Raw genomic sequence first — 60,948 nt, 5'->3', positions numbered from 1 at the left:
GGTTTCAGTTTCAGTGCACTTCTCACCTGCGTCTCATTGAAGTCGTGCCAAAATAGATCATGTAGAAGCGGAGTGGTCGCCTGTGTCTTGGCTGACGGTGATGTGCTCTGAGTGTGTGTGTGTGTGTGTGTGTGTGTGTGTGTGTGTTGGACGCTGTGTGCTTTCTGTTCGTGTTAAAACCTCAGGTCAGGTATCCGCCGGGGCTCCAAACCAAAGGGCTCACACACCTGATCTGTGTGTGTCTGATTGTGTGTGCGTGGCAGAGTGTGTGCATCAATGAGAGCCTTGTGTTATCAGGCCTCCCCCCCCCGCCCACCACACTATTCTGATTGAAATGGAAATTGAAAGTGTCATAAAGCCTATATTGTCAGCCAGACGTTAAGTTATGAAGAATAATAACAGGCCCTTTCATTAGGGAAATGACAGCTCTTGTTTGCTCTGATTTTCCTCCCGGTGGAATGTTTCCGTAATTACTTCAATATTGAGACTCAAAAGAAAAAAAAAGAAAACATCTGGGATCAATGACAACATTTTCTTGGAATATTAACAACAACGTTCGGACTCTTGCAGCATTTGCTGGGAAGAGCAACGATGTGCAGTGGAATGTGTGTACTGTACAATTTATCAAATGTAGCGTTGCCATTTAGCCATGACCATGTCAAACAATAAAAATCCATGCCATATAAATTTAAATTCTCATAAATAGGGATTTTGTCAGTGCTTCTCAAGTCAAATTCTATTCATATAGTTTTATTTTTGCAGAATATCGGTTGTTTAAGATGAATGAATCTCTACATCTGTCATATTTAACGGAATGATATCGAAGCAGAAAACTTGTCGTCATGTTTCAGAAGGATTGGGGGCTTGTGTCTGGACCACACAAGTGGAATTATGTTATTGCTGCTGTTTGTCCATTCTAATAATAATGTTCACGACTCACTGTCTGCCCGTGGCGCATTTTCTTCTCCTTCGATTTCTTGAAATTCCGATGACAGAATGGAGCAAACTAGAGCTAGAACATGCAGTAAATGCCTGTCATAAAGTGAGACATTGAGTGTGTCATTTCAAGGGCATATGGACACTGAACAATCCTGTTCCTTGAAACTATTACATTGACTACAAGGCAGACAAGTGTCACTTTCTGATGATTCAATTTGCCAGGACACACATTGTATTTTACATCATAAACACATCCCTTTAGAATTGCCATGATGTAATACAAGCATCTCCTAAAGATGTGCAATTAATAATTGTCCACCAGAGAATGGGTCCTGTATAAAATATCACACTGATGTTCAAACAACATCACAAACACTCAAGGGAAGCAGTGGGACGAGATGAACCATCAGCACACATGACTTGACCCAGGTATGGGAAGTGATACCAACACTGGACTGCAACCATTCCCTTCAATCAGAGCCGTCATAATGGAAGTGAGTGAGAAACCAGAGGAGTGTATTTTTATGGACTTTATGAATCCCTGCCTGCGAAATGTCAGGAGGAAGCACCCAGAGACCGAGGTCGGGAGAGAGAGAGAGAGAGAGAGAGAGAGAGAGAAAGAAAGAAGCTCTCAGGAATGAAGAATGCGACACCGATACGGGGAAGTTCCTGTGTCCGCAGCCTCGAGGGGCATCCGGGCTTTCGTTTCCCAGGCAGGGATGCGCCTGTGTGCACCGATTCAGTTCATTAACGATGACCAAACGTGTTCCGTATCAACGAGAGTGGTTATCGCACTAAGGCCAAAGTTAGGATGGCGGGTAAGGCAAACTATTATTATGGAAAACCTCATTGGCATTCACCATACACAGTAAACTTAAAGGCTAAGATTAATTATGCATTATAAATAAGAGAATGCCGGACTTGGATACTGTCCCATCTGTCTAATGTTCTGGTGAAAGCAAAGACGCACTGCTGGAAGGCGTTAAAGAAGACGCTGAAGAAAGGATTCAAATTCACCACAGGCCTAAACTTGACTGTTTTGGTCTTTTATGGTCTTTGCAACCCAAGGAGTGCGTGTGTGTGTGTGTGTGTGTGTGTGCGCCCAGCCCTGGATTCCAGTAAATGTTTTTTACCATGTGTGTGACATAGCTACACTAAACATTTGTCGTTATCTCTTCCTGAATGTGTTGCAGAATCCCCAACAGCAGGCCATGGTAACTCAATCTGTCTCATTGAGGAATTATACCTGTATTACATTATTTATACTTTTGGCCACTAGGGTTGATAGAGGTGCACAACATTGACGTATTACCATCTAAATTAAAGCTGTAAACGTGTTAGCATACAGTTGCTTATTTACATGCTCAACAGTCAAATGATCCTTCATTCAGAGTCATACTTCTGTCTATCTGGCATATATAATTCCAAATATGCATATATACATGTACACATGTCCCTTCTCCTGAGGGAAACGATGGACTCGTCTGAAACAATTCCATTTCTTATCCAGGTAGCTGGCGAGCGGCCATCTTTGTTGCAATTCCGAAACAGGTGTAGCTTTGGAAAAATAGTTAATATATGTGTTTCATCGTTCAACGAATGGAATATGTATTTTCATCCAGTGGTTAGACCAGAATGTATGCAGTTCCTACAAGACAAGCAATAATTGGTGCTCCGGGCTGCTAAAGGGCCACTGCAGATTCAGGTGCTTCCTCTCTGTCATTTGATACGTAGCTAATATTAAGATATCAATCAATTTTGTGTGCAAACATTGAAATTCATGGTCAAGGATTAATTTATGTCACCAGTCTAATTGTGGGCCACCTTAAATAAAGTGGACCTATGAAACTACAGACACTCTGGGTGTGTGTGGTATCAGATTGCATGGTACTGGTCATCACGATTGGTAAAAACGAGGACAAACAGAGACACGGCCTGTTTTATACAAGCTTTATTTACATAGTGAGTTCCAAGTTTTGAAGCGAAGGAAGCACATTTCCCCTCAACAGGTCCCGATCGGACCGATGCTAAATGAAATCCATCTAACTTGACATAAGTTTCATGTTCTCAAATAGCCAGAGACCTCCTCTAGCACGGCCACATTTAGTATGTACATTGTGTGTTTGTATACAAGCAATATAAAACTTGGCAAATGGAAGGTTATTTGCTACTTCAATATGTAAAGAAACGTTTTCCAATGAGTAAAAAAAAAATACAGCAAACATTGCACGCGTCGGTCTCATCTCTCTGAAACACTTTTGATGGTGCAGCTGTCAGTCAGGGAGCACAAGCTTTATACGCCACATTATGACCGCATTTTCAATACTGCGATCTTCCTTATTGTTCCCAAAAATGAAAATTAGGAAATGATTTGGGATCATAGCATTAAACAGTAAATCAAGATGTCACCTTCCCTTTCTTTATTGAGAAGAAATTGGCATTAATAAGAAATGTCACAAACTAGCTGGTTTTCTCAGGTTATATTACTGCGATATTCTCCCCGCTCCCAGTATCTCATTATTTGCCAGTCATATTAAGTACATACACAGACACATATAACGACAAATTACAGTGGCTGACTTGAATGGGGATAAAAGAGAACATCATATGCTTTCTCTTAGGGGTTATTAAATACCAGAAAATGTATTATAATGAAAATTTAAACAGGTCAACCCCAATGTGGATGTGTTCCATTATATACAGATTTCTTACCAAACCAATGACTCATGAGGATGGACGGTTAAAAGAGTTCTGTGTAATATAACTTACAGCTGGATGTTCATGGCAAGTGGTTTCCAAAACACAGAATTGGACAGAAACAAGTAGCGAACTAGACAAAACATCACGCCTTTGCTTTGCAACTGAATTCATACGGCAACGACATACTGTGTCACCGCTCCCATCAGGCACATTTGACGCCCGAATGTAAAATCTGATTTGATCCAAGATTAGTTAATCAACCATCTGAGCTCACTTTATTGTTAATGCAGTTACCCACGCATGCCTAAAGCTCGTGAGCCTTTCCCCCACAGTCTTTGTTGACGTCGCTAGAAACACTCAAAAGGTCATTTTCTAGGGTCACCGACCTTTCAGGGAATTAAAAGTGTAAAAATTTGCTTTCTTTTGTTGATGAGAAAACATTCCGATTCAAACATGACACGTTTTCTAAGAGACTCCTCTTCCTGAAAAGACTGGAGACCTTGCACAATATCCTCCATTTTTCACTGATACTCAGATGACAGTTAATAATAACCTTGTGTCATTTTCATGAGATGGAGACAAACGCTACACCATTTCGATCTCCTCCTTTTGTTGTAACAGTATCTCGATGGTGTATGGAAACTTCAACTCCATTGTAACAGTACAAGTGGTGATATAATAATACTACTGATATAAAAAAAAAGATGTAACAATACTGCTGTACAAGCGCCCAAAAGAATAAATAAGCCATCAAGATAAAAATGCACGGCATGAATTAAACCAAGGTTACACAATACATTTATGAGTAAAATAGGTCAAAGTACAGAGAAGAAAAGCCCTCGTTAAGTCTACTTCATGTATGCATATGAGATTTAAAAACTCATCTTTTTTCTTTTTTCAAATAACACAATAAAAGTGGTCTTTAAAAAGGGAGTGGTATGCGTTGCCGTCTTTAGTCATAAAAAGAACAGCCCTAAAATTGGAGGATTCAACCATCCCTCTTTTTTGAAAAATGTATGCACATATGACGAAATATGCATATATCCTTAGCTCCAGGTGTTTGTTTTTTACCCTAATTGTCAACATACCTATAATACGCTCTGAAAATTTAATTTAAATACATTTATTAAAAACTACACACAGTGTACATTATGTCTTGCAGCAACACCAACTTTAGGTTTCTTATTATTGATAATTTGTGGCTTGTATAAATTATGTAAAATGTGTAAGCAGTCAACACATTAGTGATGATGAACTGATGAAATTGATTGAATAACGATCTGTGGTCAACAGGATACTCTGATCGTTGCAGGGCTTTCCCCTTCTACATTTCTTCAAATAGTTAGCCCTTTCCAGCCAACTAATTGAATGCAAGAAATAATGTTCAGTTTCATTCGCTTATTTTTGTCCGAAAAGTATTCTATTGAATTAGCGTTTATGTTTTATGGTAAAATGTATAAAACGTGTGTCAACATGCACCGTCCGCAGAGCCTCTTGCTTTTGGCTCAATTAGACCGGTTATTTGCTACTTTTACAAATAACAGACAACATAGTTGTCAACTACAACCACTGTATACATGTGCATTAAATTAAGATTTTAATGGAGAAATAGATGCTATGCGGACATTAAATTCCATTGGAAAACAAGTAGTCAGTCGCCTTAATGAGGGCTTTTATCCCATATGAAAGCATATCTGTAACCATGTTATTCATTTTAAAAAACACTTATTTTGCCATCCTATGCTCCAATCTGTCCAAACATCACAGTAACGTCCTGTACGCTCTCCTTGTTGTACGGACTAATACTTGAGGTAAAACCACTTCTAAGAGCAACGTGTTGAGGAGAGGCTGGGCAGAACCACACCTGGAAGTTTAAAGGGGAGCGCTTTTTGTTATGGAGACTGATCTGCAGGCCACACCTCTCAAATATTTCTCTCCCATGGAAATCGAGACAGATATGTGGAAATATGTCATTGAGGTATCCTGAGGCAGCCAGACAATGTCAAGTTACACATGGCAGAAAAGGCCTATTCTTGATTGACATACAACGCTGCTATATCCTGCCCCCGTCCTGGGTGTTTGTAACATGAATTGAAGTGTAACAGATTGGATGTGGCGTGGGAGCACAAGCAGTCACGTCCATGAAGAGTGAGTGGAGGGAGGAGAGGAGGGGAACGGAGAGGGTAACAAAGAGCAGGAGAACATGAGGAGCACGGAGCTGGAAGGGCGGGCAAAGGAGTTTAGTTGCTGGCCTCCTTGAGCTGGTCTGGGGGTTACGATGCATGACGCTGCAGAGGGTTGTTAGTGCTCATGCTGTTACTGGTGTTACAATGCAAAGTCATGCAAACAGCAGGCAGGCAGGCAGGTAGTTCATGCATCGTGTGCCTCAGTCTAGCCCTGCCCGGGGAGGGGGCGGGGCCAGCGTAGGCCAAAGACAGGCCGGGCCACTCGAGGCCAGTTCAGTGGTGTGCCAGTCATGCAGTGACATTGCTGTTGAGGGAGGAAAGAAAGAGACAACGGTCAGACGGCTTGATCTAAACACATACACGAGCAAACGAACAGGGTCACTTCCATGGCGTCTAAAAAAAGAAAAAAAAAGGTTCTATGGTGTTAATAAGAGATCGTTCAGGATGAGGCTTAAAAACAATGACAAGGTAAACGGAGTGGAACAAGAAATGCGTTGAAGAAAAGGACAGGAACAGCTGCAACAAGCATACATACCTATTCAAGATGCATGTTGAAAGTGGCACAGGAAGCACCGTGTACCGTTCAAAAAGACCCAGAACAACCTTCACTGTTTCAACACCTCCTCTTTGGTGACTCATTAGCAGAACGGGTCTGCAAACCAAGTCCCGATCCCAGACTATCTCACGACTATTCCTTTAACACATTCATGTCTGTGCAGCAGTGGAGGTGCATGTTCTGAAATGTAACGCTATGGCACGTGAGGTGGTGTCTGAGACAACCTGCTACATGCTGGTGGAGCTCAAACTGAACTGAGGCATTTCCCAGTCTGCTTGACGCTAAGAAAGATAATGAAAACCAGTCTACGCAGTTATGTAGAATTATTTACCACAATCTACCTCGCTGAGGATTACAACTTTAAGTTTTTCTCAGAGGAAATTACCATTCATAATTATTGCTGCACCGTTACCAGCTGACAGTTACCTGCTTATTCCTATTAGAGATCATTGAGACCAAAAGCGAGCCAAAGGAACATTTACATGAGATTAGGCGACTATACATCTTCCGATGCATTTGTTACTCAATATTGCATCTAAAGTAAAAAAAAATCAAATATAATGACACGGCAAAACAGAATTCAAATGTTAAACACATGTAAATGAAAATTGCTGCCGCCTACGGCATGAACGTGCAAGAGCGCCTCCTCGATACAGAAATGATTCTTCTCTGCCTTGGGGTCAACATTACCTGCCTGACAAAGGTGTGCCACAGAGCACAGGTTGAGGAAGGCCAGTGGTTGAGAGGGAGGAAGAGAGGATGCTTGGGGTGATTAGTCAGACCCTACGGAATATGCTGGGGTGTTTAAAGGGGTGGAGCCTGGCATCACAGGAGGCAGGGTAAAATATGCTTTCTGAGAAAAAAAAGAAGGAAAAAAAAAGTGGTGCGAGATTTTGGGCAGCCTTGCCTGGCATCTCTACCTCATGGATCTGATCAAGAAGGAAAAAAAAAAGAAAATCAATAGGCGGAAAGCAGGAAAACAAGAACGTCCATTAGAAATGAATGCAAACAGCGTGCCTAAAAAAAAAGAAAAAAAGGCACATCTATTGTGTGTAAGTTCAGGGGATTTGTATGGTCGCATTGTTTTTCTGCCCTGCTGCCATCTACCTTGCGGTAGCTGGCTGGACGTGGCCTGGATAGGAGCGACGTGTGCTGGTGGCTTGTCTCTGCCGGGCCAGGAAGGACTGGCCAGAACCGGTGTTGGCAAGTCTGTCTTCAGCCGCCTTCTTCTGCAGAGACATACCCTGAAAAAAGATGCAGAGGAATTCTTATTTCATCAGTGTAACGAGACAGCGAGTAGACGGAGAGTCAATATATGAGCCAGAGCTTTTGCAGGAGCACGACACGCAGAGTGGAAGTCACCAGAGAGCTGAATTCATATTTAACAACTCGTGAACATTAACACCAGCTATTGATCAAATGTTTAAAACGGAGGACATGCAGTTTCTTTTACAACTATAGATAAGCATATGCTGCCCTCTGGTGGCTGAAATGCCTTCTTGCATAACCTGTAAATAATGATGAATTTCATGAATACTAAAACATTCAAATTCACACATAAATACATGTGGGTGGAATGCTATGTGTAAGAAAAAAGAAGATGTTTAGTCTATTAAAAGGAATAACTCACTGCAAATAATTTCTGGGAAATTATTTAGAAATAAAGTGTCTGTTTTTCAGTGCATCACTTCATATTTTATTCCTAAGAACTATCCTTGATTGAGCTATGTATTATTACAAGTTGCAACAAAATTATTATTTTTATTATTAAGTCAATATTTGGCAAATAAAAGGTCAGAAGAAAGTGGAAAATGCCCATCACTGACCAAAAGCACTATATGATGTAATAATATATATTTAGTTTTTCCGATCAGGAGTCCAAAACCTCAAGATACTAAATTCTTTATAATAAAAGTGGGGAATTCTCATTTTTGAGAAGCTGGTAGTATCAACTGTTTGGCATTTCCGCATAAAAATGGCTTCAGGTTCTATATTACTCACATATATAAATCATATTAATAATGACAGAGGGAATGAAAATTATCCCTTATTTTCTGTGTATTATGAATCTTTACTCTTCTTGTTAATAAATCCCAGCTGCACAGTCGTGTGTGCCAGAATTAAATATAAGACACCATTTAAAAAGTGCATCACAGACTATAAACGGTCCTTCTTACCATATTGTACCAGGCAGACACGATCAGTTTCTCCTCATAATCTCTCTGGGTTTTTGTCTTGTCCATCTCTTTCTGTTTGGAGAAAACATTAAAAAAAACACACAAATGATCAATGCTGGTGCTTTTTTATTAAACAGGCTTCCTTCTCCAGTTCCTGCTCATCTATAAAAGGTTAACAAGCTAATACTTTATTACCTCCAATGAGTGCAACATCCGGTCCTTCTCCTGCAGCTGGTTCTTAAGGGCCTGGACTTCTGGACCTGAACCCTGGTTCTGCTTGGGGTCTAGGGTCCGGATCACCTGGAGCGGACACATTCAATCACATCACATACACTTTCTTGTTGACCTGCACCTACAGCAAGCAATAGTTCAGCTATAAATAAACTCACACTCTTGGCTTTTTCCAGGTATTTCTTATATCTCTCCTCCATCTGCTTCATGTCTTCATCCTTCTTCTTCAAGGCGTCTTCCAGCTCCTCCACTCGTTGGGCTGAGAGGCAACGACATAAAAGGGATTTTGTTAAGCTTTGTATGTCCTTTGCTATGAATATGTATTGAGAAAAAAAAGAAGATGTCTCAGTGTTTCTTCAGCACAATATCATACATTACATCCTTTCAAAAATGATGAGAACAGGTGTTAAAAGAGGATGAGGTCATCAGGCTTCAACTGCATTTCACGCATTCAGGATTCAAACTCACAGCTGGTGTTGTATTTGGGCTCCATTTCGTCGATGAAGGCGTTCTTCTTCAGTAACTCATTGTTCAACTCTTGTAATTTCTCCCTGATGAAGAGGACAAAGCACCAACGTCAAACAAAAATATTCAGACCTAGTTTTGTAGAATATTTCATATTACGCATCCCATAACTGAGCGAAGAGGACATTTTAAATATATTCAAATCCAGTTTGGTTTATATGCAAGCATATTTCTGGGTTTGTAAAACGGGAACTTACATGTGCTCCTCATATTTCTTCTTCAGGATGGAAGACTGAAGAAAAAGAAGAAACTAATTAAGGATATGTTTTATAACAATATATTCCAACCTACAAAACCCACAGCTACAACTTAAAAAAATAAAAAGACAAGCAACATTCAAAGAGACTTTGGATAAATGCAAAAGGACCTTTAAAGTTGTTACTACAAGGCACCACAGTATAACAAAACCCTGCACATTTCCCTTCTCATCCAACAGAGGGGAGTGTAGAACATGACATGTTTGTGTAATGTTATCCTGTGGTATCAAACTATATTTAAAAAAATCCGTAAACAAGGCGACCAACAGAGAAGAAATGCAGAGCCTCGAACCAAAACCTTTGGGCGGGTGATGGCACCATTTCTCAGGTTATCGGATCATTAAGAATATTTACAAGTCCACTTTCCATGTGGTACGTAAAATCATGTGAGAGCAGAAATCTGCAGAGCATCTCGAAACAAGAAATCAAACAGCATCAAGGAAAGTTGGGTTTCCAGAGAGGAGAAATCTACACAAAGAAGATACCAAATAACTAATTACAGACGCCTCTCCTCTATTTCTAACAGGAAAAAGACACCTGCAGAATCTCCAAACTACTCCTACTTTAGTGCAGCAACTCAGTGTAACAAGTGCATTAAGTTATTACATTTGCAAAATGTATATAATATGTATACTAACACAACATTAGCTCCACATTATACACAGCTTGTATAACTAATACAGCTAACATCTTGAAAGAACAAGGTCTAAGAGAGGGAACTTGTCAGGAATCACAAAGTTAGACTTACTATAGTCTGTGAGTGGAAGCATTATTTGAAAAGAAAATGCACAAGTATTTCACTGAGAGGCAATAATCATCCACGCGATAATCAGTCACGGTGTCTCTCATATTTGCACCCGACGTTTGACACACCAGCTCCTTGCCTGGCTAAATTTGTACTAAAAAATGTACTTAATTAAAAGGTCTTCTGAGATCATTCCTCCATAATCGTGATAATGTTTCAATGATACCATTTTTGTTTACACATACTTGTTTTTATAAACTGTACTTCATCTAAAAAGTGGTCAAAATACTTAAAATGAGTGTTTGTTTGAGTGAAAAGACAGATGGTTAATTATGTTAACTATACTCCTGTTCCCTTTTTAATGTGACTTTTTCAAAATAAAATATCAAAGCCTTCAGGAGGAGCGGTGTACGGTCGTCTTGTCGAACATCTTTGTTTAAGTGTGTTTTGATGGGAGTTCCAACTGGTATCAGAGTCACGCCTCCACAGTGCAGAACTAACATGTCGTTACTTACATCGTCCGCTTTGGAACCCTGTTCTTGAAGATTCTTATGGAGCTCCTCCACCTGACCCTGTTCCTCCATCAGGCGCTGATTGATTAACCTAGATTTTTAAAAAAGCACAAAAGACCGGTTTATTTGTTTATCAAATTTCAATAAGAGACTTGGCACGAAAAAAAAAAAGAAAAATGTAATTGTGTTTTTATAGGCAAATACAAAAAATAATTCCGCCTCCAGTTTGTTTGCTTATGCTGCGAAGGCTCCCAGGTTGCGTGTCTCCGTGCCCTCTGCTGACCTGTTTTCGGTCTCCAGTTCATTTTTCCTTCTGTTGGCATCCTCCAGCAGACTCTGCAGCAGTGCAATCTTCTCATTGTCGGATCCCTCCTGGGCCAGCTTCAGCATCTTGTTCTCATGCTGAAGACGAATCAGATGTTCTCTGGAGCAACACGTTGGACAGAAGCAAGTATTCGTTTCAAACAACAACGATAACTGATCATCCATAGTTGAAACAACCAATATTTATTGTTATACCTGTACTCACAAGCCCTATAGAATATTTACCTCAATGTCATTTAAAGTCTGATATTATATCATCACAGATAAAGATAAACAAAAGAGCACAGGTGAGAACACATTTTTGCATGCGTTGCATGCATGTATATTCATCATATCGGTCCCACGTTACTATTTGGCACAAACTGTGCAGCATTAGTAAATATAACGTGAGAAATTGTAATTTTATTAGCACTTGGGAAACTAAATACATTCTACACACATTATGCAAATAGATGCAATCCATCTGCTGGTTCGGTCTAGTAACTCGACCTAACTAGTATTAGTATTAACAAGACTCTAGTTAATACTAAAATATTCAGAGCAAGAAGACGACTGTAATATTACAAGTAGTTGGCCGTCAGACTGACCAACAATGCCTCCACAAAAAACATAAATATATTGTATATACTTTGAGACGCCCACTCTTGCCCTGTTCCCCCGACTGATTTGACTCTTTCCTGATGAACTTTGGACTCAGGTAAACACAAAACTGAAAGGTGTAACGGTGCAGAGATACTTGAGATACTTTCCCCCAAACCGATAGGAACCAGGAGACACTCAACACGATCAAAAGACAGATCCTAGACATAACAGATTTTTAGGGTGTGGCTGCCGACTCCTTTCCAACTGGAAGACTTACTAAATATTTCACAGCTGCTGGCTCGCGAAGGTCGAGCCAGGAAAGGCAAAGGAAGACTTAAGAAGAGGTCTCAATGCAGCTTACTGGGAAAATATTACAGTGGGATGACCGGATTTCTGTTGGTCGAGGTTTTGAGGAAACTGAAGGGCAGAAATCAACTCCGGATGCTGCTTATGAAAGCCACAGGTTGAATGCGTCTAAAAAGGCACAGCCTGGTTCAGTATTCACACTCACTGTTGGATGCTGAATCACAAGTGAGTATGAATCATCAATTTTGTATTTCAACCACAGTTATTCTCTTTAGATATCTCACATGAAACACTGCGATTGCAACATTTACCTTCCACCTCCGAAAGCTTGCAGGATATGACATCACCTCAGGCCAGACAGTTTTTATCTTAGTTTACCTCCACAGGGTAATAATTAGTCTGGGCTGGGTTAATTTAAGCAAGGCTTTTTTTCCCCCATTAGTAGCTTTAAGAGGATTTCAAAGTAAATCCATATTTATTGTTGTTCACACGTGGTAAACTGTGTGAACCCGGGTTAGGGTTATGCTGCCAGCAGAAAACCCAGCCCTCTTGGAAAGCAGCCGTCAAGCTGATGTAACTCACACCCAACTATTACATAAGTCACTAGACGGTTCTTTTAAAGCCCAAAACAGCCACTTTAAAACAACAGAGAGCAAAAGGGAGCCGACCGGAAACCATTTGGCTACAGAGTGAACAACAGCATCTCACAAATATAATCTTCTATCTTCTGATGTGTGTCTGGCACAATAAACAAAACCTGTTTCCAAAACCTTGTAACAACAGAAAATAGAAATACTTTGACGTCATATTTCTTCGTCTGTAACCTTCTGAATATAAATCCATGAGACGATCTGATATTTGTACTCAACATGTCTATCTCACCACCTTCTCTATATTAAATCTAAATGTGGGGTTCAAACGGCATACCGAATCTCTGGTGTGGTGATCTCAGCAGCCAGGGAGTCAGAGCCGTCGTTGCTGGCCATCGGGAACAAGCCTATAACAAACACATAGTAACGTGAATACAGGGTAGAACCAAATATTTAGGCTTGACCAAGTAGATTAGACTTTGCTGAAGAAAGGCCGAGCTCAGCTATTTGCATTTCTTCCTTTTACCTGATGTGAGCTGTCCCTCCTGGGCTTGGACACAATGGAGCTCTTCAATGGTCTCCTTCAGAGAGTCTCTCTCCGTACGCATGCGCTACAGAGGGAGAGAAACATGTGTGATGGAGTTATCCAGAAAATATGAACATGAAATGGTGCAGGGTTTGCAATGAAGATCCCCAATGTGCCAAAAATAATTCATCTGTCAATCAAGTAGGGGCAGGGCACACTATAGTAACTTTGTAGACAGCATTTAAAATTTGTGCACAACCTTTGGTCTTACTTTCTTCTTACTTGTAGAACTAAATGTTTCATTTACAAATGTAGGCACACTGCTCTCGTTTTCATATATCTGATTCCATCTATAAAATAGGGCCGAGAAAATGTACGGTGGGATACCTCGGAAAACTTTATATTCATCTTTAGAGTAAAAACAATACTGTTAAATAATACTGTACCAGTTATTATATTAATACACTGGATTGTACGTACATCTTTTTCTTTTTGGAGAGAGTCCACTTTCTCTTTGACGCGTTTGTATTCAAACTCCATCTTGTCGGCCTTTTTAGACTCTTCTGACAGTCTGGTCTGAAGTTCAACCACCTGTGCAGAGAAAGGGCAGAATAGGGAATACATTATCTCTTTAAAAAAAAAGATATATATAGATAGATACAGATTTACAGGTTGGGCTACATCACCAAGCCAGAGGCCATGTAAATAATGGAGTCAACATGGCTGTTGGTTGCTCACCTGTCTCTTGTACGTCTCCAGCTGGCCCTTCGTAGCATTGGCCTTTCGTATCTCTTCTTCCAAACTGACGGTGCTCTGCATTAACACCGTGTTCTTCTCCTCCAAAAGCTTATTCTGGGAAAGAACGACGAACAACTTTATTTGTTTGTAACTTGGGCATACGCATATTGGCAGTTGTTAGAATAAAACTTGGTGTTTAGTACCCTTTAAAAAAAAAGGTACTGATTGAAACTAAATATGGATGCTGAGTGATATATTGTCAGGAAAATGCAACTCATTGCAACAGAAGTGCATTAAGTTATTGCTGCCGCCTGGGTACCTGTCTCCTGAGAAGTCCCATGTCCTCCAGTTTCTTCTTGTAGTGTTCCACTGTGCCCTCCAGCTTTGACACTTTGTCTGACGAATGCCTGGAGAGGGAAACAACGGGCACTCTCAATTTACAATGTCACATTTAGAAAGGAGAGGGGAGTAGTCTGAAATAACAGGATAGTGGTTCAACAATATATTATTTGTCTTGCTTCATCTCCTTTTCTTTTGGATACTTATTTCCATTTGGCATCTCTTGAGTTTAGTTTGCTTTATTACAGTAATCTCAGTGTGTTGAAACAAGATTTAGCATCCCCTTCTTACCTGAGGACATCCATCTCGTCCTTGAGAGACTGTGCTTCATCAGCCAGAGACGCAAGCTCTTCATTCTGTGACTTTAAGTCCACAAGCTCTTTGTCGAGCTCTTCACAACGGATCCGGAAGTCATCTTTTGATGCCTCCAACCTAGACAGAATTAGCAGTAATCATCTTTAAAAACCAGGGTTTCACATCAGCATCAGTCAATTCAACGCTCACTTTTAAAAAAGACAAAATCTCTCTCCTCCTATCAACTCCCAACCTGAATGTTTCTTCCTGTAGTTGCTCCAGTTGTGTCTGCAGCTGCAGGTGTCTGCGTCCTGCAGGGCTGTTTATATCCTCTATGGAGTCAGACTGGTTAAGTCTCTCCATCAGGACCTGGTTTTCTGCGAGTAAACTGCTCTTCTCCTCTTGCAGGGCTGCCACCTGTGGAAGGGATGCGAGCAAAAAGGAGGGCAAAGAATGGGAGTGCAAAAAGAGAACCAGAAAAATGGGCAGGAAGACATGGGTTCAGTCGTGAGAGAGACAGGGATTTGGAGAAGAGGAAACGTGAAAAAAAGAGGGGGAAAAAAAAGGAGTAGCATGGAGGACAGAGGGATCACGGGCGGTGTAGAGAAGGATAGAGGGATGGAATGTTGAAGATAGAGAGTGAAGAGAAGCAGAGAAGGGAAATAAGTTAGTTCTTCAAATTGTATCTCTCAAACTACTGATATGCAAACGCAACATTGTCTTGACAGCATTCAATCCATTAGGTCATAATACTGCAGCATCGCTTCTGGTGATAAAGCAAGCGCACACCAAAAAACACTTCAACGAGGAACACCAACAAACTCCAACATAGCAAAGAGGGCTACATATGGTTTGATGTTGCCTTCTCAATATGGCAGACAGGGTATCAAACTCCACACAAAGCAAAGCAGAAGCAGATTCCTGGTTTTCAATGCGTCATAAATGATAGTAATTCAACACTAAGTCTGATGCATCTCAAAACATAAGAAATTATCTTAATATTTTTGTTAAAAGGGGATAGAAACATATTTATAAGATGAATAACAGGGTTATTTTCAAATTGTCTAATTGTCTGACCTGAAATATTGAACAATTACCACATATCTTAATTTCTGAACCCTGTATAAATAAGCCAGGATCAAGTCATTAGCCAATATTTATTGAGACTTTAAAACAAATGCCATCAGACTAGTCTGACTTCCCGCTGACGTACTGGCTACTGTATGTCTGCTTTTGTAAAAGATGTGTTCTATGTGTAACATATATATATATATAATTGCCTATATCCCATCAGAGCTTTGATCAGAAAAAAAAAAAAAAAAAAACAGGAAACCGTAATTGAGTTACAGATATTGAGTTACAGGTATTGAGTTACAGGTATTGAGTTACAGGTATTGAGTTACAGTACGATCAATGCTGCTGCTGACTGCCTGCTGACCAGATTCCTTTTTTTATTTTGATAAAAGGGTTCTTGATGTGCACTTTTTTCATTCAGTAAAAAGAAGAATGGTTACATCACATAATAATAATATATGTGTGATATTTTACATATTTCCAACAGTTTTGCCAGACTCCTTCCTGGGTTCACCCCTTACTGTCTGCTATTGCTTTGGGAGAGCAATGAAACACGCAAGGGAAAAAAGGATAATTAGTGAAAGGGTGACAACTGACACACCCACACCAAACTTGTTGTGTGTTGTGGCTGGTGTGCCCCATGAGGACCATGTGTGTACGTGTGCACAAACACGCATGCACAGATAATTAGTAGGAGGGGGATCTGGACTCCAAAGGGGATGCTGGTGCAAGCAGACTGAAAGAAACCCCCAGGACTATTAGACACACCACACACACACACACACATCATGGAGATGGAAAAAAGAGACACAAAGAAAGGAAAGTTTGGATTTACCCTCTCTTCTAGCTCATTAAAGTCTAACCTCAGTCTATCACGCTCCTCCTGGACACGGAGGGCCTTTAAAGCAAGGCACACAGTGATGCAATAGTCAGGAAATAAGGAAGCCGATTTAAGGCAGGAGAGCAGGTAACCCTTTAAATCACAGCTCCATTTTATCTGTAATAGCTGTGTCTTTAGTAAGTAAATGTAAATAAATATGTTGATTATGATCATCTGCTATGAAGATAGATAGACAAAGTGTGTTAATCTCTTTTCATCACTGTTAAGGTAAAGAAAATCAACAATCTGACCAGGAAATATTGAAGTAAATAAGTATACAGTGTAATTATGCATAAAAGGGAGCTGCTTTTCAAGTGTAACCAAAACATAGCGGTAAGAAGTATGACACAATCAGTTAGATAGTAAAAAGAGTTACAAAATAAAAAAGCAAAAAGGTGAATTAAAGTTAGTTATTTGTATAAATATGTTCCTGCAAATTATACAGTTACTGTTCATAAGTTCTCACTTATCCCTTCAGTTTCAAATTGCGTCATCATTGCACAATTCAATTTGCTCAAGGCTAATGAGTAATGCCTGACACGCTAAAATATACCTTAACCACCCCTAACAATACCAATATGGTTCACACTTAGGACATTAAATGATTTTCATTCCATGAAGACACAAATAGTTATATTATAATGAGGGCAGCATAGAATGTTATCCAATATAATTAATGTCAATGATTCACATCATCACTTTTTAATAGTATGCCATTGTGATAACTAACTGACTTATACAACCTCGCTAGGCCCAATGGTGGCATTGTGTCTTTCAGGTTAGGACACAGGATTGGACCTGAACACTGTGCTATGATGAGGTCTAAAGCCAGCAGTCGACCAGCCTAAAACACGGAGGATGAAACCAACCTGCATGTCAAGCTCACGACACCGCTGGGCAATCTCCTCCTTGGTAGACAAAGCATCGTTCAGCTCCTCTGCCGTCTTCTTCAGCTGAGAAACCAAAGTAAAAAAGAATAAAAACCATGAAGATTTTATTTAATTTCCACACAATTTATTGTTTACTCGGCTGAGACTAAAGAAACAAACATTTATAACCTCAAGGAGATATTGGATCAAGGACTAAACAAATACATTTACCCCAAAAAACAGTGCGAGATATTTTTGAGGCAGTTTGTAAACAGCAAATATTGCACAATATTGCACAATATTGCGCTGTTTTAAACATCCAGCTGTTTTACAGGGCTGTGGCCAAAAAGGAAGAGGGTATAGCATTGGATGAGGCAGATATCTGATTTCAAGCATGTTGTGTGTAATGGCATTGGTGTTGAGATTTCAGTAGAAAATCCAGAGACTGGATCTGTCTAATCGAAGACCATTTTGATGGCGCAGAAAACAGACGTGCTATAAAAAGCACCACAGTGAGGTTTTATAGTCTCCATACCTGTCTGTCTAGGTCCACATACGAGTCATTTCCTCCCATCACTGGAGTCTCTTTACTCATCAGCTGCAGAAACACACAAACATAGGTTCAGGGTTGGAAGAAAGTGCAGTGTGCACAGCACCTTGGTTCAGTAATGAGGACAACCAGCTCACACCAGCACCAGCTGACAGCCACAGGAGCACCGTCAGCCATCCCAATCCCACCTCACCAATTATTATTATATTTTAAAAAAGCATGATCGTTCACCTCTTGGATGGCGGTCATGACAACATGCTGCACTGACTCCTCCATCATCATTATGGTCTGGATGTATTCTGGAGAAATAGACAAAATAACGAGTTGGGGGGGCGGGGATTCAAGCATCCGAGTCATTTGGTAATACAGAGTGATATCGCCTGACAAGCACGCGCAGAGTACGGGGTGTGTACCTTGTTTCTGTTCACAGTTGACAGCACAGCCCAGAATAAGTTGAAGCATCCTCCCGAGTTCTGCTGCGTCAGAGTGCTCCCCAATAAGGTTGACGTCGGGTAGTGTGAAGTCGTCAATGTGCTGACCGAGGATCTAGAAAGGCACAAATTGTAATATATCAAAACATATCCTGATATGAAAACTGGATTATCATGGCCTGTGTTGTGCTAAAGGGATTAAGGGCAGTGTCTGCAAACACAACGTGTCCCTACTCGCGACACGCCGGCTTCTGTGAATTGAATGCTGGGTACTGATGAACTCTAAATGATAACAGTAGATTCTTCTTACCTCCTGGTTATAGTCTAGGGCGCCTTTCAGAACTTTCTTGAGATTGCTGATCTGAAACAAGAGAGATTTATGTCATGGTATCCCTTGAATATTAAAAATACCAATAAACCTATACAGTACCAACAAATAATCATCACTTTCTGGATAAACAGATTATTAATTTAAACTTGGAAAAGTCTGCTGTCATTCGCTAATGGGTAAACAAAAGAAACTGGCCTCACAAAACATAAACCACACACACACACACACCTACAAATAAAAATACAAATAAAAGTGTTCTTACCTTCAACCTCCAGTTGTCTCCAACCTCTGGTTTGACTCTACTAATCCAAGCGTCATTGAAATACACTAAATCTCTAGAAGATTCAGACAAGAGAACAGGGCTTCAGGGAATATAATGAGTAAAAGGCTGACAGTGATACTGAATATTTCAATATGTGGACTTAGTGAGAATTATGTTTACAGTACATTCGGATATATCGTCTTTCAACAGATAATTCAATCTGCCCAGGAATAACACAACACGCAACCAACAGTGTAAAATACCATAGAAAGAGAAGTATTCTTAGAAAGATGCATTTTCTTCTCCCGCGAGCTTGGAGATGAAAACTTACATTTTCTGCAGAGCTTGGGCCATGACGATACCGCTCGTCAAGTCTTCCACCGTCTTGCATGGAGCCTCCACTCCAAACGTCTGGATCTAAACAAAACAGACAGACACCTGTTGAGTTCTGGCTGCAGCAGAAAACGATGCAGTCAAGTGCACACAGAGTAAGACGTCAACAAACATTTGACATGACATAGTTAGGGAAATGGTATTATGATGGTATCTTTCCACAGCGGCTCCCTGAAGGCCAGAGTATGGTCACATGTGTGCAGCTCAAACTTACTGCTCCTGCTAAATCGCTCTCCACTTCCAGATAATTCTTTTCCTCACTTGGCAAGCCACTGTTCTCTTTCTGGCCTTTATATCCTTCTTTATCACTTCCAGCAGGTTTAAAGTCTGTTGCCCAGACACAAGAGAATATTTGTTTGGGTCCACAGGCCAAAAAGAGAGGGAAATTGAGAGAGCAGGAATGTTGGAGTTCCATCGGGCTCACTTTTCATTACGTGGCGCATCGCGCAGCTCTCAAGCCGAGTCACAGATTTGGCTGAGAGACCGCCTTTCAACACAGGATGAATCCCTGATGACGGGCTCCACATGAACGTTGACGTTAATGCAGTCCGATACATTGTCACCTGTCACTGTGTTTGACATTAAATTCATTAAGATTTCTTTTGAGTGTTAGCTTGGTGTTGTCTCCCATAATATTAAACTACTGGCTGTAGAACATTAAGATGATGCATAACATCTCTAATTACTGTGTGGCTGTAATGCAAGTATCTGTTTTGAACATATTGTATATGGACAGGTGAATTCACTGTGCTTTATTAGTATTCTTTACAATCAATAGGTCTTGTACATGAAGCAACACTTCTAAGAGCCCTATAATAATCCTTATTAGCAGAGACAGAGGTCAGTAAACAAGGAGACATTTGACAATGTAAACAATACAGGGCACACGTCACGTGGCATGAGGTCAACATGACACTCAAAACAACACACACAAATCAGTTGATACATTTATACAACATACAAATGTTTTTATTAATGTTCCTAAAATGCTTTACACTGCTGTTTTAATTTAGATTCACGGGTGGACATAATGTGTACAACCTCTACGTAACTGTGAACCTTAAAAAAGTTTGCGCAGCCACTTGGTGTAAAACTGATCCAATAACAAAAAAGCTATTTAAAATATCCTAATGTGGTTGAGATCGACTTCTAGGAACCTTCATTTGTTTTACTACATTGCTCCTGAATGACTGCATGTATGAACGCTTTCAAATGACTCACTTGTCAAGCAGATGACCCGCTCGAACATCTGTATTAATATTCCTATTTCCACTAACAAGCCATCACTTTTTTTCCAGGTAGCCAAGCACCAATAAGATAGAAGTCTACTGATACACAGAGAAGCTAGCAGCTTAAGCCAACAAAAAACAATCACCCTGAATAAATAACATGGGTTACCAGTGAGAGACTGAGAAAACCTGTCCCACTCCAATTACCCTGCCACATCGAGACTGCAATCTAAAATGTATACGACAGATCACACTCACGTCTACACCATTGTCTCAGAGTGGGTCACATGCTGACTTCCTGTGTTTAGATGCTAACACAAAACTGGAAAGGAAGATTTTATTACATATTAGAATGGATGTAGATGAAACTGTTGGAGTCAACAATGTTGCTATCAAATTGCTTTCAGACCAGTCAAAGTGCTGTATTACAAACAAGTAAGCAGCACTATGGAAGACCGAAATATACATGACACTGGGTGGGTCACTGCAACAAGTCAACTTACTGGCCAACACTGGGAAATTAAATGAAACAATGCATGCGTTGAGGTCCAACAAATCCAGATCTGTTGCATTTTGTAGACCGACTGATCAACAGTACCTCTGACGGTGCTCTATTTTTACACCCTAAACTATTGTTCACAAGCAGAAATAGGTTGTCATTGCCACAGCTCCCCATGCTCGACTTTATGTCAGGTCAACCAACCTGTGGTATACATAACACTGGATTACAAAGCCTTTTAACAGAATGTATGACCATGTGATGTCTCTTGAAAAGCCACAGTGGAGCAGTGCTGGTGAGTTCCTTTATGCTGTTTGGGACATTGTGCAGCCACTGGCTATCAGTGAAAGAAGCCCCCTTTTGCCAGCTGTTTCTATTACTGATGGCACATGAATTGTGCTTTTAGAAGTTCATTATTTGTGTCACACGTATTGCCTTGAATGGTGATCAGGAATCATATATAAATTAATGGCCATAAAAGTAAAATGGATATTGAAACTACATTTATCGCAGGCAGGGAAATGTTCTAGCGCCCAACTAAGGCTGGAAGAGTTTGTTGAAATCAACATCATTATAAAAATAATCATCTTTTTTGTGTCAACAGTAACCGTTTCCTGGTTTCGTATGTCCCATGTTCATTATTATTATTATTAGGTTATTATGATATTCATTGCCAACCACTAAGACGAACAACCACTACTGCTTAAAGGTTTCCTATAAAGTTCACAGCAACACCCATCTGAACCAGTAGCTGTACATGTGTGGTCACTGAGACAGCAGATTAAGCAGCATATGCCACATACCATATTGTACTATTTTATCTGCGCAGTGTCTTAAGGCCCTGTTAAGGCCCAATCTTTGCACTGGGCTGCAATATGATGATTGAAAACCAATTAATCTGGATGCAAAGCATCATGTGATCTGATGGATTTTGAGGTTCTGGTTCAGTAAGATTTGATCATGTTCCCAGATTACATTCTGTCTGCTTTGATCACATCGTCCATAACACTCTGCTTATAGGGTAGATAAGAGAGCTTACTTGAGTTTAACTGAAAGAAGTTCATATCTGACAGTGTCTGAGACCTAAACGAGGCACATGCACAATAACTCACGTAATGACAACAATTTCGTGGTAGCAAGCAAAAGGGCCATGAAATAAAAAATAAACATATTAAATGTAACGTAAAATCTTTCTCTTATCTATTAGAAAATAGCATGTTTTCATTTTTGGAAAAAAATAAAAGTAATACGAATAATATCGTTCAAAATATTGGCATAACTACAAAAACAGAGCGGACTGAAAAGGAAGCCCACACCTAAGAGTTTGTGTAAACAGTTGGAAGGGAGACAGTTTAGCTGTGGAAAACACAGATGTCACATGACTAGGACAAGCGATCAAAGTGAAGCAGATACTCTTCCCTCTAAACTATAATGTTCACATCAGGTCTCATCATACAACATTTCGTAAAACAGCCGAGACAATAAAATGAAAGCAATGCACCTAGTTGCTTTGGTGATGTGTGATCCAGTGCATACTTTCTGTGTAAAGCATGAGTGAGCCATACATGTCAGACATGATTATTTCCAAGCAGTGCTGCTATACTGCATTTGGTTACTATCGTTATAGGGCACATTTGTAGGAAATGTATGAATACAGTTATTAATTAATTATTCATATTAATACACCTGGTGAAACAAACATTTTTTAGCATGTCTATTGATAACTGAAATTACGAAATATTAAAGCAGCTTGGGCCACATGAAGAACTCTACTTAATTTAAATCATACATTTTCTATACCAAATATACTGTTCCGTCATTACTTGGGCATTCAAACCAAACAGACTACAATCATAAACACATTGACTTAATACTGAGGCTTCGGCTATTTCATAAGAGGTACAGCCTCATGCACTTTAATAACAGACGGTCACACTCAGGGCTGGGACTTCACAGCTAACAGGTATGTGGGGAATGTTTGACAGCCACATCATTACTAGGAGCATGAAGAAAGGCAACTCTGAGTCGCTGTACTTAAGCCAAGCTGTAACAACAAGAGGATGAGGCATCAATGACCAATGCTCATGTCACATATTACATCAACACAAGCTCTGAAATGCCCTTTTCTCCATTTCACTACAGAAAACTCACAAATTGATTTAAATTATGATTCTGTGACATGTAAGAGACCACATGACTACGCAGGAGGGTAGATTACTTGTACTGAGCTCGAACTAAAACCAGCTCTACTTGAATTTGTTTCAGCATGCATTACTGACATTTAAGCCAGTAGTGTATGGTGAACACATGGAACCACCGATGCACAGTTTCCACCTAATGATATGTCAGCCGATCCATTCACAAGTCTGTGCACATCTGAATAATGTTTGTGATGGACGTTGAAGCGTCAGAAACGAGTAGTCAGCGACAGAAGTATTGCCTTTTCCTTCTCTAAAAGTCGACATCTCTGTGGTTTGTGTCAACAATGCAAACGCGCTACAATCCGTGTCGTGTGACCCTACAATCTGATGCCCTTTTGTCCACATTACGTGTTCAGGTTTGAACTAGAACTATTTAGAGTCCCGTTAGAAATCGGAGCATGTATTTGACGTTCATGATCAAGAGGAATGAGGCACGATGCGTCTGTCAACCATGGCAGGAATGTCAGACTCTGAAGCAGACACCGAGATGAAACGTTGTCCGCTCCATCCAGAGGGGGGAGACTTCGCTAAGAAAGCGATGGACCACAACAAGGCCAACGTTTCTGCCGTTAGATTCCCCCCCCGTCACAACACACGACGGGGTATTGCAAAGTTGAGTTAGCTAAATACCCGACTGCACAGGGCTAAAGCCAGTATTATGTTCACGGCCGGGTGAACGCTTTGCTGGCAGCTAGCAAGCGACACATCAGCGGCTAAAGCAGCAAACAGCTGGCCTGTGTACGTAACCACCGTGAGCCTGCTAACGTTACACCCCGTTAGCCCAGTGAGCTAGACGTATAGCCCCGGATGCTAGCTGGCGTCGCCCCGGCGCCAGAGAACTGTCTGTCAGTGAGAAATAAAAAATAAAAAATAAAAAACCTTCCCATTTGATGACCTACCCATGTCAAGAGGCTTTCACAGAGTTCCATTCGATCCAAGGACCCCGAGGTAGTCATCGTTACCTAACGTAAACCGACTTTGCGTGGTGGACAGAGCCTGAAGTTAACAGTCGGCTTCATGTAACGTTACTCCCTGTGTTTCTCAGTCACGTCGGCCAATAGTCGGGTTCGCTGCTTCACAAGCCCGGCGTCTGCCGGGGGCGGGCTGGGTGGGCGGAGTCTGCAGTGCATGTTTAAAAAAAAAAAGTATTTATTGTCCATCATTTGAAATGTTGCTTTGGGACAGGAGAGGCAATGGCATGGAGCTGTGCGTTGAAGTGGCATTTACAGCCACTTTCAAAAGTAAAACTGTTTGCTTGTATGAACCTCGGAGCAAAAAGGAGTTGCTGGCTAAAGTGTTGGTAAAAAATGTGGAAATGACCTCTTACCAAACACATTTGTAATGTATTGAATACGCATTAAATAATGTCCATGCACACACCTTTGGGCTCAGGCCCTGTAGGTAATCCAGCCTCACTTGCCACAGAAGCAGAGAAGGAAAATGCATTCTGTGGGTGTAAACGTGGGATAGTCTCAGGTAGTGGTGGTTCCCAAGCCGGATAGCTAATTAGGGTTTGTGAGATGATTACTAACATAGGAAAGCATAAAACCATAGCCAAAACCATAACATGACATGTCTAATTCCTGCTTTTTAAAAAATGTGAATTACAGGATAATTTGACCTCTTCAGGTTTTTTAAATATCATAGACATACATCCAAAACGGAAGTGGCCTATGGTATTATTAGCTGTCTCGTCTACCCCCTTTCATTGAGCAGCGTCAGACTCAAGTTTGGGAAAGTGCACAGCTGAGTCCCTGCTGAAGAAAGATTGGGGGTTGTGCTCAGAGACCAGTCTGTGTAATGCAGAACTGTCTGGAGCATCATATGACCACCAAACTCCATGAATGGTGAATGTCATGCAAGTATCCCGACTGACATTTGGTTATGGAATCCAACAAAGGGGACCATGATATGGTTCCATACTTTCAGTCACTCTGGAGCATTGTCCGTGGAAAATCCTTGATCTTGAGGTGTCATATATTAGTAGATTTTTGGGGGAGTAATTCTGATGCAGATTGCGCCAAAGCACTGACTCTTCCAGCAGCCACAGTATTTACCCACCAGGGTAAGACTCAGCTAACCGGTTCCCCGATGATGAGCAGAAGCATTTACAACACACGCTGCCTCAAGTTTGGTTGTTAAAAAACAAAAAGGGTTTGCTCAAACACCCCGGAGACAAACTGGAGGACCGTGAATAGGAATGACAAAGCTTGGCATGTGCCACACCTTAAAACATGACATTCTGAGAGGGAACTGAAGCTGTCACGCACACTGAGCGTATTTTAAATTTCACCGTTAATCTGCCAAATTAGACCTGACCGCAACCTTGTTCTTCTTCTTTTCATGAACACGGAGGCCAGTGCTTGCTCAGCAAATAGAGCCTCAAGGCAGGCAAATGGCCTGGATACAGTTTCAGTTGCCACTCCGAAGCAGACATTTTCAGAGGGTCAAAAATCCCTCATGGACTCAAAGTAACTCTAGGTTGCCAATTAAAGCTTTAATAGGAACAGAAAAAATATAAATATTTCGACAAACGTAAGATTAATTTAAGGGGTCACAAGGCAAAAAGGGTTGAGAACGAGAACAACATCTTTACTGTGAACCAGCATAACTCCAGCATGCTGTGGCAAAAATATTTCCCCAAAAAATAAATTACTAAATCACATAGTGCATGTTAATTTAATTTTGAAATATGAATAACCTTTTTTTTCTATGTACCAACAGGTTAACAATTAAGAAACTGATGTTCCAAAACATTAACTGATGCATCTGAAAATCTTTGTGGTGTGCAGAGTTCAGTGGACTGTGAGCCTCAGGACTGTAAGACATTCAAAAAACACAATTAGCTTTAAACTAACATTCATGACTTCAGCGTGTTTACATTCAACAAGCCCTTTAATTACTCTGCGATACCTTTGGTTTGCCTTCTTTTGATGATCAAGACTACTTTTTAAATTGAATTTGAAAAGTTATTAATGAAACGGTCTGGTTGTCGTGTCCATCCTCAGTTCACATGCAGAGGTTCAGACCTCCTCAGTGCTGAGCTATAAATGTAAACTGTTGGAAGAAAAATGATCACGTGACTTGTCTCACAAGCACAAAAAGGCTGTGGTTTTTTCTTTTTGGTCATTATGAATATGCATAGTCACAGGTTACTTAAACAAATGCATCATCAGTTTAATTGACCCAACAGGCTGCAATGGCCACAACAAAAAGATGGTTCTACACTCAATAATCTCAATGCAGACAGCCAACTTTAAATGCGTATAATCAAGACACTGCCATGTATACAGTACATTCATGACCACATTATGTTACACAGTTGTCTTCATTATGTTCATGCACATTAACCAAATAACTGGCAATGCTGACACACAATTGGCTGGTAGTGTTCAGTTGGGGGTGCCTCTCAAGTCACCGAATGCACCGAGACGACTTCCCTGGCTGACTGCAGTCTAATAAGTATTCTGCTGTCTTGTTGTGCCCCCTTGATCTCGAACAATCTATGAACCATTCTTGGTGAATTCTATCTACAGTGTGAACATTCAGAGTTCATTCTTTTGCTGACCCCTCTCCAGTGATGAACCAAGATCCCCAGCTTTTCAAAGTAAACCTCTCTGAGAGATTCAGTATTATTGATCGACCGTGTTCTTTCATTCAGTCTTTACATGTCCACTCTTCTCGAGCCCGCTGCGAGCGAGCGAAAGCCTGTTATGAGTGAACCTCTAGCCATTTAGTCTCTGCGTTACCACCTCTCTGTACATGATGGAGATGTACACAAAGAGAAGTAGGATCACAAAGAAATCGTCCATGAAACCCAGCAGACCGAAAAGTGCCTCAGGGAGGATGTCGAGCGGCGAGGCCAGGTAGGTGATTGCTCCCACGAGGCAGAGAAGAATCCGAATCCTGAACATCCAGAAGAGGCCACCCACAGAGAACATCTCCCGAAAGGCGTGACGAAGCAGGGTGGGCACATCTCGCAGCCTGTCCATATACTGAGAAGAGAAACTATATTATGGGATGTTCTAAATCTTGTAATGCAATGCACGAGTCGTTATCGCATATGCATACTTGTATCTTTTACCAGCAGAGCCACCGATTTTATTGTCTGGAGGCAAATTTGTGTTCTTAACACTTAAAAGTATGGTCAGTGATACTGCTTTTAACATACTTGAATAACATTTGTAACAAGGTGACATAAATTTTACTAGTAGCAACTTTAACTCGTTTCTATTTCAATAATTGTTGCGAATCACACATGCAAGTTATTTAAATATGAATATTGTAATGTCACTGTGATATACTCACAGATCTTGGCTGGCCTGAGAACCTGCGATTGTAATCAACGATGTCCGTTAGTATCAGCTGAGGCTCCGCCCCCCCCTCCTGGACCCTCTGAGGAGTGGTGTGCTCATGAAACAGTGGGAACAGCAACGTAACCTGGGCAAGGGGGGAAAAAATGTAGCACATGGCAATACTGATGCCAAAAATTCTAATTCTAATTCTGTGCCACACACCTACATGAATACAAATAGAGAGTAACACCGTGTACCCATAATTTTGACAATAACCAACGGAAAACAATTACATCGAAAATGAAATGTATTTCAACTGAGAGATAAACATGAGTACGAGTCTTAATAGATGAGAATTTAGCATTTATCTCTCTGGGTAAATTTAGAAGATAGCATTGTTTACAGCTACCTGCAAGTCTGGTATCGAGAAATTGTAACATGAAAGCTCAGGTTAATCATTCTACATCCAACATGTATGACAAGTCTCACCATTTGTCTGCAGATGGGGCAGTGAATAGCACCCAGCCATGTGCCATACCTCCAGTAGGCTACAATGCAGGATCCTATGCAGAAAAAAGACATCGCTTTACATCATGCACATCGCTTTACATCATGCACAAGTACAAATTTAAAAAAAAGACATTTTTGTAACTGGATTCTAGTCATTTGGACTTCTATGTATGATCTAAAGCTATATCAGCATGTGTTAACATAATACAACTAAGTAAACAGACTCAAGTAGTAACAATTAAAGATTTGCTTCTTTTTCTCTCTCGAATGTAAAAGTTTCGTTTTACTCAGCATATGTTACTAACTGTACAATTCAATTCAATTCAATTCAGTTTATTTTGTATAGCCCAATATCACAATTTACGAATTTGCCTCAGGGGTCTCCACAATCTGTACACATACGACATCCCTGTCCCAGGACCTCACATCGGATCAGGAAAAACTTCCAAGAAATAGAAAAAAAAAAAAACTTTCACAGGGAAAAAAAGGGAAGAAACCTGCAGGAGAGCAACAGTCTTACCACAGAAAAGGTGTCCACAGTTGGTTTCCACAGGCAGAACGGCCTGCTGTAAACACACTGGACAAGACATGTCTGTGTAATACTGCTGCCGGGCTTCCGCCTGAGGATTTTCATCCTGACAAACAGAAACCAAATGCATAAAAATCAAAAACACACATGAACGTGTAATATGAGAGTCATCACGGAGCACACCATTTTAAAAATGCATCTCCTGATTGAAAAATAAATATTACAAAAGGCATGAAAAATTAAACCAGTCGTCAGTCCTGCAAAACCACGCAGGGTATGTATGACCTTATCTCTACCTGCAAAATTGAGTAAAAATGTCATTTGAATTAGTCAAATTTGTTTATGGTTAAACAAAGAAGTGTCTCTAGTGTATTTGTATTGTTTGTGTAACCATATGTTGGCGGAGAGGATAGCGTTGTGTTTGCCTGTGTACCTGCTCGGTTTGGAGCTGTTGTCGGACGGCTCGAACGTGCTCCTGATTCTCAGGATGAATGTTCTGCTGCTCTTGTCTGCAAAAAGGTGAAAAGGCAGACATTTTTTAGTGTTTGGTGGAATAGATGTACTGGCTGCATTGTACCAGCATTATAGTAATCACCTTTTACTGAAGAAAAAAATGAAAAGAAATTAAATTGGATTTTAATTTACCTGCATAGCAAAGTGAGAAGTCCTGCAAGGAAGGTGAGGCTCAGCACCACGACAAATAAGACCTGGTTGCTAACACCTTCAATGAGGGTATCCTCATCTTGGACCAGGTAGTCCAAGTCTCCACATTGACTGTCCTCCATCACCCTCACTCATAGCCTACAACACTGGAACACAAAGAGAGGTTAGCATTTCTCCAGACAGTCTTCTGGTTCTGATCCCCATCTATCCAAGAGTAAAAGAAAACAGTGTGCAGTAATATAACGTATACTGAAATATTACGATGTCTAATAGTGTGAGTAGTAATGTTGTGGATATCCCATTATCTAACTACCTGTTACCACTATTAGGACAATCCCAAACTTTGGGATTTTGGCATTTTTTCACTGAACTAATAAGTTTAAGCCACATACAGACGTTTGCTGTGACAAATGAACCAAAACAATCATATCGTTAGCTTCTTATCGTTGGCACATCTAACAAACTAGCATTCCTGGTCTGATCCAATCCAATACGAAACTACAAATCACCAAATACATAAGAAGCCGCTGTTGTTTACTTTCCTGACACTGTCACCTGTAACTGTGCGCCTTAATCTGACAATTAAGTCACTGTACTCACACTGCTAGCTAAATTTAGCGTTAGCGCAGAGTGGCCGTGAGTCGCACACAATACGTAGTAATGTGACAGTTATATGGTTAACCTAGTTAACGTTATGCATACTGCTAACGCTCCGGTAGCCAGCGTCGTGTCGTCTCGCTTTTGAAAGCACACCCACCCGCTGGACAGTGGCGTAAGATAGTTATTAGTATTATTACACACCGATGAAACACTAATGGCTGGTCTTCTAAATCCGGGCTCAACGTGCCCAGTAATCGCTTGTAGTTAAATCATAAAAATAGCTAACGCGTCCCCCCTGAGCTGGTTAACCGACGGATGGTCCCGCGGTCCAACGGTCGGGTCCAGTCGTTGCGAGTTGCAGCTAAAGAGTCATCGTGCAACACAAGAGCACAATCGCGCACATGTAAGTCTACGTGACCGCGCAGCGCAAGATGTGACGATGACCTACCAACGAGTCCTGTTACGGCTCGCCTTGCCAACTCCATTCACTCTTTTTAGCCTCGAGACATTTTCAAGACAGATTTGAGGAGCTCGTGAGAAGCAGCACGGTTGCCGTGTACGAGAAGCCGGTGTGGGCGGGTTTGGCAACGAGTTTAGTTTCGCAGCAGTTTTGGTTTCTATAATAAGAAGCAGGGTTGCAGCAGTCCTGCATGCTGGTGTTGTGTCAGTTTGTTGCTTCCTCCTCTTCTTCGTCCTTTTCTTCTTCTGCTCTCCGGTTTCCGCTCGTATCGACGCTTCCAGGGGTACTGACGTTACCTCAAGGCGGTAGGTGGCAGTAGTGAGTCTGAACATCCCTGAAAAGAAGAAGAAGAAGATAAATCATCAGTACATAACATAGCTAAACTAGCTACTTTAAGCGAATATAGGTATTTAACTTGACCACAACACCTTCTCATTGAGGCAGAATGCCTCGTTATGCGCAGCTCGTGATGGGCCCGGCGGGGAGCGGCAAGGTGAGTTATCAGCCATTGAGTCGCACGTGCTGAAATGCCTTGTTGTGCTGTGCGGCTAAAGCGCCGTGCTAAGGCATGAGGTTGTCTTTTCGTCCAAGCCACATCGATCCAGTTCAAGTTTGACCTGCCTTTTTATTTTCCATTTCAGAGTACCTACTGCTCCACCATGGTCCAGCACTTAGGGTCCATGAACCGCTCAGCCCATGTAGTCAATCTGGACCCAGCAGCTGAGCACTTTGACTACCCCGTCATGGCAGGTGAATACAGCATGTTTTTACTTTAATAACATTATTATTGTACAAAGGGAACGTCTTAGCCAGATATAGTCCAGTACAAAAGGGGTTTACACAATAGTAAGAAGAGATTCAAGAGTTGTTAATTTGTTACACACATATGGGTTTAGATAACATTCAGATGTGCTTTTCTAATTATGGATGGATGGGTGGCTATATGAATGAGTTTGTTTTGCATACTGTACACCAACATACTCAACTCGGACACAGTTTATTATGAGCACACACACACATGATCAATCTTAACAAGACAAAAACAGTACAAAACTATAAACTGGGGAATGTTTTTTATTTAAATGTACTGGTATGTACGGTTGTGTGTTAAATGAAGAAAGTAATTCCTTATGCACTGTACATGACAATGTTATGACATATATGTTCTGAATCACATGCTAATATGTGTGACTTGCTATTACATTTAGTATACTTGCACAACAATCTCACTGTTTCTGTGTCCGCAGACATCCGTGAGCTCATCTCGGTGGAAGATGTAATGGAGGACCCGTCTCTCAGATTTGGCCCTAACGGAGGCCTGGTCTTCTGCATGGAGTACTTTGCCAACAACTTTGACTGGCTGGATGAAAGCCTGGGTCATGTGGAGGATGACTACATACTGTTCGACTGCCCAGGTAAACATCTTGGCAGACGCATGCTAGAGCCAGTGCAAGGTGGATTTACCCACTTTGTCTTTGTGTTAAGAGTTTTAATGGGTGGTGAGATGGGAACAATTTTTTTTTTTTTTAGAAAAGCATGAATTCATTTGAGAAAGAAAACTAGGGGACGGGATATACTAAAATTAGATTTTTCATGTTTTTCTTTACGGCATGTGATTATAAATTACTGTCAGCACTGTATAGGTAAAGCATTTTCCCAGTTTTGGAGCTATGTTTTTACAGCTCTAGCACAGTTTTGACATGTGGCTTCTTTTGCAGGTCAGATTGAACTTTATACACACCTCCCTGTAATGAAGCAGCTGGTGGAGCAGCTCCAGCAGCGGGAGTTTCGGGTGTGTGGGGTCTTTCTGGTAGACTCCCAGTTCATGGTGGAGTCTTTTAAGGTAACAAGCAAATCTCCTGAGTGGCTTCATCTGTTTATTTGGTTCCTGTTTGTGGCAGAAAACTCCTTATGTCTTCACTGGGGTGCACTTCATTTGGCAATGAAAGCAAACATGGAGTCTCACATCTTCCCTCCTCTCCACACAGTTCCTCTCAGGAGTCATGGCTGCCCTGAGTGCCATGGTGTTATTAGAGATCCCTCAAATAAGCATCATGACAAAAATGGACCTGCTTAGTCCCAAATCCAAGAAGGAGATTGAGAAGTAAGTGCTGCAGGAGTAGAGAACAACAGTGCAATGTGTCTTCAGTTCCCATGAAATTGACTAATGATCACCCTTAAACTTGGTACTACGACACTAATAAAGGAAGGGTTATCGTGACTTCAATGTTACTTTTACAGAATTGTCTGAACCAAATTTTTCAAAACCTAAAGGTAGTGAAAAAGAAAATTCTGCCTTATTTGAATTTCTTTTTAAGAATTCTTGAAAAGCTTACAAGTTGAACAAGTTGTTCAGGTGGAAGCAGCATGCATTGTGTTTTGCTTTGTTTCTCACTAGGTACCTGGACCCAGATATGTACTCAATGATGGAAGATAGCTCGGATAACAACAGAAGCACAAAGTTCAAGAATCTGACTAAAGCCATCTGTGGTCTGGTAAGTGAAGGCCTTCACTTGATACTGCATTTCATTTTGGATCAGAATTTTTTTTTAATGTCTTTGTCTGTGGCCAGATTGATGACTACAGTATGGTGAGATTCCTGCCCTTTGACCGCACAGATGAGGAAGGTATGAACATAGTACTGCAAAATATTGACTTCTGCATACAGTATGGAGAGGACCTGGAATTTAAGGAGCCAAAGGTGAAGCAATGAACAAAAACAAAATGCAATACAAAATAATATATTATCATCATTGTTATATTATGTATTATTCTTTTTGTTGTTATTCATTCTTACTTTTTCTACAGGAGGTTGATGAAGAGTCAGCTGACCTAAATTATGATGAGGCTTTTCAAGACAAAGTGGACAGCTGAGGAGTCGAGTAACTCCAGGACTAGTTTGAGGATAACAACCAGGATTCCCTATATCAACCCCAGATGGAGAATAGCATGAAACTGCAAGGACAACAATAAACGGGCATGTGTGGGGAAAAGAATGACAGAAGATCATGAGTACCATGTATCGTTTATGTTCAGAAGTGTTTTGTTCCTGTCCTTTTTGATATTTTGGGGGATTTTAACCCATTCATGTTTCATTATTTCAGGGCCAGGTTTAATTGTAAAGAGTCGTTTGTAAATACATGTATTAATGCTATATTTTTAAATAAAATGAAAAAATATTCAACTTGACATCCGGTGTGAATAAAACTGGTGCGCTAGCGCCGCTGTGTGGTCGGTACGCTGCATAACATGCGGCCACTTCCTGTAAAGCTGAAGGGTGGGACGGGCGGAAGCTGGGTCCTACCGTGCTACTGTTTTCCTCTCGCTGAGCAGTTGGACTGATATTTATCACTCAACATGCCGGTGAGTAAACTCTACATGATTATTGACGAACAGAAGCTCCTGCTGTGCGCTGTCGAGTAACAATAAAGGCGTATAAACTCCTGGTTGACACCAGGGCCTCCGAGGTGACGCGAGCTGTGATGACGAGTCTAGCTAGCTAACTAGCTATGTTAGCTTTGCTCGCCATGTAACGTTAGTGATGTTTTTACATGTCGGACATCATAAAGTCCCCGTTGTGACTTCTTTCTGCAACATCTTCATTGTTTAGTGTCTATAAAACACATTGGCATCTCGATGGCAGAGTCGTTCGAGCGGATGAAGCCGTAGTAGAAATGTCACTCATGCTCTCTGCCAGAAATATAACGTTACCTGGTAAATATAACTACGTGAAAGCAACTTTTTTCTCTCTTTTTCTTTTAAAGGCGTATCACTCTAGCCTGATGGTCCCCGATACCAGGATGGTGGGGAACATGGCTTTGCTTCCTCTTAAAACCCAGTTCAAGGGACCTGCTCGAGGAGACGGTAAGGCTGTGGAGCCAACCCCTCCTCACTACAGAAACACACACGCTACCTTTTTTTATTTAGTGCCTTAATGGAGTCTCACTCGCCCCAGTTTGTTACCTTGTTACGACGCGTCGCTGATCCACGGATTGGCTTCACCTCCATATATGGTCCGAAGAGTGCAGCCTCAAGTTTTACTTCTTCATTCGTGTCTTTTTGACGCTCCTCTTCCAGCTTGACACTGAAGTCTTGTAAAGCTCAGACGTCAATGTCCCTCAGATCAGATTTGATTTTGGTAGTCACAGTGGGGCTCATGAATTGATTCATTTTCCCTATAGAGAAATAATGAGTGCCAAGTTATGCCTGGAGATTATAATTGTATCAATTGGTTTCTCGGCAGCCTGTTATGTGACAAATCCTAAATGGGGCATATCCACATATACAAAACGGATATGTGCTGACCCAAACCGGAAATGACTCTCTGCATTGAACATAGTTTGACAACACTTGTTAAATGTAAATTATCTAATTTATCATTATAAATTGATTTGAGAGCCTTTCAATCACTGATACCTCTTTTTCCATTTCAGGTATCGAGTCGGACATCATTGATGAGGCCATCTACTACTTCAAGGCCAATGTTTTCTTTAAGAACTATGAAATCAAGGTAAGTCGTGTAGTTTCACTTGTATTGGCAGCTTTCATTCATCCCTTTTGTGGACATAAAACTTAAGAACTGTGTTGCTTGTAGATATATGACATGGAACCTCAAAGTTATAAATTAGTTTGACAGTGAGGAACAAGTATGAACCTCACTAGTATGCCTGTTACTCTGTTTTCTCTTCCCTGTCTGTCTTGAAGCAGCTGTGCATTTTGATTCCCTCACATGCCCCAACTTGCTTCTTCCCGTTCCCCTCAGCAGTGCATATTTGCTTTTAAACTATTTCCTTTTACTGTTCTGACCTGGCTGAAACTGTAATGATAAGTCATGTTTGTTTGTGCTGTTTACAGAATGAGGCGGACAGGACGCTGATCTATGTCACACTGTACATTTCTGAATGCCTGAAGAGGCTACAGAAGGTAAATTGCACATTTGGACAGAGTTTATAGTGGTGAAAATCTAGACTTTACTCTGGTTTCGTATTATTAGAAGCAACAATGTAGAAGATTTTCTTTCTCAGTGTTCTCAACCAAAGGCTAAAGATCTACTCAGGGTTACCAAAGGGATTTTAAGGAGTCATTCAATTAGTAGAATGTGAATTGCTTTCCTTACACACAGGGAGGAATTAAAAGCCTATTGAAATGGGCATTGATTCCTTCAAACAGGTGATCTATCTAACTCTTTGCATTGGTTTGGTTGTTGTTTACAGTGCAGCTCCAGGAGCCAGGGAGAGAAGGAGATGTACACTCTGGGCATCACTAACTTCCCCATTCCTGGTGAACCTGGCTTCCCTCTCAATGCTATGTATGTTAAACCTGCAAACAAGCAAGAGGACGGTAAGAACCAGCACCATCAACGAGGTCTAATGCGGTTCACTTCCCTGCTCTCTAGTAGACGTTATCCTTGCACCCTTCTTGTATTTCATTAAATACCCAGCCTGAAGTGATGGCAATGCTCACCCCCATCATCTTTAAAGATGCTTGTGTGGTGTCGATCATCCGAGTCAGTTGGGTAGTAGCTGAGATGTTAATTTGACTGAATCAACACAACATCATGCTGTCTTTGCATTTGGCATCATCACATCTATGTTTACATGTTATTCCTGGCTTCTTTTTTTTTTGAACAATAAGAAAATATTATAGGTGGGGGGGGTGGGGGGGTCAACAATTTGATCCTAGTAACAAATTAAACGTTATCCTGTGACATTTCTAGTGTCCAAAACTGTCATCGGTGGCTGTGATAATACTCTCTGTAACCTTTTCCAGAGACGATGAGGGCGTACCTCCAGCAGATCCGCCAGGAGACCGGCTTGAGGCTATGTGATCGTGTGTTTGATCCCCAGACAGACAAACCCAGCAAGGCAAGTCAATGTACAACAGTTTTATATGCACATTGTTATACGGGGGCATTGTAGAAAAGCTATAGCTCAAGGGTCGACTGAGTACGTCCAGGTTTGGTTTATGGAGCATTAATTTAGTGCATCCACTGTATCAATATAATTATCAACATTGAGTGCGGGATCCATGTTGGAGCTTTAAATGTATTTCAGCATTAAAACAATCTCATCCCCGTTTTGTGATGAGTAATGAATTTTGAAATCTTGCTCCAGGTACTTCTATTGACATGTCTTTCTTTCCAGTGGTGGGTGTGCTTCGTCAAAAGGCAGTTCATGAACAAAAGTCTGTCAGCTCCTGGACAGTAAACGACTCAGGACTCGGTTTCTATTCTACACCTGCAAGATGGATGGATTTTTCTTTTGAGTGTGGAAGGGTCTGCTCCTTTTTTGTTGCTGAAATGATTTTATAATCTGAGTTTAAGAATATATCTTGTTTGGATGTTGACCATATTGAGCTGGTGCTTAATTCAATAAAGCAATCATGGAGATTGGAAAATGCTGTGGTACTGTGTACTTATATTGCGCCTCACATTTTAAATGTCGTGATTAATAGTTGCTCTGATTGGAGTGACGTCAAATCTGAAAAGTTAGAATTTACTGACTGAAGGCACGTCTGTTTATTTTAGATGAAGACAAAGTTGTATAGTGGAGGGGTAGAAATATTTCACTCACATGTCCACAATATGGTTTATTACTAGTTTTCACAATGTAAAGTGGGTGCCACTGCATACCTGTTAACTGATGTCCATACTAAGCATACAAATTGTGGTTACCGTTTGGCTCCAAGTCACCTGATCAGCCGATCATTTTGTAGGTGTTATAGGTCTTTACAGTAGATATTGACTTGTAACAAGTGTGTTAACTACATTCTGTTCACGTGCCTCTAAAGAAAAGTCAAAGTGAGTTAAACTAAAGCGGCTAAATAGAATTAAGCCACTTAATTTGATTATATACACCTGTGCATCTCCTGCGACATGTCTATCTTCTGTGGAAAAGGCCCATTTCAAGCACTTCTGTACAACACATGTATGCATTTACTCTGTACATGTGCAGTGTTCAAAAGCATATTGACAGTTTATCAAAGCAAGGACAAACAGTTTATATTTACACAAGTAAAAAAAAAAAAGTAGCATGTTCGTTAAAATATATATATTTATTGGTGTGTATTCTCTTTGGTTTGCCCACAAGTTTTTTTTTTTCTGGATTCTAAACAGGCCTTCAGATGCGGTCCTTATTGAAGATATACCTTTCCTTTGCTGGCAGTCCACGTTAAGGCAGCGCTGGGTGATAAGTTTGCCCATCAGGGAGAGAAGGACCACATTCTCTGCAGAACACTTAGGGTGTGCAGGGAAATGAGAACCAGTGTGACTGTAAATATTGCAAAATTGCATATTTGATTAAAATAGCTGTGGACTGGATGGCTCAGTGTGGCAGGTTGAAAATAAACAAACGTCAGATGATATGCATCTTAAAACAGCCTCACTCTAAATAAATAGGTCAATATAAATGTAAACTAAATAACAAAAATGTTGCATTTATCAACGAGGATTCCTCCTAAAAATCTGACACGTATGTACATTAGAGAAAGTATTAGGCTGTGTAATTAATCTTCCTGTGAGTGAAATGTGGATGCTTGACCAGTAAGTGTCTGGTGCAATTGATGGTGGAAAATGTAACGTATGGCAACATGAATGCATCTACCAATTAGCAGAAGTCATAAATATCAAGCCTCAAATGGCAAAATTAGTAGAGAAATGGTTTTTTTAACTTTTCCTGCCAGTCTTTTTCTTGTTTCGGTGACTAGTTGAGGGCCCCATGGTCATAGAGCCAATTTAAGTGTAACCAGTTGTCAAATCCCCTGTCCAGTTCCAATCTGAAACAAAATAAACATTGAGGTTTGGTCATCATTGTTGTTTAATGTTGTGTAAACCTACGGCGCTCAAGGAAAAACATCTCCTCGATGAGCAGCAACAGTAACTGTAAATTGTGTGCGACCACACTACGATGAATCCTTACAGGCGGTGCTACTCACTGTGTTGACGGCGGGAGGAAGGCCTTAGTCATAAGCCATCTCTTGACTCCTCCGCACACAGCGTGCCACCTTCTTCTTAAAAACTCCTCTAGGATCCTCCCGCCACTCTTTCTGCAGGATATAAAAACACAAACTCCATCAAAGCCTGCAAACTGACCCCAGCTGGAGAGCGATCTCAGGAGAGACAGTGGGCACTTACAGCTGCGTCTACGTTGGCGGGAGAGTCTCCGTTGGGGTCTGCCAACATGGAGATAACGCTGATCATGATGGTCTCGACCGTATGGATTGGCAGCCAGCGCTCCTCAGGCTTCTCATAGCCATACTTGTCCTCTCCAGGTTCATGCAGGATGGAGATGCAGACATCTCCATTTTTTGCCACTGGTAGACAAACAGGAATACACAGAGATAACTGACATGTCGAGCTGGCTGAAAATTAAAATCAGACAATTTATCGTCCCAATGGAATCCCATTGTGATGAAATCAATACATGAGATAATGTGGTACACAACTTTGTCATCTAAATTTATAATAATGAGCACATTTTTCTGAAAACAAAAACTGATCTGAATTCACCAGAAAATTTGCTATATTGTGATATAAATATATTGTTATGAGATATGAAATGACCTATAACAGGATTATAGATTTGGGCCATATTACCCAGCCTTACTGACACGTTTGTACTTGAGCAGAAGATCAAGTTCCATACTGCACTCGGCAAAAAGATTGTGACGCCACTTGCAGTGAGACACTCTTGTGAAGGCATCTTTAGCACATAACTGCAGCTGCAAACTAAAACACTCACAGCAACTTCTTTGAATATCAAAAAATTAAATGTATTCCATTCCCCTGAAAATGTATTCACATGTACATTATAGCAGATACTAAATAACAGAATCCAATGTAATACTTTTTAAAATAATGTACACTCTTGTTTTGTAATAGAGTATAACAGGTCTGTTTTAGCCATGTACGGCTATATTTCCATAGGTAACCCTACTATTCGTTTTCACACCAGCTGCAGACTAAATGTATTGATTACTTGCTTTGATACAGATTTAATTAGAGACACAGGAGCCTGGCCAGTTAGTTCTCACCATTTGGATGCCAGATTTCTGTGACAAACTTCAACTTGGGAGGCCTCAGAGGATAGTCACGGGGGAAAGTTAGGGTGGCTTTGAAGAAACCTCCTTCACTATAGACGACAAAGAAGATGGATGGCGTTAATGTGCACAGTGGTGGGTTTATGAGTGAAAGTAAGCCAACTGGTAAAGTGATTTCTCTCACAATAACGTGTCTTGAGGTCCAATGACAACCACTTCCCACTGATAGATGTCATCATCATCGACGAGACCCGCAGAGAAGCCTTCCACTGGGTTCTTGTTGAGCTCTGGAATTTAAGTAGCAATTAACCTGATGTGATGAGGACGGAAGCAGTTGAAACTCAGGTTTGTGTCACACTGACTACATCGACAGTAAGTTTATCAAGTTGGCTGATATACTTATTAATGTAACGGCATTCGCATTAGGTAAGTGGCCCTAATATCAAGCTAGCAATGCTTAGTTAGCTGTATATCCAACGCACGTAGTGGCCTGTGTCACTGGTTATTGAGCAACAACTAGCCTGAGTCATGTCCACTCTCACAGCTGTCTGCTACGCTTTGTCTGTAACGCTGCACGTGCACTTCAGCCCTGTTGTCACTCGCTGTATCCGTACGTAAGAACACAAGCCGACCAAATAACACGTTTACGTTCACAAGGCAGCGGTGGCTCTGGTGCGACTGGAACGTCACGTGCAAGTAAAATAAGGTCCAGTAGCAAGTTAGCAAACTTACCTGCTAATTGTTTCCGGAGCAACAACGAGGAGCGTTCCGTCATTGTATAGCTATAACGGCGTGCTTCCCGACTCCGTCACTTGTATTGATTAACGCCAACAAACTGTCAACGTGGTTCAATTTAACACTGGGCAGAGAAAGAAGCTAACGCCGTCCACGTTTTCTCATCTGCCTCTGTGGTCAAGACCAATAAATAACATGAGTCAAAAACAAAAAAAATGGTGAGCGAAGGGGTGCTAAATATTTCCTCAGTGTAGCCTGTCAGGAAAGCATTTCTTCCAGGGTTTGTTCGGTCCTCGATGAGTTTCACCAAATAATTGCATCTTAATGTCACACTAAGTTGCCATGGCTGATATAGACGGTAGTTAATTTTGACGAATAATATCGAATGTATTGCTCACACAGGTTATATTGTGTTGCCTGTCAGGTGGAATCCAGGGTAAATTATTCTGAAGTTATAAATGTTCTTCTTCGTGTAACTTCGCAGCACGCAATACCCTCATTGGTGCATCACTGCCTCCAACCGTTTGTAATGAACACTACACGTTCTCTTTTTGCACCCCGAGGTGTAAACCTGTGGAGAAGATACGGCAACAAGAGACCGAAAGGTAAAACTACTTCCGATTTCCCCCACCTCAGTTATATTCCTGGCAATGTGAAGAAGGTTTTAACAGCATTTGGACCATCATATTGGGAAATAACCTTACATGTTATAAGGTTTTAAAAGTTTAAGATTTTCTCCATTGTGATCCCATTAAAAAAAAAAACTATAAAAAGATTTATAATATGAAGAGTTGAAAAGTTGAAAAGTCTTTCCGCTTGATTCCCGAAGGAGTTGAATTTTTTAAATATTTGAACGGTTTCTATAGTTGAATATATGAAGGAAGAGATACAGTTCAAAATACGTACGGAAGAAATAGTGGAAGAATAAGATTGTGGATACAACCAGCTGAAATGAGTTTCTTCAGTAGGGTGGCTGGGATGGATGAATGGGTGGATGGATGGAACTTTGAGGGCTAACAATACCACTGGCATAAGACAGAAAAGCTATACTTACTGTATGGTCTCGTTTGTATATCGCAGTGATGCCGTTACATGCTGCATAAATCATTAAGCAGTGATATAGCTTGTTGATGTTAAAAAAGCTGCATGTGTTTGCCTTTGTGTGCACATAAGCACTGAAACCAGAAAGGCACAGATACACAGCCCTGGCCAATGGCTAACAGCAGGTCATTTGTTCCATTGATTAGAGCCATCTCATTGCCGTTCTGAGATCGAACACCACATTGGAGAATACAATTGATACTCTTCAAAATGAGAAAAGGAATTAACTATAAAATGGAAAATTAGACCCCTTCAAAAGTGACGTGAAAAATGCAGACTAACCTGGGATTGAACTGAAGCCACTAACCTGGAAATCAGCTATAAAATCACCATATTTTCTCTAAAATGCCATGAAGGTCTGATAAGAGAAAAGAAGCTTTTCACTGGCTTTGGAAATTAAATGAAATATTGATGTTAGTTTCAGCCTGGTATAAGATAGAGCTTGTGAGAACTAGGGTCATCATTTCCGAGCTTAAAAACACAACATTTTGGTCAGGCATGTGAGCCTGAATACCATGCACTTATATTTTTGGGGATTGGATTTATCACACAGACTACTTAATGTTGTTATGATCCCAGACCTGTTCTGTCTGTATGCATTATTTTCTAAACATACGTCAAAGTTTGTCTGATGCACACGGAGAGCCTGGCTCTCTGAACTCAGCGAGTAACGCTCTACTGGGGCAAGGAATTTAAGGCAAACGCAAGTTTGAGCCTTGGGCACTGCTGTTTATAAAATATAGTCCAGGTAGACCAGGATGTGCTGACTCAATTGCTACTCAATGTGAAAATATGATCAAAGCTTAATTAGATTATCAAGGTTGTGCACACTACATGTGTATTATGTGTGCTGGTTTTTAAATTTCTTTTAGAATGCTAAAGCAATCAGCCGGAATACTGGCTCTCTTGGGACTGTGACATTTAAAAAAAGATCACAACAATTTGCAGCCATGAACCAAAAGTGTTTTTTCCTCCAGTTCAATGGGGATTTTGAACTTTTTGCACCTTTTATTATTGAGGAAATCAAGGGAAGTAATTAATACATTTAAACCTCAGAGATTGCGTACATATATCCATCTGTTTGTTTATTTCCAATCCGTGAACACAGAACTATCGCCATGAATTTCAAGCAGCAGCAGCAGCTATTGATTGATTGAATGATTGATTGAATGATTGATTGATTGATTGATTGATTGATTGATTGATTGAGTGAGTGAGTGAGTGAGTGAGTGAGTGAGTGAGTGAGTCTTTGACCTTTCCGCTAGCAGTGTTAGTTAAGTTCATCCACTAGTGCTGCAGTTGCTTTGCTTAGGAGTCCCAATTAAAGGCATGACTGTTTCTGGCCAGCCATTAGGAACCACATCAATGGATGCTTCTGTCGACATCCAGAAAGCTACATTTCTAGAAAAAGGTAATCAATGCAGACTCATTCATAGAATATGAATGTATTGAACAGAGAGGCCTCTGTTTAGAAATGAAACTGTTTGAATTTGAACTTGAACTACTCTAATGTAATACTTTCTTAAGTAGAAAGGTTATGAAACACATTTTCACCTGGAATTTAATGATTTCAGCGCTTGATTGGTTGGAATGAAAACATTTGATATAAACCTCTGTTCATTCCTTTCTTGTCTTTTCTTTGCTGAGGACCCAAAGAACTCACTTCTAATGTAAGACACTTCATCACTGAGGGGAAGGGAGGGGCTGTAAATGGAGAAGTGGTTGAAGGCTTCAGCACCATGGTGAGAGACATAGAGGGACATTGCATCTTTTACTTGAACTACCTCCTCTTTCACTTTCTTTTATATAATATACAATCAATACAATACACTTATGAGATATCATTTTCGTTCAATAACTGACGGGTGTACAGTCATTTTCACATCCATCAAAGGAAACGTATCACAATGTTATTTTTAGAAAAAATAGTGAACATGATATTGACAAAAAGTCTTATTAATATCAAAGTATAACCACACGAGACCTTCATTAACATAATACTTCATATAATATAAGCTCAATATAGACTTTATCACAGCTTCAAAAAATAGCAGGCATTAATCAAGCTGATGTACTTTGTACCGGCTCAAGTAAACACCATCATCTTTATGAAATATTAATAAAACACATGTCTCCAACAATAACAAATTGACTCATTTGCTGTTTTTAGTTTCTAAAGTGCTTTATTTAAGGAGTTTAATTTCCTTTATATGGAAAATTAGACTTATTGTAAATGTCAAATTCATTATTGCATTCATTATAGGTGATTGTAGCCCACCACACCACTCGACTGCCAGCAAAGAAAATAAATATGTCTAGAAGGCAACAGTCGTGTTATTTATCATCATATCTGTAGTTGCCTCAGAATTGAGCAATGGGTGATTAATAAAAATAATATGTAGAAAGCTGTTGTGATATGAAAGCATCCAGTGATGTAGATGGATAACAAGAACAAGATAAATTCATACGGTCCAGTGGAGCACATGCTCTGGAGGTAGACGTTACCTTTCAATAGATGGCAGTGTGACCCACATTTTAAATACAAGGCTTCAAATATGAAGGAGTTTAAGATTACAACCTGCAACAGTTTGAATTGTTTGACAGTATACCTATTTATTTAATTATTTAGTCTATCCGGAGAAGGTTGGAGAGCATGAAATATTTTCTACAATCTTTCAAGACAATCACATCAGAGAGCAACAGTGATTTCTGTAAAGTAAATGTGTGCGATAAGAACATCACTTTCCCTGTCCAACATCCTTCCTGATCATCTGGGGACTTGCACCTGCTATCTTGCAGTTACACAATGGCTTTTCCAGGACATAGACTCTCCCGTTATTCTGAAAACGTAGACTGTACATTAGGATGATTCACCAAAGGTCAACAGCCACATTATCTTCAGACAAACTGTGTGTATGAACAATCTAGAGGGAACAATAGCAGAGATTTGGATGTATATGCGCACAGCCTTTCTTTAGGCTGAAACTGTATAGCTTTATGAAAAGGTTCAGGAAGTAAAAGGTGCATTGTGAGATAAGAGAAAATTCAAAGTTTGAAAGGACAATCAGATAAAAGTATCGATTTCTAATTGTTTCCCAAAATAGTCAACACTTTGTTTTGGATACATATAACGAGGCAATTGCAACTACCTAGAAATCACACATTTGGAGACTTTAGTTTAATGTTTGGACAGCCCTTGGCCGTGTGTGTTTTATTTTCACATTGACACGCCCTGCTTTAAATAATGGAGTATTAAATCCCCCGGGGACAGCTCAACACCCTGCATGGCTGATTACATCCTGCTTTGATTTAAATGCACTCATCCCTCACAAACATCACTGGAGTCCCCTGGTTCTGCCGGAAATTAGTGAGCTGGTCAAAATGATTAATAAATGCCTGGTAAGTAAATCTGATTTTGTCGCTGTAGAGCTGACACCACCCAGTCGTGGTTCCAATATTCGCCTGCCTGTTTGTATAAAGGCAGAGTTATAAAAGATGTGTACAGTGGTTTCCCTAATATTCACAGATATCTTTAAAAAAGACAAAAGACTTCTGTTACATAAATTGTTATATTTTTCCTTTTTCTTGTGAACATTTCTAAACCTCTGTACACAATTACCGCTCAGTTTAGCTTGTAAACAAACACAAATCAGATCTGATATTTGACTTTTTGATTGAAGATTATAGGCAAATATGACACATAATAATGCCCAGAAAAAACACATGAATACACTTTGTATGCAAAGTTTTTTGTTGCCTGTTGACATTTCCGTGCAGGACCTTTTGAAACTGCCACTGTAAGTACATAGAGTGGAAAACCGGGACAATACATCCTGCTTTGTGCTTATAAAAACCAATTGTCCTATTATTGAACATTGCCTAGTTAGTAAAGTAATAGGCAGAGGGCCCCCTCAGGCTTATGACCAGGAATAGCTGTCCTGATTGTCCTCTCAGTTGGTGGCCCTGAATAAGAGGCTTCATGTGTTCAATGTTCATCAATGTTCCTATTTATTCACATATACGGATAACACAACAAGCCATGACACAGAGGGAAACAGAATTGATTAACAAGATTACAGGATGAGAACAAGCTTGGCCTGGATAACACAACATCCAGCAGAGATCACTCACACATGCAAACAGGTTGAAAGAGAAGCCGAGTGTGTACATTTTGTCTTAATATCCCCCATTACACTTTAATCTACTTTTGGGAATAGTGTAATTATGTGGTATTTTGAGGAGAAAAGCTCTTGATCCAGAATGCACATTCAAGTACCATTCATTTCCGATGGGAGACGTACAATTTCTTCCAGCTCCAGTGTTTTGAATCAAATCCCTGTTAACGGAGAAGATGATATAAGATGTTTAGTAGACATTTGTCTCAGTGGGTAATGATCGCTCCGAAGGACTTCTATGTATTTATTTTTCTTTTGGGAAAAGCCATTCTTATTCCTAAAGAGTTATTTACTTCTAAATAGGCTCAATGACTAACTCCTAAAAAATCAATTTACCATTGATGTTTTGGGGTGCACACAAGTGAAATTCTCAAGTAGAATGAGACACGAGAGGCAGAAACAAGGTTACCGATGAGCTCTGTCTCAGGAGCAGAATTTTGATTTATTGCTCCACGACTTGACTGCCGTGAACACAGGTGGTGCAATCAGAGCAATGGTTGGTGTAATTGCGTTTTGCCTCTCGCAATATGTCTGTATTCAATGTATTCTCAAGGTTTGTCCAAACCCGCCGAAAATCAAACATTTTATATCGAAAGTATACTAGAAATTTCGAATCTCATTCGATACCTGTACAGTTTTGATACTTCTTACATGCCTTTTATATCTCTGTGGCCTCCTGCCCATCACTTTATTCTAAGATGTGTCATTGTTCACACCCAGTCATTACATTCGCCTTTTTTATGCAATGTATCCAATCACTGGTGATCCCTAAACAGAGCCGGGGGTGTACGTGGGAAAGATTGTAGAGTAGTTCAACTCAAATTATGATTTGATTAAAACATTATCTTCACATATTGAGTCAGCTATAACACTTGGACACAACATCATTAAGAGTGTGTGACTAGTTATGAAACGAGCAGTGGAGGTAATGGATAAAGTATTACAATAAATAAAGTGATTAGAGGTAGAATAGCTAAAATAGCTAAAAACAAAGGTTGGGAATCCCTGATGCACAGTAAAAAACAATGAACTAACCTGTTTGCGTCCCTCTTTTCTCATTAAACTAATCATCATGTGACCTGTAAAGTCACACATGTCCTTGAGTCTAAAATACGCTTGCAGTTCCTGGGGATCGACAACTTTGTGGTTTCAGTGCAGGCAGATCTTCCACATGAAGCCTGTCACTCACATCAAGTGTGTACTCTAACTCATATTTCAAAACTGTGTTAGTCTGCATCTTTGTACCCTCAAGAGCAAGATGAGTGCAGGCTCTAAGATATGATTTACATATTTTGATGTGGCGTCGGTGGAGTGGTAACCTCAGTTGTAAAAAAAATAAATAAAAAAAACTCAAAAGGTGAGAGAAAGTTGGCACACTGAAGTCATATATTAAGGTTTGCTTGGTTTTCCTTGTCCTCCATTTTGCACATATGGTCCTATTAACTATGAAGACGTTCTGGGACTGAAGGAGATAGTGCTCCTGAAGGCTTTTGGCAATTTTGGGTGCTTGACTTCTTGAAATTGAAAAGATATATACGCAGCCTCTGGAGTATATTTCTCCAGAGATGTCAGCCGGTGTGCCGGTTGCCTTCTGTGCAATTTAGAATTAGAGAGTTTGATCCAGGTACTTCAGCAGTAATGGCGGGTACACTCTCCATCATGCACCATACAATTAGAATGGACTGTGTGTCAAATCTGCAGATTTCTGATCGGTCGCTGAGTTTGACGCTTCTGCCCACTTGTCATTAACAGTTATCCTGTGCAAGCTTCAATTTTCTGCCGCCGAATAGAGCCTATCGATTGGGATAGTTAATATTCCATGTGTACTGTTCCTTCAGCCTGATCCATCCCCAACGTTGTTCTTTTCTGACATCACTGAAATGTGGCTGCTGCTGTTTAAAGAAACAGGGTGCCAGCTCATGATCAAAGACAGCCTCTGCCAGTAGTCTAAAGACCAATATTCCACCCAGCTGTTTTTACTGTGCCTGCTTTGCATTATGGGGTTCTTTCCCTCCAGTGCTGTTTTGCTGTGGATTGAAGAGAGGACAAAATAAAGGCGACTGCTGCAATTTTATCCATATTGGCCCCGTAGCCAATTGGCCCTTTATCAAACAGGGGCTTCATCTATCAAGCCAAAGACGGGTATTGAAATTGCCCCGCTGGCCACAAATCAGACCAATGGATCGGCCTTTATCTCAGACAAGGCCGTCATCACTCTGTAGTGGCTGGAAGGGGAGGAACCAGGCCATTTAAGAGTCTATCCTGCGTTTCTTTGCTGATGGATGTGGCCTGCTTGACCTCCCTGTGACCAGGAGCTGCTGGACGAGGGCCAAACCTGTGCTTAACCTGGATCATTATCTGGCTGCAAGTGTGTGTTTGATTGTCTTTCACTCCAAAACTCAGACTTTGTTTTACCCTTTTGTTTTTCCCCAATCCGAACATGCCTTTGCTGTCGGTCTTTCACCTCTATTACTGTGAGTGCTCATTTTTTTTAACCTCTCTCTGCCTTTGTCTCTTCCCCATCTGTCCGTTACCCCCTCATACACAAACAAAAAATCTCTTTCTTTTTCACTATTTATTTTCATAAATCGTTCCTCTCTCTGCTCACATTCGTTTTCTGTAGCCAATCAATGCAAATAGAGAATGGCCATAATAAAGGACAAGACAGATGGGTGCAGTATTGTCAGCTGTGCCTCCCTAGTTTTAAACATTAGTCTGCCAGCTATGATTGATGGAAAGCGGTATTCAGGTAATACCCCACTCTTGCCATATTCCACAAAAGCAGCTATCGGTAATGGTGAGATATCTAGACGCATAATTCGACTGCATGTTTCTGTCTGAATGAATAACATGAATTGTATTTACATTTATTTTTCTCCCTCTATAAACTGATGTAAACTGATGCCTCCCGCTCCTCTTCTGATTCACATTGACAACTAGATCTATTTACCATCAGGTCAAAAGTTAGGACAAATCCACAAGTTTTGATTGCTTTAAAGTGAATATGACAAGACAGAGTGATCCGCCTGACCTGTGATCTATCATACCCTTCCTTGGCAGGCGCTTCTTTGCTCATCCTCCCTGATCAATTTTGTGACTTATGGGTTTAACAAAAAGCCCATCCACAATCTAATCCTCTTCTTAATTATGTTTAAACTGCTCTGCTCTTATTTGATTAGATTCAATCACAGAGCAATTAACCCAATCAAAGACAGGGATATTATCTTTACATGCAGATTCATTAACACAAACCCGCTTTGTGTCATTTAGATGATTGGAGACATTATGTAGGACAGAGAAGTCACACAATCAGATGGCACAGTACAGCAATCACATGCATGTTTACAAAGGACAGTTTGGGTTGTATTTTATCATGCTTCTTTTCCAAATAACTTTGGCTCTCCGTGATCATTGCATGACGGTCTGTCTGTTATTGTTTCCCCACAGGACTTATTTTTAGCAGTACTGCACTGTACAAGGTCTTAGCAATTATCCTTGTGATTGCAATGTTTTTATTGCCAATAGAAATGATGACCAAAACCGCGCAATTGAGACCAAGATGTGATAAACCAAAATGTCCTTTAAAGTCGAGCGACCTCTACTCCTTGAATGGACTGGTGTGGATGACACCACCTTACAGTGCCCCCAGCAGTTTAAAATAAATGCTACATATTTTTCTTAATGCTGTTTTTATGCACATCTGGCACCGCATAATCCCACTGCTTGCCCTTGGTGCACAGCGAGAACCATGAAATGCTTATCAAATTTAGGGAAAGCCAATTCTGAATTCTGAAAGCCTTATCCCACCCCATCCTCTTGACTCAGTATATGTGAGGTGTTATCAGTCCCTTGAGGGAAGCAAAGGAACTTTGGCCTGCTCAGTGTTGGGGAAGGGAAAAAATGGAAGTCTTTGGGGGGGAAGGACACCCACACACACAATGGACGCCGGCAGAAAGTAAAACAGGTCAGGACTCCAGTGGTCTGATAAGGCAGAGGACTCATGAATTAAAGAGTGGTGGAGGAAATATGACATTTTTCTTTTCCATTCTGTCTACCGGGACTAGTCGCTTGCCAGTGAAATTACCTGGAGAGAAGCTGGTCCGATAATGGACTGACAGAGACGAGATTCACTCTCGTAATTTCTCTCTGCTTGTGAAGGCAGATCGGCATTGAAAATTCAAAACTTTTACTCCCTCTTGGGGAATTTGAGAGACAGGGGAGTAACATTATCATAATAGATCATGTGTATCTGCTTAAATACCTATTTTTCTAGTATGTAATGGAAGCCATTCTTCCTCAAATCATTCCCCATTAGATGAATATTGGATTTACGAGGCTCATTGCGCTTAATTAAAGCAGCCAGTGGGAGCCTTAATCATTCCCAAAGTTACATATGTCCACTCATATTTAGGTTTCTCAGCAACATAATACATAATTATATATTCTGATCACCAGTTCTTTCCAGCGTCATGGCTCCAACTGGCAGATTAAAGGCCAAAACATCAGTGTTCTTTTGTTTTGGGGGTAAATGAGGACCTTTGTTCTTCTTTGCTCCTTCTGTAGAGAAGTGGATGATTAATATGGAGGTGGTAATGGAAGAGGAGGGCAAGGATGCAATGGGTCTTCTTTTTCTAATGATTGGTTTAAGTGAATGCTGTAATGGGCCGTGGTGCTGGGGCCGGTGATTTACGGGACTCCCTCCTTACATCATGGTATTGGAGAAGCCTGGATGGGTGAAAAATAGACATTTACACAAGATCTATATCTATGGATATTACTCTTTCCTGAAAACCAAAGGGTGATTCTGCATATTTATCGCAGGGGGAAAGGGAGCTGGGTGGCCTGGTTCCAAGCTAACCTTTAACTGAAAGCGTGGGTGATGCCATGTAGGTGTGTGATGGCAAAATGATAAATGGCCCTCAAAGAGAGAAATGCTGGATGCAATTTCTTGCCACCAGCTCCAAAGTTGAAACTTTAATACAATCCTCACTGTAGCATTACCTTGAAACAGAACTCGTAGGTCCAGATGTATAAGCCTCTGGAGCAATATACACAAAGCAGCTATTTCTCACTTTGAAAAAAGGTTATAATGTCCTCCATGGGGTCTTTTGGTGGGTAAACAAAGTGAAGGGGAGCCAAGGGGAGGAAAGGTGGGTAAATAGCTTCTCTAATGGAGTCCTAATCTGTAGAGGCAATCTGCAGAGAGCTGCCCCTGGCCTTGCCAGTTGGGATGACGAGACAGAGGTGACAGCGTGGCAGTTATTATTAGTGGTATCATTGATCAGACAGCCGCAGTGGCAGAGTTGGAGAGGGATGATGGATTTAGTTGCTCCTGCCCAGCTAAGACATGAAGGCTGTCAGGAGCCAGTCAAGAGTGGGTAATGTGCAAAAAACAGAAAGGATAAGGAGTTGGGGTTTTTGTTCTGTACTTTCATGTAAAATCAGGTGGGCCCTTGGCCATAGTTAAAAGATGGGTTAGCTGTACAGAAGTCATCCATCTCAGGCAGTGGAATGTTCCTCATGAAAGAATTTGGTTTAAGTTGGGGGTCACAATTTGCACAGGATTTGAAAAAAAGCATACATTTTCATAACATTTCTCTGAAATGGAATAATGTTTTGATACTTTCTTTTTCCATTGCCCACTGACCAACACTGCCATCCAAAAATCTTAAAACAAGAACAATTTTAAAAACTGTTTGAAATATCATAAATATTATAAGAACAAGAGCTAGAAGACCTGACCCTTTCTGAAACAGTTGTACAGCATATGTTATCTTTATAATAATTTTATTTTAAACTGAATATTTGCCTGCACGTTTCATTCGTGTTTTATTTCTGTAATGCCCTCAGGTATGGCAGCAGGTGTTCCTCTTTCACAGTCTCAAACCTAGGCTCCTCCCACTGAGAAGGACACTGGGTCTAGAAGTAAAACAGAGATGACTAAAGCCATTCAGCGACAAGTATTTATGCTTAAAACTTGCATTTCATGGTCAACTTCAGTAGTGAATAATTTGTTCTAGTAAACTTTAAAGTGTGGTGTGTGATCAATCTGAAAGGGCTGTTCTTTTACATAAACACAATTTAATTTCTATTAATAATTCTTTAACATTTGTAATATAGCAAAGGACTTTACACATTGTCCTACAGTAAGGTGATATCCTTTTATATTTAGAATTCTTTAAAACGCAATTTTCTGCTGACAGCCCCTTATGAATAATGTAGTTTCAAAAGTCCATCATATCCACTCAGTGAACTATAAACAGGATTCCAGTCCCAAAGTCCCTTCGTTATCTCTGACATACATTGCTTTGAATTTTTTGTTCAACATAATAATACTTATTTCTACCTGGAAGACATATAATGGCATTGCTGGGGCACGGAGTCAGTGTCAGTTTTAATTTGTCTTGACAAGATAATCACAACAGAAAGATTATAACTGACTGAATGTCATTTGTGTGTGATTCACATTCAGTAAAGTGACGGGTGTGATATAAGAAGAACTTCAGAATCAGAACATAAACACTTCAATTAGCTCTATATGAAAAACAGAGCATATCAATTTCAAATAATATGATGAGTTTTGGAATTAATACATAAAAGAATCAAAGAATTGTGAAACAATTAAATAAACAGTCCAAACTCAACCCATTACAGTACTATAAGATGATCTTCATGGGTCAGCATGCATTGTGAAGGAACAAAAAGTACTTGACAATACACTCAATAAAACTGGGCTAAGAACATTGAAACCTTAAAAGAAGTGCTAGAACCATCTCCATTTTCTTAGGAGGCTGAGGTCCTTCTACCGGACAATGCTAAGGAGGTTTTAGAAGTCAGTGCTCTCCTGTTTGCTGTTAGCTGGGCCAGCAGGTTGAGGGTAATGGATGCTAACTGACTCTATAGTCTAATCTGAAAGGCCGGTCTCGTTGTTGGGGTGGAGCTGGACTCCCTGAAGGCGGCTGCTATCCAAGCTATGTGTCATGTTGGACAACGTCTCCCACACACGCCCTGAAGTGCTGGTCAAACACAGGAGCACATTCGGTGCATGGCTCATTCATAGGAAGTCCTTCCTGCCTGTGGCTCTCAACTTTTCAACTTCTCCCTCAGAGTGTCAAACATTCTGAGTCAATAGACTGGCCCTTGGACTTATTCATATTGTACGTTTCAAGAAATATTATCATGTAATTGTTTGTTACGCTATTCTTGCATTTATATTGAACACACATATCCAGCTTCTCAGCCTTTTTATTGACTTATGTACAGTCTTAATGTTGTCTTCTTTCAGGTCAATGTAGATATATGTGGTTTATAAGAAGACTTGTCGAGATGGGACCTCAAATCAGTTCCTACCCTATAAAGTAACCACTTTCCCAGCCTTTAATCTCTCCCCTTCTTTGCTATTCTTATAAGCCCAACCGCTTTGAATAACATGTCTGGTTGTCTGGGCACTTGTGTTTCCTGCGCTGTATGACTTAGATCCAGCTACGTGGTCGCATTCGCCAGATCAGCCAAATGTCAACTTTCTCAAAGCAAGGATGTACACAGAATTAAAAAAGGAAGAATTTTTCCTTCAACCAAGTGGCTTAGATGCCTCCGTGCCCTCAATTATCCCTTTGTACCTCCAACTGTCACCTGCCTGTTCTCTCTAAGCCGCTCCTTGTCATTTAAGCTTTACACCCTTCTTTCTAGGTCCGATGGAATTGTTTTCTCCTCTATGTAGAGCTTTTACGTGATAGTTTTCTGTTAACAAGAGGAAGTGAAATAAAGAATCTCTTCATTATACTTGACTAAGAGTTTGGAAAGGCTTAGGCTAAGATCCAATTTTTAGGTCCAATTTACGTCCAATGTTGACCCAGTTTGTTCAGTAACCTTTTGTACAAGGTTCTGCATATGATAAGATTTAATCACATACGCCGAGCTCAGTGGAAGGTGCAACTCTCACTGTAGCCTTTTGCTTCCCTTAAACCCAACTGATGGCTGGAGGGGAAACTGTTCAGTTTGTCATGATGCCCATCTGCAGATGCTGCCCTTCTGTACTGAACTCTGCTATTGTGATGAACATTTTAATATTTTTTTTAATATGCTCTGCCTTTTTTTCTTTATGCATTTTACAGAAGAGTCCAAACCTCCCACAATAAGTTTTGTGATACTCTGCCAAAGGCATTGGCAAGTTTCACCAGTGCATGACGTGGAGGTCTCTTTCCTCCACTTTGGGCGATAGAATTTGATGCCAAACCATGTGCTTTATGTGTTAATATAGAATCCTGGAAAATAATCACTTTTTAACCATATAGTCTTTTTCTTCTATTTTACTGTACTAGCACAGGAATTAATTAGCTTAGTGGTTGATGATGCATCTGAAGACATTTCGACATTTTCTTTATTTGATTGGGTTTCATGCATATGGTGACCTTCCATTGCTGGGATATTTGGAGGAAATGCATCCTTTTGCAAGGAAAATGTTGAGTCACAATTAACTTTCAATTCCAATGGGTGTAATTTTGTTCTCTGAATCTGTAAATAAAGCCAGAGTTTGCTACTGAGATGAGAAAATCAAATTTAATTCTAATCTATGTTCTTCTTAAAATCATGAAGGAAAAGCTCTGAATGTTGTTACTAAGTATTTATGTATCTACTCTGTCTTAGTGTCCTTGAGAATAATTTTGGACAAGTATATGCATGGTTCTGTTTTGCCTACAACAGATGACAGGTCCCTGCAATTCAAAAATCCTTATGAAAAAGAATATGATCGTGTTTAAAGAGTCGTACAACTGAAGTATGCAAACATTTCCACAGTTTAGAACAAAAATTTGACTTTTTATTGAAAAGCCAATTTCAAATCCGTCACCCAAGGACAATGTACAAATCATAATTAAAGGTCAACAAATTTATACAAGTAGCAGAAACCATGCAAAATTAAAATGAAAAACACATCAAACAAGGCAAGTGGATCCGTCAAGGAGAGCCAGATGCATTTTATGTATGCAGATTAAAAAGCCTGGGGGAGAGCTTATTTAAAAAGATGAGTTTTCAGTTTTGTCTTAAAAAAGCAACAGATGTGCATTGATGCAAAATGCAAAGTTGATGAAATGCTTGGGGCCCTTAAAGCTGTGTCCCCCATACAGGGAAGGCCACACAGCATTCTACGAGGTTAAGGACGTGGATGTGTAAGCCTGTGAGGCTGTTTCTAGGCGATGCATTGAGTTAAATGTTAACGTCGTCATGCTAACACGCTCACACAAACAATGCCAACAAGCTGATGTCAAGCAAGCATAATGTCGGCCATATTGGACGTCTTAATTTAGCATGTTAGTGTGCTAACAACACAAACGCACTACTGAAATGGGTGTATAAGAGATTTTTTAAATTACAGGGCGTCACAAAGAAAAAAAGACCCCATGATCTTGCTGCATGTTCGGAAAGCTACACTTGTGAGACAAGGATTGGTGGCACAGTGCTATGGTGGAGCACAACTTTAAGCTGAAGAGCCCACTATATTTTCCATAGAGAAGGAGCAGCTCATTCATTTTAAGCAGGAGGCGCAAATGTATGACGGAACATTTTATCTGAAATGTAATGTAAGTTAGTGGTGTGGTTCATACACGTTGCTTACAGTTAAGGTTGTGTATTTTAATCCTATTAATTGAACTGGCTTATTCCAGCAGGAATATTATAGCTAGAGTGACAATTTTGGTATACAGACCTAATTTACGTGTCTAATTTGTCTTATTGAACTGAAGGCAGTGCACTGTTAATATCTTGGCTATACTTCATCAACTTTGTTGAAGTTGCACGAGTGAATCATACATTTTAATAATACATTTATTTATATAGCACCTTTAAAAACAGGGTTTACAAAGTGCTCTACATAGAAGCAAGGTAAAAACATAACATCAATACAAGTAAACATTTCAGAAAATACATGAGGCAAAGGAGACAATGCCATATAGGCAATGAACACAATAGAGAAATAGAAAATTACAAATACAAAATAAAGCAGAACAGACAAACTAAAATAGGGGAACCAAAGTACTGCATAAAAGGACTACATCTTGGAGGTAATAAAAGGTGTGCCAGTCCGGTTTTGGGGAGTGGAGTCAGCAGGAAGAGTAGAGGGTGCTGGGGGAGCTGTAACAGTTCCTAATTTCGTTGCCACCATCTCGCTCTTGGGGACTGTTGTTGTGATGACGAGCTGCAGCGATGCGCTCGGCCGACCAGAGGGAGGGGATGGAAAGCGTGGAGCGATCAGGCCAGGAGCAAACAAACCCTCCGCGGGAGGCTCTGTGGATGCAACGGGGTCGACGAAGGAGTCCGAGCGCCCCGATGGCCGAGACGAACGGAGGAGCAGAGAAGCTGTTGAGCCCGAGGAGCTGCGAGGTGGAACACTGCAGAACCATGCCAGCCGGGGAGGATGCAATCGCCAACCACGGACCGGACCACCGGAGCACCAGGACCGCTGAGAGGCGACCAGCCTCAGAGCAACAGCATGGAGCAGGGAGTCGGCCGGCTCGCCGGCAGCCGCCGGCCAGCAAGAGACCGTCGGCCAGCCAGCAAGAGACTGTTGGCTAGCCAGCCAACACCAGTTGTCCAGGATTGTCCAGGCGGCAGCGGTGGAGAGCATTCAGCAGGGAGTCGGCTGGCTCGTTGGTAGCCGCCGGCCAGCAAGAGACTGCCGGCTAGCCAGCCAACGCCAGGTGACCAGATCGCAGTGGGGGAGAGCAGGAGCCAACGGCAATCACAAAATAAAAAATAATCCAAGATTTGCAGAATAATTAAGTTAGAAGAATGGCTACACTGTTAAATAAAATTAAAAATAATTTAAATGAATGTTAAATTGTAAAAAAGGTAGAAAAAAAACAAATAAAAACAGTCCAAGACGGAGCAGCGTTAAGTTTCGCCAGCGTCCCCGTTGCCAGGACTACACAATGACTACACGACGAGTGAACACTGTTGAGCCCTGCAAACAACAAGCAGGGCTCAACAGTGTTCACTCGTTGTGCCTCGTGGTTTGTGATTTTGGTCGCTGAGGAAGATGTGATGGTGCGCCTGCAACCAGCTGCTATCGTGCACAGAGGTGTGTGTTTCGGTTGTTGAAGATCAACTATCTTGTTGGTGATGATGCAGTGTTGCACATCGTGCTATTAGCGGTGTGTATTTATTACTGTATGTGGTGTTGTTGGCTGTATCTGCACATATAATTTCTTTGTGTCGGCAGACGTGCAGTGCTGTTCGTTATTGAAGGCCCTGAATAGTATGGAATTATGGTGAACAATTTCAATTAACATCAAAAAGCCCTAATCACCTTATTACTAGTGCACAACATGATACTATTTCAGTGTACATATTTTTTAAATAGCGGGATGTATTTAATGCCATTTGATATGCTTTGTACTCCTGTAATTAGATGTTTTATCAATAATGTATAATTGCTTTATAGAATATTAAATTAAGCAAAAAGGTAGATACATCCATAAGTTAGTACACAAGGCAGTGAAAGGTAAAGTGTTGCCAGTGAAGATAATTGCACGGGATAATGAATGAACTTATTAAATATATATATATATATATATATATATATATATATATATATATATATATATATATATATATATTAAATCTTGCATTTGTGTTTGTGGCAGTCTAAAGCTGAAAACCTGTTTCATCTCCCCCCCAAGAGTCTCTACTTACTATTCAGCAGGATGCTCTTCGTAATGAATGAGACTCTTAATTGCCGTGAGTCCTTCAGAGCCAAATTAATCATAAAATACATCCATATGTGATTGTGTCACCACTGTGCTGACGAAACAATAGGCTGGTTTGGTAACGAAGGTTACGATATTGTAACCCTAGTTTTATAAGCCCTCTTCTGGACTCTATGGGTAAAACCCTCCTTCAATCAAGAGCATACATTATCCCACTGAAAAATTAGCCAGCCAATCAGGACATGTACATACATGCTGACTCCACAGTATAAAAGGCATCACACAACGCTGTCTGCCAACCGACACTATCTTCGGGGCAACAGGGGCCCCTTGGTAGGGGGTTCTGTCTGTGCTCACAGAACAAGAAAATGAACAAAAATGAAATCCTGTACCTGTACCCTGGACCCCATTCCCACTGCTCTGCTCAAGTCACATATTCCCACTCTCAGTCCTCTCATCACCAAGGTTGTTCCCACCTACTCTCAAGGTTGCTGTCATCCGTCCCCTTCTCAAGAAGCCCACCCTGGACCCGGAGGTTCTAGCCAATTACAGGCCTATCTCCAACCTTGCCTTCCTGTCCAAGGTGTTAGAGAAGGTAGTCGCCTCTCAACTTCAGAACCACCTCAAACATAACAACTTGTTTGAAAAGTTTCAGTCAGGTTTTCGTTCAGCCCACAGCACTGAAACGGCTTTGCTCACGGTTACGAATTACCTGCTGATGACAGCCGATGCTGGATCACCCTCACTCCTCAACCTCCTGGACCTGACTGCTGCGTTTGACACAGTGGATCACACTCTCCTCCTAGAGCGCCTCTACACCGCTGTCGGACTATCAGACTCTGCACTCAAGTGGTTTCAGTCCTACCTTTCTGGCAGAACTGAATATGTCTCACTGGGAAGATGCAAGTCCAGACTGCTCCCTGTCTCCTGTGGTGTTCCGCAAGGGTCAGTCCTCGGCCCCATCCTCTTCATTATTTACATGCTCCCCCTCGGTCGTGTCATCAGCAGACATAGGATGTCCTTCCACTGTTATGCTGACGACACGCAGCTTTACATAAAAACTGCCCCAAGCCCCTCTGCAGCCATTTCATGTCTCACCGCCTGTCTTGGGGAGATAAAGACATAGATGAGCAACAACTTTCTCCAGCTAAACAGTAGCAAAACTGAAGCCCTCCTTGTTGGCACTCCACACCAGGTTCAGTCATCCTCCATAAGTCACCTCACCTTCGATGGTCAGGTCATACCCCTCTCCTCCACAGTCACTAATCTGGGAGTTAGGTTTGATCCTCACCTGACCTTTAATGACCATATAAAACACCTGTGCAAAACCTCCTTTTATCATCTCAAAAACATCTCCAAACTCCGCCCCACTTGAACCCTGTCAGATGCAGAGAAGCTTGTCCACGCATTCATCTCCTCTAGACTGGACTATGGTAATTCACTCTTCACTAGGATCACTGGCAAGAACATCCAGAAACTACAATACATTCAAAACAGCGCTGCCAGGATCCTGATGAGAGTCCAGAAATATGAGCACATAACACCCATTCTCCACTCACTCCACTGGCTCCCTGTCTCAACCCGGATTGACTACAAAGTCCTACTCCTCACCCATAAATGCATAAATGGACATGCACCTCCCTACCTACAAGAACTCATTACTCCCCAAACCTCTACCCTCAGATCTACAAAACCGCTCGCTCCTCCGGGTCCCCAACACCAAGCTCCGCACCATGGGCGACCGGGCATCAGCAGCGCCGCACTTATGGAACAGTCTCCCTGACCACCTGAGGGCAACACAGACACTGGACTCTTTTAAGAGTGGCCTAAAAACCTTTTTATTCAGGAAGGCGTTTTTGAGTTGAGTTTTATGACTTGTATTGAATTTTTTTTTTATTGTTAGTTTTAACTATGTACTGGCTCTGTGGCACTCTGGGATTCTTGGATGAAGAGTGCCTTACAAATAGAATGCATTATTATTAAGGGTTACAATCGTAACCTTTGTTCTAACTCACAGAGGCTGTGTGGGTGGAGCCCGCCAAATGCAAAGCCTTAACATCGACCCAGCCATATTGATCCTGTCCCGCTAGACGTTAGTAGCTGCTGCCCATTTACTTCTCTGACCTATGCTGCCACAGTAGACATGTAGGGGGCCCAGCCAACACAACTGAACGGGGTACAGCCATGGCCTAACCCTGCTGGGGTCAACGGTCATCATTGAGCACAGGAACATGTAAGTTCCTGTGAAGAGAGAAGAGGGAGGAGGGGTCCTGTGCAACAAAACCGACATACACCTCACCCTTTTTACCTGTCAAGTGTTTTTTTCTCAAAGGAGCCCGAAATGTCCAAGAGAGGGTATTCCAGAGAGCACTGACCGCCATGTTGGGCTGAGATTGTGTGTGTTAGAATTTTAGTTACAGTTCCCACATAGACGCTGTACATGTCCTGGTTAAAGTGGAAAAAGGAAGTTTGAGCTGAGTGGGGTATCAGGTGATATTTAGGTTACAAAAGCTTTGATCGATGAGCTAATATGAACTAATTGTACAGTTATTTTACTGTGAAAAAGAAAAGAAACCGCCTCTGGCTTCAATTAACAATTAACCTGATCTTAAACTAGCATACATACTATTTGACACTTTATCTCTGGCAGCACTACTGCAGTATTTCTTGATGGTGTTGCCTCTTTTTCTAAACTGTGACAAAACTGGCCTCCAAAAGCAAAAGCCATTGCATATTTTTTGAAGATCAAGCATGACTGTATCAAAGTAATTTACATTTGCATCTGCCGAGCTGAGAGACACACTTAAAAATCTATGACATAAAAAATCCCTGTTTGTCCTCTTTTTCTTCACGCCAGAAAAAGAAGAAATATATGCAATGTTTATTAAGCTAAACCTGGATGATTTCACGTTGGTCTTTGGTTGAAGGATAGTGCGCTCCTGGCGAATGTGATTAGCTGGGGGCTTTATTACCCTCTGTAAAACACCCCACACTTTAATGTTCTTTCTTTATGCTGCTCCAGTGCTCCCTCTTCTCTTCTCATTACAAACATGCTGCTCCGGCATTTGAACACCTCTCCGACCTCATCTTCGATAGCTCCACTGCCTCCTTGAGTTTAAGCACTTTCATATGTCACTATGACATATCCAGGGGCTGGGGGGTAAGCATTTTGTCAGGCCATCGCTTCCCCCGTTAGACATTTCATCAGATGCCGTGTGATGTCATGTTTAGTGTGGTGGACAGCGGGCATTGTATCAACCTGACAAGCTGACACAAACACGGCAAAACCATTTTTCTAAATAACATCCTTTATTTTGTGATCCTTTTGGGAGTATTTGTGATTCTATCTCTGCCCTGTTGTTACAGCTCCATACTCTAGACATACTTTCAGATTTGGTTGTTCACATGTTCTCAGCCACCTGTTATGAGGGTATGGGAATGGAGAACCCATTAACATGCATCTCAGGGGACTGGATTGAAGTCAGAATGTGACCACATCACACAAAAGAGAAACTGTAAGTGCACCCAAGACACAGATTGTGATCTCGCTACACGAAACAAGCAGATGGTCATGAACACACTACGACCACATTGATCATACGCGCACATGCAAATGCCAGTTCACATGCAAAAAGCATGTTTCAAGAGGCCAGTGTAATGCCCACTCAAGGCCACCTCCACCAACATCGCTGTCTCAAAATGATCTCTGTGAGCTGATGTTTTGTAGATTTACTAGTAAACAACACCTGATCGGATTGTGTCAGCTATCTTTTATTAGTCTTGTGCACAAGTCAGAAGAGAACACTAGTGTTGTACGTGGATCAGTGCAATGGTAATGTAACACGTCAACAGGCATAGAAGGCCTTGAAAACTTATTTTCTCAATTAACTCCTCAC

General features: G+C 40.9%; 5 protein-coding genes across 10 annotated transcripts; 2 read left to right on the top strand and 3 right to left on the bottom strand.

Annotated features, from left to right (window-relative positions):
* Positions 1-2,872: 2,872 nt before the first annotated feature.
* On the bottom strand, positions 2,873-24,315 carry hook3 (hook microtubule-tethering protein 3). Of its 4 annotated transcripts, XR_004610608.1 has the most exons (25): positions 24,146-24,309; positions 19,256-19,341; positions 18,925-18,997; positions 18,642-18,692; positions 18,314-18,446; positions 18,132-18,199; positions 17,886-17,948; positions 17,351-17,434; positions 14,781-14,944; positions 14,525-14,665; positions 14,214-14,301; positions 13,895-14,008; positions 13,637-13,747; positions 13,157-13,241; positions 12,968-13,037; positions 11,112-11,252; positions 10,832-10,919; positions 9,512-9,546; positions 9,258-9,340; positions 8,948-9,048; positions 8,754-8,858; positions 8,559-8,630; positions 7,489-7,625; positions 7,072-7,310; positions 2,873-6,129 (listed from the first exon to the last, which is right to left on the bottom strand). XR_004610608.1 is itself a non-coding variant. In XM_034546627.1 (24 exons), exons 1-24 carry the CDS (start codon positions 24,200-24,202, stop codon positions 7,298-7,300), a joined length of 2,163 nt encoding a protein of 720 aa, XP_034402518.1. In that variant the 5' UTR covers positions 24,203-24,315; the 3' UTR covers positions 2,875-7,297. The 4 variants fall into 4 exon arrangements, 3 of the variants coding, with proteins under 3 accessions (XP_034402518.1, XP_034402517.1, XP_034402519.1); XM_034546627.1 differs by having other exon boundaries at positions 2,875-7,310; positions 24,146-24,315; XM_034546626.1 differs by lacking the exon at positions 7,072-7,310 and having other exon boundaries at positions 2,875-6,129; positions 24,146-24,298.
* Positions 24,316-25,817: 1,502 nt separating this feature from the next.
* On the bottom strand, positions 25,818-34,704 carry rnf170 (ring finger protein 170). 2 transcript variants are annotated; one of them, XM_034546341.1, is made up of 8 exons: positions 34,267-34,704; positions 30,292-30,637; positions 29,226-29,389; positions 29,014-29,089; positions 28,572-28,686; positions 28,031-28,104; positions 27,555-27,686; positions 25,818-27,241 (listed from the first exon to the last, which is right to left on the bottom strand). In XM_034546341.1, the coding sequence occupies exons 3-8, from the start codon at positions 29,363-29,365 to the stop codon at positions 26,972-26,974; spliced, it is 807 nt and encodes a 268-aa protein (XP_034402232.1). In that variant the 5' UTR covers positions 29,366-29,389; positions 30,292-30,637; positions 34,267-34,704; the 3' UTR covers positions 25,818-26,971. The 2 variants fall into 2 exon arrangements, with proteins under 2 accessions (XP_034402232.1, XP_034402233.1); XM_034546342.1 differs by lacking the exons at positions 30,292-30,637; positions 34,267-34,704 and adding an exon at positions 30,045-30,253.
* gpn3 (GPN-loop GTPase 3) lies at positions 30,187-33,492 on the top strand. 2 transcript variants are annotated; one of them, XM_034546339.1, is made up of 8 exons: positions 30,187-30,796; positions 30,945-31,053; positions 31,551-31,718; positions 32,022-32,146; positions 32,292-32,407; positions 32,702-32,798; positions 32,876-33,004; positions 33,112-33,492. In XM_034546339.1, exons 1-8 carry the CDS (start codon positions 30,749-30,751, stop codon positions 33,175-33,177), a joined length of 858 nt encoding a protein of 285 aa, XP_034402230.1. In that variant the 5' UTR covers positions 30,187-30,748; the 3' UTR covers positions 33,178-33,492. The 2 variants fall into 2 exon arrangements, with proteins under 2 accessions (XP_034402230.1, XP_034402231.1); XM_034546340.1 differs by having other exon boundaries at positions 30,532-30,796; positions 32,876-32,930.
* On the top strand, positions 33,545-36,699 carry arpc3 (actin related protein 2/3 complex, subunit 3). The gene is made up of 7 exons (XM_034546343.1): positions 33,545-33,666; positions 34,068-34,167; positions 34,737-34,813; positions 35,158-35,226; positions 35,517-35,643; positions 36,073-36,167; positions 36,447-36,699. Exons 1-7 carry the CDS (start codon positions 33,661-33,663, stop codon positions 36,507-36,509), a joined length of 537 nt encoding a protein of 178 aa, XP_034402234.1. The 5' UTR covers positions 33,545-33,660; the 3' UTR covers positions 36,510-36,699.
* A 638-nt stretch (positions 36,700-37,337) lies between these two features.
* Positions 37,338-40,511, bottom strand: LOC117740138 (ubiquitin-conjugating enzyme E2 G1-like). Its single transcript, XM_034546344.1, has 6 exons — positions 40,072-40,511; positions 39,524-39,626; positions 39,334-39,431; positions 38,435-38,613; positions 38,236-38,346; positions 37,338-38,076 (listed from the first exon to the last, which is right to left on the bottom strand). The coding sequence occupies exons 1-5, from the start codon at positions 40,112-40,114 to the stop codon at positions 38,260-38,262; spliced, it is 510 nt and encodes a 169-aa protein (XP_034402235.1). The 5' UTR covers positions 40,115-40,511; the 3' UTR covers positions 37,338-38,076; positions 38,236-38,259.
* Between the last annotated feature and the right edge of the window lie 20,437 nt (positions 40,512-60,948).

The sequence above is a fragment of the Cyclopterus lumpus genome, chromosome 12, assembly GCF_009769545.1.
Source record: "Cyclopterus lumpus isolate fCycLum1 chromosome 12, fCycLum1.pri, whole genome shotgun sequence".
NCBI lineage: Eukaryota > Metazoa > Chordata > Actinopteri > Perciformes > Cyclopteridae > Cyclopterus > Cyclopterus lumpus.
The sequence above is the reverse complement of the archived record's forward strand: the minus strand, read 5'-3'. Positions and strand labels throughout refer to the sequence as shown.

Excerpts from the sequence above, each read along its gene's own strand:
- hook3 (XM_034546626.1), bottom strand. The coding sequence starts at position 24,202 with ATGACTACCTCGGGGTCCTTGGATCGAATGGAACTCTGTGAAAGCCTC. Across the intron at positions 13,242-13,636 it reads CTCTCCAAAAAGAAAAAGAT|CGCATGCGTACGGAGAGAGA; the intron begins GTACGTACAATC and ends CTCCCTCTGTAG. Across the intron at positions 9,341-9,511 it reads AAGAAATATGAGGAGCACAT|GGAGAAATTACAAGAGTTGA; the intron begins GTAAGTTCCCGT and ends CCTCTTCATCAG.
- rnf170 (XM_034546341.1), bottom strand. The coding sequence starts at position 29,365 with ATGGAGGACAGTCAATGTGGAGACTTGGACTACCTGGTCCAAGATGAG. Across the intron at positions 29,090-29,225 it reads CTTCTCACTTTGCTATGCAG|ACAAGAGCAGCAGAACATTC; the intron begins GTAAATTAAAAT and ends ACCTTTTTGCAG. Across the intron at positions 28,687-29,013 it reads AACAGCTCCAAACCGAGCAG|GATGAAAATCCTCAGGCGGA; the intron begins GTACACAGGCAA and ends TCTGTTTGTCAG.
- gpn3 (XM_034546339.1), top strand. The coding sequence starts at position 30,749 with ATGCCTCGTTATGCGCAGCTCGTGATGGGCCCGGCGGGGAGCGGCAAG. Across the intron at positions 32,147-32,291 it reads TCATGGTGGAGTCTTTTAAG|TTCCTCTCAGGAGTCATGGC; the intron begins GTAACAAGCAAA and ends CTCTCCACACAG. Across the intron at positions 32,408-32,701 it reads TCCAAGAAGGAGATTGAGAA|GTACCTGGACCCAGATATGT; the intron begins GTAAGTGCTGCA and ends GTTTCTCACTAG.
- arpc3 (XM_034546343.1), top strand. Across the intron at positions 35,227-35,516 it reads GCCTGAAGAGGCTACAGAAG|TGCAGCTCCAGGAGCCAGGG; the intron begins GTAAATTGCACA and ends TGTTGTTTACAG. Across the intron at positions 35,644-36,072 it reads TGCAAACAAGCAAGAGGACG|AGACGATGAGGGCGTACCTC; the intron begins GTAAGAACCAGC and ends AACCTTTTCCAG.
- LOC117740138 (XM_034546344.1), bottom strand. The coding sequence starts at position 40,114 with ATGACGGAACGCTCCTCGTTGTTGCTCCGGAAACAATTAGCAG. Across the intron at positions 39,627-40,071 it reads GCTCCGGAAACAATTAGCAG|AGCTCAACAAGAACCCAGTG; the intron begins GTAAGTTTGCTA and ends CTTAAATTCCAG. Across the intron at positions 39,432-39,523 it reads GGACCTCAAGACACGTTATT|TGAAGGAGGTTTCTTCAAAG; the intron begins GTGAGAGAAATC and ends TGTCGTCTATAG.